Source organism: Rattus norvegicus, chromosome 9 (assembly GCF_036323735.1).
Source record: "Rattus norvegicus strain BN/NHsdMcwi chromosome 9, GRCr8, whole genome shotgun sequence".
NCBI lineage: Eukaryota > Metazoa > Chordata > Mammalia > Rodentia > Muridae > Rattus > Rattus norvegicus.
In genome coordinates, this window is record NC_086027.1 from 107,342,910 (window position 1) to 107,414,998 (window position 72,089).

Here is a 72,089-nt window from a genome sequence, read left to right on the forward strand (position 1 = left end):
TATGCTTTAAAGTAACACCATACGATACACCTTACGAAATTTAATTGTTTTTTCTCCATCTTTATTAACTTGGGTATTTCTTATTTACATTTTGATTGTTATTCCCTTTCCTGGTTTCTGGGCCAACATCCCCCTAGCCCCTCCCCCGCTTCTCTACGGGTGTTCCCCTCCCCATCCTCCCCCCCATTACCACTCTAGTCTGAATTCCATTCAGAATAAAGAGAGGGAGGGAGGGGGGGAGAGAGAGAGAGTGAAAGAGAGAGAGAGAGAACAGAAAACAAGAAAGTGAAACAGATTTTGTACACATAAAGTTGCAACAAACAGCACCAGTCAGATTAAGTGTTTGTTGTAACACCACTCTCTTTTTGGGAACTAAACCAACTTGACTAATAGTGTATGTGGAAACCCATAGTACTCTAGAACCAAGGTCTACTCTCAAGTGTGGCCATGGTAATTCGGTTTGTCATAGAAAGCACATGTTTATATTTCAGCCTAGAAGAAGACGGTAACTTTCCCGTAGTGTGCATTTCTTCTTGCAGCATTGGCGATGAAGACTTGCCGAGTATCAACAAACTCTACCACCTTAAATTGTTGGTAAGTAATTGCTACTTAGGATTACCTATTCTGCAGAATTTTTACCATAATTGTTACAAGCCAAACAAACAAACAAACAAACAACACAGGAACATATTGTAAAATATGGACCTGGTCTCACAGTAAGCTTTTTTTTTTTGATATTTTATTTATTTATATTTCAAATGTCATCCCCTTTCCTGGTTTTCCTTTTTGCAAACCAGCACACCTCCTATTCTAATCCCCCTCCTCCTGCTTCTCTGAGGGTGCTCACCCACTCACTCACCCACCCACCCACTCGCACTTCACTGCCCTGGCATTCCCCTACACTGGAGCATCTAGCCTTAACCTCTCCTCCCATTGATACCAGATAAGGCCATCCTCTGCTACACATGTAGCTGGAGCCATGTATCCCTCAATGTGTACTCTTTGATTGGTAGTTTAGTACCTGGGAGCCCTGGGGATGGGCAGTGCAGTTTGGTTGGTTGATATTGCTGTTCTCGCTCTGGGGTTGCAAACCTCTTCAGCTCCTTCAGTCCTTTTCCTAACTCCTCCATTGGGGTCCCCATGCTCAGTCCAATGGCTGGCTGTGAGCACCCACATCTGTATTTGTCAGGCTCTATCAAAGTCTCTCAGAGGACAGCTACATCAAGCTCCTGTCAGCAAGCACTTGTGGCATCCACAATAGTGTATGGATTTGGTGCCTTTATATTTGATGGATTGCCAGGTGGGGCAGTCTATGGATGGCCTTTCTTTCAGTCTCTACTCCACACTTTGTCTCCATATTTCCTTTACACAGGAGCAATTCTGAGTTAAAAATTTGGAGATGAGTGTGCGGCCCATCCCTCAACCGGGAGCCTTGCCTAACATCTGGATATGGTTTCTACAGGTTCTCCCTCCCCTTTGTTGGCTATTTCAGGTAATCTCATCCCCTTTGGGTCCTGGGAACCTATTGCTTTCCTGGCATCTGAGACTTTCTAGTGGCTACTTTCAGTTCCCCATGCCCCATTGCTACACACCTCTGTCCAATTTCCTGGCCCTCAGTATATCATTCCAGTCTCCTCCCATACCTGATCCTTCCCCAGTTTTCCCCTTCTCCTCTTCTCCTCCTCTCATGTCTCTCACACCCTCTACCTCCTGTGGCTGCTTTGTTCCCCCTTCTAAGGACTCAAACACCCACACTTTGGTCTTCCTTCTTCTTGAGCTTCATATGATCTATAAATTGTATCTTGAGTATTCTGAGCTTTTGTGCCAATATCCACTTCTCAGTGGGTACATACCATGTGCTTTCTAGTTCCATCCATTTCCCTGAGAATTTCATTAAGTGTTTCTAGTAGCTGAGTAGTGCTCTGTTGTGTAAATGTACCAAATTTTCTGTATCCATTCCTCTGTTGAGGAACATCTGGGTTCTTTCCAGCATCTGGCTATTATAAATAAGGCTACAGTAAACACAATGGATCATGTGTTCTTGTTATATGTTTGAACATCTTTTGTGTATATGCCTCGGAGTGGTATAGCTGGGTCCTCAGGTAGTACTATGTCCAATTTTCTGAGAAACCACAAGACTGATTTTCAGAGTGGTTGTACCACCTTGAATCCCACCAACAATGGATGAGTGTTCCTATTTCTCCACATCATCACCAACATCTGCTGTTATCTCAGTTTTTGATCTTAGCCAGTCTTACTCGTGTGAGGTGGAATCTCAGGGTCATTTTTATTTGCATTTCCCTGATGTCACATAAAACCAGATATACTGAATCTAATAGAAGAGAAAATGGGGAAGAGCCTTGAACACACCAGCACGTGGGAAAATATTCTGAACAGAACACCAATGGCTTTTGCTCTAAGATCAACAGTTAACAAATGGAGTTTCATAAAATCGTAAAGCTTCTGTAAGGCAAAGGACACTGTCAATAGGACAAAACGGCAACCAACAGATTGGAAAAAGATCTTTACCAATCCTACATGCTGATAGAGGGCTAATATCCAATATATACAAAGAACTCAAGAAGGTTTACTCCAGAGAATCAAATAACCCTATTAAAAATGGGGTACAGAGCTAAACAATGAATTCCCAGGTGGGGAATATAGAATGGCCGAGAAGCAACTAAAGAAATGTTCATCATCCTTAGTCACATTATGCTTAATAGAAAAGTATGTTGTCTTTTAAAACTGGAGGAGGAGGAAAAGGAGGAGAAGGAGGAAGAAGAGAAAATAAATTTGGGGTGGGGGTCGACGTTGGCAAAACTTAATACAGTATTACTGAGGTATGAATTAATTTTCTTTTATTTAAGTAGCTAGTGAATTACCTATGGTGTTTAGAGTTAATATAAACTCAACCATGTCACCAGATACTAAGTTTAAATGATGATGTGCAGAACTAGCCATGAATAATGGGGACACAGAAAAGTACTTGGAAATGAGAACTAGCTCTAGCATTTTCGTGAGCATGCACAGTCTTGTGATGTGCATATGCCCTTGGTGCTATACAAATGCATGCTGTGATGTATATTGCATTGTACCTAGAAGCCAAGAATTTCAGATGTGACAAAGAGGAGCTGTAAAATGTGGCTAAGGCTTATGGCATCATAGTCTACTGAGGAGCCATATAAAATGGAAACATGGAACGTGAAATAGACAATTGGAAGGCAACCTAAGTGCTCATGGTCCCTCTGAGAAGTGAACTGTTCATAACAATTTGTGCATATCATCTCTCATCATGAAGCCAATTTTCATTGTTATCGTGAAATCTGTTTCTCTTCCTCTGCTGAGTCTTCCAAATCACCAGAAGTTGACCATAATGGGGATTTAAAATATTAAAAAACATGAGCTTTTACAATTCTTCTTTCTAACCACTTGATAGTAAAAAACACAGTATGACATAGCACATTGCACTCTGTTCACAGACGGCTTGCATATCATTACATTAAGTTCCTTGGCTTTCGGGGTTACCCATGACTACGAGACAATTACAGTATGTCAAAGTTTCCTTGGGGAGAAATGTATGAAATAGACCTGAGATCCCCTGTGCACAAAACTGCTATCAGAGGGCTTCCGTATAAATAAGCAATGAACTGAACCTGATTGTCAAATACAATTCTTTTATTTTCCGAACACATATCACAAAAGCAATGAAGTTTAAACTGTGGCTGCACATCCTTGCAAAGTCTGATCAAATGTAGCAGCAGGGAAAAATACAAAGACAGATATTATTCAGTATTCCCACTCAAGCTCATTCCTGGAAGAACCTGGAGAGTAATGGGGGCCATGCTAATCTAAAGCATTGAGCTAACAAACTCTAAATGAATGAAAAGATTGAACTTAATGTTAAGCAACACTACCACTGACCCCGGAAAGTTTTTTGCCTTTGAATATTTATTCGTTTATTTCCAATATTGAAATATGTCTATCCATCCTTCTACCTATCTACATATCAACTACCTATGTTTAGGTATCTATCTTTATCTAAATTTCTAGAACTATGTATCTAAAGAATGTTTCTCTCTCTCTCTGTGTGTCTCTGTGTGTGTGTGTTTGTGTGTGTAGATATGATTGATAAAGATGACAGATCTTATCAGATATATAAAAAGCTAAAGAAAATCCAATGATGTATGGTGCCATGAAATTCCTTCATGAACTGATGGCACATAATGAGATATTCTAAGACAATTCATGAGCCCTTAGTGACTGCCAATGAGATGGAATCCTAGCACTTAACTGAAGTTTGTTTTTTTGTGTGTGAGATCCACCATTCCTGTTCTAGAATTCAAATACTCCATTTAATCAGCATTTATTTACCTGATTTGTTTCTACTTAAACAACGTCTGATAGCTGGCATACATATTTTTTCAAGTTATTGTGAAAAATTAAAAGTAAAAGGTGCTGAAAAAGTTTGAAGAACCATTTGATACAAGAAAGCACTCCACTATGTTCATCGCAGCCTTATTTATAATAGGCAGAAAATGGAAAGAACCCAGATGCCCTTCAACAGAGGAATGGATACAGAAAATGTGGTACATCTACACAATGGAATATTACTCAGCTATCAAAAACAACGAGTTTATGAAATTCGTAGGCAAATGGTTGGAACTGGAAAATATCATCCTGAGTGAGCTAACCCAATCACAGAAAGACATACATGGTATGCACTCATTGATAAGTGGCTATTAGCCCAAATGCTTGAATTACCCTAGATCCCTAGAACAAACGAAACTCAAGATGGATGATCAAAATGTGAATGCTTCACTCCTTCTTTAAATGAGGAAAAAGAATACCCTTGGTAGGGAAGGGAGAGGCAAAGATTAAAACAGAGACTGAAGGAACACCCATTCAGAGCCTGCCCCACATGTGGCCCATACATATACAGCCACCCAATTAGACAAGATGGATGAAGCAAAGAAGTGCAGACCGACAGGAGCCGGATGTAGATCTCTCCTGAGAGACACAGCCAGAATACAGCAAATACAGAGGCGAATGCCAGCAGCAAACCACTGAACTGAGAATAGGTCCCCTATTGAAGGAATCAGAGAAAGAACTGGAAGAGCTTGAAGGGGCTCGAGACCCCAAAAGTACAACAATGCCAAGCAACCAGAGCTTCCAGGGACTAAGCCACTACCTAAAGACTATACATGGACTGACCCTGGACTCTGACCCCATAGGTAGCAATGAATATCCTAGTAAGAGCACCAGTGGAAGGGGAAGCCCTGGGTCCTGCTAAGACTGAACCCCCAGTGAACTAGTCTATGGGGGGAGGGCGGCAATGGGGGGAGGGTTGGGAGGGGAACACCCATAAGGAAGGGGAGGGGGGAGGGGGATGTTTGCCCGGAAACCGGAAAAGGGAATAACACTCGAAATGTATATAAGAAATACTCAAGTTAATAAAAAAAAAAAAAAAAAAAAGAAAGCACAGCAACTTACAAGCTGATTTTAGAACAAAGTAATGCTACAAGAACAATGAAAATTTTTTAAAAAAGTTAAATTCATTGTAAGGTCCTTGTTTTAAATAACCTTTAAACTACTATGTAGAACTTTTAAAGCGGGTTGGGGATTTAGCTCAGTGGTAGAGTGCTTGCCTACCAAGCACAAGGCCCTGGGTTCAGTCCTCATCTCCAGGAAAAAAAAAAAACTTTTAAAGCTTAATTTTGGCTGTCTTCTTATTGATTTTTATACCCTCTTTGGAGACTCTAAATAAAAATTGCCTTAATTTCACTAGATTTGATGCAAACTCACATTTCATGACAACAGACTTGTTTCTTGCTTTCTTTTTTTAAGCTAATACAGCTTACACATGGCAGGAGCTATGGCTGCTATGATTCTTTCTAATGAATACAGATGTGATCACTGTTTAGAAGGTCATGTCTTAAATGTCACGGAGGGAGTACCAATGGAGTATTTGGAAATTTAAGATGATCCTGAATGCTGAAACAGAAAACAAACCAACACAAAATATAGTTTTGCTCCTTTGAAGGCTCAAAGTATAATAAACTTTAGGAGGAATTGTGAAACTAAATTTTACAGCGAGGAATGTAGAGGTCTACACAGACTTATCCTTTCTGTTAAGACTAGAAATGATGGCTCTACTTAAATCTCTGTTGACACGAGAAAAAATCTTGTGAAATAGAGTTTCATATTCTATTGACATGTCAAGATATCTTATTCACCCCAGAAACAGTTTTACCCAAATATATGACTTCTTCTGCACCACTACAGGCCTTAATTTAAGCATAGCACTTGTACTTTCAAGGAGCCTTATGCGTCTATCAGCTCCATCAGGGTTACAAGGCAAGAAGAGAATTGAAGCTATCAATTTTAAGGCCAGAGAGTTGAAAAGTCTCATTTTTAGAAAGTAACTTAAACTGTCTTACATGGGTTATATTTATTGGTTTGGTGCCACCGAATAATGAAATTTATGAAACAATTATTTTAACTCCGAATTTATGACTAAATTGCTAAGATTAACTTGCTATTCATCTACAGGAATATCAAAGGGAGAGTTCAATATTAAAAAAGACAGAGGTCATTTAACAATACAGCTGAAGGTCCCTGGTTCTGGGTCCTGTCTTTCATCTAATAGGGGTGAAGCCAGTTCATACTTTAAACAGTGATAGTTGAAAACTAAGTATATGAATGTAGTTGAGAAAAAACAGAGAAAAGGAAAGCTGGTGAAGATAATGTTTTAAAATTAAGCTAGCTATTTTATTGAAATATCATAGAAATTAAATGAAACTGAAAATTCTAAGTCACCCATACTTGGCCATCATTATTTCCCATGACATGATACCAATGTATTTTCAAGACAAATGCAATGTGGACTCTCTTTGGTGCTATTTATCTCTGTCCAAGTCTGTAAGTCTTAAAAACAAGTAACTATATTGTTGAGAATCACAGCAGCCAGTGAATTGTTTACAAATAAAAGCTTAATTGACTTTATGTAGTGAGAGGTATCCATAAAGCAAATTGAACATGTGGCAAGTAGGCCATCATAAATGAAAAGCTGATAATAAGCTTCTGTAATGAGGAAAGTTATATGGGGCTAATATCTTTAGATTTGAGATGCAAAGTAATCTATTTTCAAATCAGTCATCCCATTCATTGCCAGTCCAGAGAACAAATCTATGTTTCTTAGAGTCATACATTTTCCTTTAAATTACCAGAGTGCCCTAAGAGGAATATGTTCACCTTAAGGACTAGTAGTGGTGTCATTTTGCAATGATAGGCAAGTTTATTTATTCTAAAAGCAAATCTCTAAAAACAAAACAAATTCCTTCACATTGTAGAAACAGAGCACTATTCTTTAGCATTGTGGGCAAGTTTATTTATCACTAGCCTTTCTTATAAAGGCTAATGGGAAAAATACCAACATTAATAAGAAAGAAAACATGAAACACAAACTTCCATTTTAATTTGTTGCCTAGACCGAATACAGCTTTATGGATCCATGATTTTGGTTACTCAGCAGCACAGGTAGCAAACAGATGCCTAGCGATCATCTTTAGAGCCTTCGCCCACCATCAACGTGAGACCATCCTCTATTAGCTATCAGCTTGAGTATTGTAAGGGGTATGTCAGGTAGCTTGAAGTGGTTTGAGCTTTCCAAATTGTTAATTATCACTGGCATAAATGTAAACCCCTTGTTAATCAATAACTTTTAGCTATCTATGCATCAAATATAACTACTATATCTGGCTTTTTGTCAGATTTCTTTAAGAAAAAATGATTATATATTTATAATTTAAAACAATTTTGAATATATATTTTGATCATATTTTTCCCTCCCCATGTCCATCTAGATCCTCTTCCTACCCATTTTACTTTAAGTTCTTTCTTGATAAAACAAAATCCAGTACAATAATATGTCTCACAAATCAAGAACACAAAATAAAATCTACCTATAAAATAAAAAAAAACTTACCCCAAACTATAACCAAATAAAAGTATACAGAAAAAGTTGAGAAGACCATAATACGCTATATAGTAATTGGCCCACAACTTCTGAAGATGAGGCCTAGCCTAAAGTTTATCAAAATCAGCAATGGCTCTGAAAAGATTTTTGCCTCTCAACGTTGTGTCTGTGCTTTTCTTTTCTTTCTTTCTTCTTTATTTACTTTTACTTTTAAAAAAATACCTTATTATTTTCTAATTTAAATAAAATTTCACTGCTCTCTTTTTACTATGAATCCTTTGCACATACATTATGGCCTTCAAGTTAGTTTAATTATAGGATTCTTGAGAGAGCAAATGACTGAGACTCTGTTTCTTTTTTTTATTTGTTTTTTTTTTTTTTATTTTTTTTTATATTGAGCATTTCTTATCTACATTTCGAGTGTTATTCCCTTTCCCGGTTTACGGGCCAACATCCCCCTAATCCCTCCCCCTCCCCTTCTTTATGGCTGTTCCCCTCCCCATCCTCCCCCCATTGCCACCCTCCCCCCAACAGTCTAGTTCACTGGGGGTTCAGTCTTAGCAGGACCCAGGGCTTCCCCTTACACTGATGATCTTACTAGGATATTCAATGCTACCTATGAGGTCAGAGTCCAGGGTCAGTCCATGTATAGTCTTTAGGTAGTGGCTTAGTCCCTGGAAGCTCTGGTTGCTTGGCATTGTTGTACATATGGGGTCTCGAGCCCCTTCAAGCTCTTCCAGTTCTTTCTCTGATTCCTTCAATGGGGGTCCTATTCTCAGTTCAGTGGTTTGCTGCTGGCATTCGTCTCTGTATTTGCTGTATTCTGGCTGTGTCTCTCAGGAGCGATCTACATCCGGCTCCTGTCGGCCTGCACTTCTTTGCTTCATCCATCTTGTCTAATTGGGTGGCTGTATTGTATGGGCCACATGTGGGGCAGGCTCTGAATGGGTGTTCCTTCAGTCTCTATTTTAATCTTTGCCTCTCTATTCCCTGCCAAAGGTATTCTTGTTCCCCTTTTAAAGAAGGAGTGAAGCATTCACATTTTGATCATCCGTCTTGAGTTTCATTTGTTCTAGGCATCCATCTAGGGTAATTCAAGCATTTGGGCTAATAGCCACTTATCAATGAGTGCATACCATGTGTGTTTCTCTGTGATTGGGTTACCTCACTCAGGATGATATTTTCCAGATCCAACCATTTGCCTACGAATTTAATAAAGTCATTGTTTTTGATAGCTGAGTAATATTCCATTGTGTAGTTGTACCACATTTTCTGTATCCATTCCTCTGTTGAAGGGCATCTGGGTTCTTTCCAGCTTCTGCCTATTATAAATAAGGCTGCTATGAACATAGTGGAGCACGTGTCTTTTTTATATGTTGGGGCATCTTTTGGGTATATGCCCAAGAGAGGTATAACTGGATCCTCAGGCAGTTCAATGTCCAATTTCTTATGTCTACCCTTGGTCTCCTTTCTTTCCGTTTTGTTTCAATTCCAATTCGTTTTAATTTATTTTTAGTTTCATAATATTATATTTTATTATTTTCCCTTTGAAACTTGTTTGCTTTCTACTGAAAGAAAGAAAAAGGATCCAGAGGAGACAGGGCAGCTAGAAGGTGCAGAGGGAAGGGAGACAACAATCAGGGCATAGTATGTGATGAAAAAATCCACTTTCAATAAAGAGTTAAAAATAAGTAAATAAATAAAATAACCACCAAACAACTTTCATTCTCGTATTTATTTTCAGGGGGGCTAGAAGGAAATTACAGCCCATTATGTCATGGGCATTGTGTTATGGTCAGTTTATACCTTCTTTATGTTGGTAAAATCTATTATATTTGTGTTTAATTTCTTGAAAAAAAAGAGAGTAGTGTTTTGAAGTGAGGATTTTGGTTTCCTTAAAAACACATTTCTGTTATGTGAATATGTTTTTGTTTTTCTCTTAAGTGTGAAATATGGGGCTGCTTGTGTTTGTCCACAGCCATTAACTATGATTGTCTCATGGTCTAGGCAAGGCTTGATTTTTGACAACTGCAGATTAATTCCGGGGACTCTGGAGGAAAAAAATGCCAAAGCCCAAAGAGGAATGAGGATTGGTGGTGGTGGGAGGTATGAAGAAGAAGGAGGAGGATGAAGAGGAAGAGGAGGAGGAAGAGGAGGGGGAGGAGGAAGAGGAGGAGGAGGAGAAGGAAGAGGAGGGGGTGAGGAAGAGGAGGGGAGGAGGAGGGGTAGGAGGGAGAGGAGGAGGTGGGGGAGGAAGAGGAGGAGAGGAGGCGGTGGGGAAGGAGGAGAAGGAGGAGGTGGGGAAGGAGGAGGTGGGGAAGGAGGAGGAGGAGGAAGTGGGAGAGGAGGAGGAGGAAGTGAAGGAGGAGCAGGCATCTGCTGCTCCTCCCAGCTGCTCCTGTTGCAGTTATTGCAGTTTGTCAATTACTTGTAAACAGAGGGAGTGAAAAGATGAGTAGGAGTTGGAGATAGCCTGTGAAGATTGGCCCATGAAACATGATGGCCCCCATCAGTAGGAAGAGGTCTGTGTTGTTGGCCCAAATAGGTCTATGTCCCATTTTCCCTCTAACATTCATTCCCTCCTACCTACTGTTGAGGGGTTGGAATGGGTCAGTGTAAAATAAATGTTGGAAGGGAAGTAGAAATATAAGAACCCAAGAAAATTGACAACAGAAAATAGTATCAACACCTTTTGTTTGTTGATCATGTTTTTGAAAAGAAATACTTTTTTAAAATATTGGGTTTAAAGTTGGATTGATTTTTTTCTAGATGCTGATTTTATCACAACATCATTTCCTTGTATTCAACATGCCTGTAAAATTTGAATACATATGTGAAATAATTACAGTGTTTGAATATCAATACAATATACAGTATGACTATCTGGATGATATACCAGACTTAAAATATGAAAAAAAAGAAGAAAGAATGTGTGGAAGGAGAAAAGGCAAAAGTGATCTTAAAAGCAAGTACAAAAACAAAAAGAAATAGATGAGAAGGAGGGAAGGGGGGAGAAATAAAGAGAAGGCAGTAGAGAAATGTGAGGGAGGAGAAAGAGATGGATAAGGCCCAAAGGTCAGAACAAAATGGGGAGAGCAAGAGATGAAGGTGCCTAGTTTAAAATAAAGCTTCCTGGGGGCAAAGCTCTGTCTCCTGAGTAAACAGAGCAAAAATGTAGATCATGAATGCATTTTTTCCTAGTAAATATTGGTCTGCACCATCACATAGAGCTTGGATAAATTTCATTTTCCCTCAATGGTGCAGCTAAACAATATGGGACAATAGAAGATCCATAAAATCACTGGTGATGAGGCTAGAAAAACGGGTCAGAGGTTAGAGCACCACTTTCTCATCCACAGGACCAAGTTTTAATTCCTAACACCTAGATAGTGGCTCAGAGCTATATGTAATATCTCCATTTCTGGGCACCCAGCACACATATATGTAGGCAAAATACCTGTAAACATAAAAGAAAAACAATAAATAATAACTAAAGAGAATAAACAATGGTAGACAGTCACATTTTCTAGCACCTATCCAGTTTTTACATAAACATCAGACTTGATGAAGGTAGTGCAGGGTAGGTTCACAAAACTTTTATTTCAAAAGTAACTGTTGGATATAAGCGATGTTCAAGTGCTCCTTTCACACTGTATTTTGACTCTGATTATTTTCCCTCTTTTCGAGTCTCTGGTTTAACATCCATCTATAACTTAAGAGTTACAATCCACAGACAATATATTTTCAAAATTCTAAACTCATGTTTAAAAGCCTTTGCAAATAATGTTCTTATACTGAGCAAGCGTCCGATTTCACATTTCAAATCACACAGCTTCTGAAAGTCCAACACAAAGTCTCATGCTTTCCTGGAAAAATCTGAGGAGGAGGGCAACTCTATAGGAAGACCAGCAGTCTCAACTAGCCTGGACCCCCAGGATCTCTCAGACACTGAGCCATTAGCCAGGCAGCATATACCAGCTGGTATGAGGTCCCCAACATATATACAGCAGAGGACGGATGCATTTGGAGTTGGTTAGAAAAGATGCATCTAAGCCATGCAAGACTTGGGGCACCAAAAATGGGAGGTCTGGTAGAGTAGGAGTGTGGTGGGAACATCCTCTTAGAGACAGGGAATGGGGGGGAGGAGGTGTAGGGTGTGGAACAGTTGGAGGGAGGACCGGGATGGGTATAAAATCTGGACTGTAAAATAAGATTAAAATAATAAATAAAAAAAGAAAACAAAAAAAATCTCATGCTTTCTATTTCAGCCAAAATAATATATGATGCAGATTATTGACTACCAGAAGAATAACTCACAGGCAACCCAGAAATCATTGCCTCCATCTACTGCAGTTTATAATATGACGAGGCCATTTTTCTCTTGAGTAGATCCTGATCATGACAGAACAAGGTCTATTTTTGGAAGCTATTTTGGATCTCCTCTCTATAATGATTGGCTCTCGAACTTCCTTATGATATGAGCAAATATTTCCTTTAAAAAAATGTGTCATAGTATGACTACCTTCTGACTACATGGTAACTGCTTTCTTTAACAAGACTAACGGTCAAGTGAAAGGGTGCCTGTATAAAAGGCAGATGCTGTGCAGAGTTTCTTATATAAGGCAGTTGTCTTATGTTTAATGGTTTATCACTTGAATCCAGAAAATATATTGTAGCAGTCATGTTTAAGGTGTTCTTTTTTTTGTAACTATGAAGAAATAAAGGAACAATGCCTTAGAAGATTTAATAGTTCCTTCCACCAGCATCAGTTGTCTTTGTTCTTTGTCTAACAGATGTGAGTCCCTCATTAGGCGTTAGCATGTCTACTACTGTTGTAAGTTGTCTAGGCTTGTGTAGGCAGCCATGTTATTGAGATAGAATGGACAAAGTTTCCCTGTCAGTTTTAGATGATACAATCTTGAAGAAAATGTATTGGCCCTGCTTATGTTACAATCTTTTGATCACCTCTGCCACCATTTTTTCTCAGCCTTAGTTACAAGAGATGTTTTTGAAGATGTATCCCTTGGGTTAGGCTCCCCATGATCCATTGATCTCTGCTTTAAGATAAGTTGGTCTTTCATGTAATTGTGGGAATTTAAATAGCAATGGTCCCTTATAAACTCATATTTAAATGTTTAGTCTCCAGGTAGTGGGGATTTTTAATAGGATTAGAAGGATTAGGATATATTGCCTTTTTAGAAGTGAGTCAGTGGGAATGGGTTTTGAGGATTTAAGAGCCCATGACAGGCACAGTCTGTCTGACAGTCTGTCTATCTCTGTCTCTGTCTCTGTCTCTGTCTCTTTTTCTGTTTCTCTCTCTCTCTCTCTCTCTCTCTCTCTCTCTCTCTCTCTCTCTCCCTCTCCCTCTCCCTCTCCCTCTCCTTCTACTTCCTCCCCTAACCCCTCTCTGCTTACATATCAGCTCTCAACTTCTTCACCCACATCAAATCTGCCATCACACTCTCTGCCATGAAGATAAGGTACTTAGCATTGGAAACTGTAATTAAATGCCTTTCTTTATTAGAGTTGTAGTGGTCATGGTGTTTTTCACAACATGTTATTTATTTACAGCAATAGAATAGTGACTAAGGCAAAACTTTGTACCAAGTGCAGGGTATCCCTGTGACAGTCATGAGTGTGATGCTTGTTAGAGGAATATGGAAGACCAGAACTTTGGACTAGGAAAACATTTGAACAACTTAAACAGGACTTAACAGACCATTCTATCAGGAGGATGAAAGACCCTGATGAGTTTATTTGAACCCGGTTTAAGAAGTTTCAGAAGGGAATAATATCAGTAAGTGGCCCAGAATTCATTCTTGTGATATTTTATCAAAAAATATGGAATACACCCATGCCCTAAAATCTGCCTGAGACTAAACTGAAGAGTTTTAGATTAATGGCTTTCAAGATAACTTAATAATATTGACTCTGTCATGTGATTATTATTAATCACCTTTATGCAGATCTCTATTGAAAAGGAGCAAGCTGAGCAGGAAAATACAAAATGTCGCAAGTTTTAGGAGAAAAGAGCACCAGGGTTCTAATAAGTCTTATGTCCACTTGACACACAAACTAGAGTTATCTGAAATGAAGAGAACTCAACTGAGGAAATGCCTCCATTAGATCCATTGTAAGGCATTTTCTTATTTAGTGATTGATGTAGGAGGGCCCAGTCTATTGTGGATGATTCCATTCCAGTGTTGATGTCTTGTATTCTAAAACAAAACCAGGCTGAGCAAGTCAGCACAGGCAAAGCCAATAATCACCAGACCTCCATTATACCTGTCGGCTCATGCCTCTGGCTTCCTGCCTTGCTTGAACTCTTGGCCTGATTTCCTCTCTCTCTCTCTCTCTCTCTCTCTCTCTCTCTCTCTCTCTCTCTCTCTCTGCCTATGGATCATGAAGTAGCTGTCAACTATGTCCTTAGCAACCAGTCTATTGCCATGCTCACAGCCATAATATTAGACTACATTTCTGAAAGCATAAGCAAGCCAAAAATTAAATAATTTCCCTTTTAAGAGTTACTATTGTCATAGAATTTTTTCACAGCAACAGATCAATGACAAATACAGTAAATGTCTGTTTCTGAGAAAGAGAAGTTTATAGAATGAGGAGAGTTATAATTGCTATGAGTATAAGGATAAATTTTAGAAGATAGTGAAGAATAATGCTGGACTAGTAAAATGAAGGTTGTAGACTCCTCTCTAAGACTTATACCCTCATTAGCCTCACCAATTTGGCTTAGCATGTATGTACTTAACTATATGGTAACAATAATAATCAAAAAGTTCATCAATTTGAGAGGGAGTAAGAGAGCTATATGAGAGACATTTGTGGGAGGACTAGGAAAGGGAGCAGGATATAATTATATTTTAACTTCAAAACTTATATTTCAAAGTAGAGACCATGTGCTAATAAAAGTAGGCATACAGCATTGTGATTTGATTTCCTGAGTAATTGATTCAAGAGTGTAACACAGCACCAAACCATCAAGAAGTCATTGACATGGAGCCTTTGACTTCAATTATCATTTAGTCTTTGTAAAAGACTCTGAGTTCAGTTTAACAAAGATGGGATTGATATTAAGAAAAAAGAAAGGTGTTTTTTGTTTTTCCAGTAAAAAAAACAGGAAGAAATAAAGAGACTGAGACAAGTAGACCGAGACTGAGACTGTGTGTGTGTGTGTGTGTGTGTGTGTGTGTGTGTGTGTGTATGACTATATTTATCAATATCACCAAAATGATCTCTATTGAGAATAGCACAGGTTAAACAGGACATTGAGGATTATGGGTATGTAGTTCACCTATGACCATAAAGGAGGTCATTTCAGAATTAGCCTTTATATAATACATGATATGATTTTTCTCCAACATAATAGAGCCCAGGATTATTCCCAGACACCAGAAGATAGGTAGAAGCATCAGTTTCATTAATGGAAGTCAAAATCAAATAAGTAGTCCAAGCAGATTGCTCTCTAGTGAGTTACGGAGTTGATTAGCAACACAGGTTACATCCCCAATCAAAGTACTTGGGCAGACCAAAAGGATGACGATTGACATCTAGACTCGAAAAGGTAAAGGACAAATGGGTTAAGTAAATACTGGAATCATGTCTTAAGTTCCCAGGCTTGTAATACTTCCACTTCCAACTCCATTATTGAACAGCACCAGAGGAAAAAGGATAATGAAGCACCATACAATCTATGCGGTAGAGTTTCCCCAGTTGTACTACATTACAGGGCAGAAAAACTTTCACACATTTGACAACAATTATAAAGAGACTGAGTCTAAATAGCTACTAATTAACTTTGACCCTCAGTTGGCCATGAAGATTCATAGATACTTGGGCATGGCAAGAGATAAATGTAGCACTAGCTAAAATCTAACTCAGATTACTCCTACCTACTTAGGAGTTTACATATGAACTACTAACTCGCAAGCATTTTACTTGATACATAGAATGTCGTGTTCTTAGATTGTAAGGTAAGATCCAAACAGTTGGGAAGACCATTTGGAGTCAGTTAAAATACTGTCCCATTACTGAACATTATCATTATCAGGGAACATCTTCAGTTCTCAGGGAAGGCAACGTTATTTCATGTCTATTTAATTCAGAATGTTCATGTTCTCATTGTAAGGAAAAGAATATACATCTAAAATTTTCCCTCAGTGATATGTTAATTCTTTAACCTGCTGTAACTGCTCATGCAAAACTTCCAGTGGATTCCACAGATGATTTCAAAGATTTATCATGCCTGTGACACCATGCTGTGACAAAATGCCGATATTAGTAGCAATCTCAACGAGACAGACCTATGGCATACCATGGGAGAGAACGCATAAAAGGGCCCATAACCTATTACTTCAGTGATGTTTTCAGGGCTTGCTGCTCAGGATGAGCCCAGAAACTCTCCTACGGTAAAGAAAATGGATTCATGTTGCATTTTTATTAGAAATACTGAAGCCTATGACATAGCAAAGCCTAGGTGGGAATTGAAGGCAATACTCCTACACCTTGCAACACTACACGGACCCTTATGCTAAATGGCATGGTTGGTGATAACAGAATGACGATCGGAGAAGGAGAGCATGCCTCTCACTCACGCATTTAATACTATAGTTCACACCGTTAACAGTTAGCACACCAGGAGCCTATAATTAAAGCTACTTACCGTCTGTGTTTCCTCCTAAAGAAGTGAGACTTGGGGCATGAGTGGAATGTGTAATCCTGATGGAGATGTTCACAAGCAGAACCCCGTGACCTGGGATAGACACATATGTGTTCTGCTCACTCTCTGCGGTGCCAGTGGGAGTCTGACATAGCTGATGTCCTCCTCTCGTGATACTCATGTTCACCCATGCCTGAGAACGACCTGTTGAGCATGACGTACTAGGAAAGGCAATTAGCACAGGACTCCTTTCACAGAAGGCGATGGTGTGAGGGCGATGACTATACAACTAACCACAGATGTCTTAAAGCTACACCACGTTTCTCAGGTGTTGGAAATTTTTCTTTGTTTTTTCACTGTGGTGTTGTACACATCACGCTCTGATGTGTCTCTGGCCTACTGAAGTCCCCACTTTTTCTTTATTATTGTTGTGTTTTAGGAAGTAATATATTTGCAACCTGCTTCTCAGAGGACGTACAATGACATTTTATTGGATTAAATATACAAGTAAATAGAGTTCAATGTAATCTTTCATAGTGTGCATACAGAATATGCTTTTCAAATCTAAGCTCATTTTATCTTCCTTATCTATTTCCATTTCCAGCATCCATAATCACTATTGTTTACGAATTTCAGCACCTTTTAGCTTCTACGTATGAAAGACAACTTGTAGTATTTGTTTTTCTGTTCTTGGTTTTTCTGGTCCATTAACAAATGTGTCTTAAGTTGCATTCATTTCCCTAAGAAAGAAAGATAATACTATTTAATTGATTGCTATTACTGAATAGTATTTTTATTTTGTGAATGTTCTTATGTATTTGTCTATTAATAAAAGCCTATTTCAGTTATTGTGAATTTGCTTCAATGAAGATATCCACAAGGAATATTTATTTAATTTCTTTGGATAAATACTAAAGAAAGAAACCATGTAATAAATCTCTTATTAATTATTTCATGCCCTTCTTTAGAGTTCTCAACAATTTTATTCTTATTTAACTATTATTTGAAGCAAATGGAAGCTCCTTTTTGTCCATTTGATTTATTTTTTTGTTCACTGCTGATAACAGCTATTCTAAATGTCAAGGGTCATGTTAGTACTTCTCTGATGGTTTGTAATGTAGAGCAGCATTTTATATATTGGTGGCCACTTGTATTTGATGATGAATCATTTATTTCAAAATTGGTTACTTGATATTTGTTTTAGTCTTTGTGAATTTCTTGTACAATATGAGTCTTTTATCAGATGAATAGGGGGCAAATATGCTCTACTTTCTGTAGATCTTGTCATGTTATTGATGGCTTCCTTTGCTCTGAAGTTTCTCCTTAGTTTCTGAAATCCCACTAGTCTTTGCTTTGGTTGCTTGTTCTTTTGGGGTTATATCCAAAATAATAATTTTCTGTTTTTATGTCTTGAAGTAATTCTGTTTTCCCCTTATAATTTCACAAAACTATGAACTTTAAAGTAGCAATATTGCTCCATGGTCTATGGGTAGATTTAACTTTTTGCGCACCTCACATCATGATGGAAAGGCTTTATCGCTGAAGCTACCACTTGCTTATGTCGTCACACATGGAGAGACGAAGCTGGTGCACAGAGGTGTTACCACTACTGATTAGTTCTCATGGCGCTGAAAGGTAACCTACATGCTAGAAGAAATATAACCACCTAGCTGTAAACTCTGATATCTACAACAAAAATTCTGGATAATTATCCAGTGTCTTTTTATTATTATAATTCTTTCCCCTCTGACTTAAGAGTTATTTGTATACTATATAAACTGATTAAATAATACCACCCATGGAAATTAATGTTGCAATTTTGCTTAGCCCAAATCAAAAGGACAGAATCAGAATAACAATGGGAACGTCTGGCATATAATAGGCTGTCGCATAAGTCAGGCAGCCTACTTTTCTGAAAAAAAAATATTATTTTCTTAAATTATATACATTTAAAACATATAAAATGGAATGTCTGCTCTTCAATGTAATTTGCAAACAGTGCATATGAATGTTGTTATTTGGACCAAAAATCTGGTGAATTTAGTCAAAATTAGCTACATCCATGGAGTCAAAAATCTGCATTTATTTAAAGCTTTCCAAGTACAGGTAAGGTTCTCATACCATGTTTGGTTAATCCTGAAGCATATCTATGAATTTGGCACCCTAAGAATCTGTTGCTTAATGCCATCATAGCTATGTGTACAACTGTACACATAATTTTATACAACTGTAAAATTACCTATAATGGTATCTCACAGAAACTATTTCCCTCATTAAGCACTGTACACCTGATGTATATATTACATGTATATTTATTAATTATGTATAAGAATTGTGTACATGAATAAATATATGGTCAGTCACATATATATACTCAGCATTTTAAAAATGTTATAAAAATTTTTGAAATATAAAATATTAGAATTTGAACAAAACTTCAAAGTAAAATTTTAAATTGTGACATATTGAGTATTTGTATATTTACCTTTAATATTTTGCTTCATTTCAGTATAAAACTAGTAAAAATTAGCATTTAAAAACTTGGAAAATACAAATTGAAATACTGATTTTCTTTTCAAAAATTATGTCTATATTAAGCATTAATTATATGTTTTTCTAATCATGTTTTTCATAGTTTAAAATATTTAAAATATTCTTTGTCCTGAGATAATATATGTCATGGTATTAACTGAAATTAAAATTTTTCTTTGGTTAGTTCATCCTTTACAGACAAACAACCATAAATTTGAATCCAATGTTTGCCATAAGTAGTGATATTCTTGACAGTCTATTCAGCTTTGATGATCAGTGTCTTTCAGAAATCATAACAGAAAGTATATTAAAATTATCATAGGAATTTAGTGACTCCACACCATTGTTGTGGTTAATGCACTTATGTACCCAAGAGAAAAAAATAATTAAGCTTTGTGATCCAGAAATTATTAGAACATGTCTCTGAAGGAATCGGTCACAAACTTCATTGGTTATTAGTGTAATCTACCAGTTATGGTGAGTGTCCTTGAGTTATGTCCAGACGTAATCATAAGTGGCAAGAAGGAGGACTCAGGTCACCTACTTTGGAAGCAACAGGAACTGAGTTCAGACAAAAATGCCACAGTCCACTGGCTACCTAGAGCAGAACAAAGGAAGCCCCACTGGGCATGCTCCAAAGAAAGTTCACAGGCTGCTTGCCCTGGTCATAGGTCTGCTTCCTGTCTATCTCTTATCCTTACCCACCATCAAAATATGATAAACTTAATAGAAATAATTTATATTGCACAATTTCCTGTAATTTCATAACCCTTTTGAATGTCCTAATTTATATGAATATGATTGATTTCTTTAATAAATCTGATATATAAAACTTGTGCATCTCAGACTTCTAGGGGAAAATGATGATCCTTTAATAGTACGGCATGTGTAAGCTCAGTTTATAGGAACCAAATGTTAAGGTTTGGTCAGAAATGTGGAGAAAAATACTGAGGATTGCAATGTTTTCAGCCTATGTTTTTGTATTCCCATACAGACATCTTGCAAGAGATTGAAAAGTACAGTAACAGAATTACCTTAATAATTCTCACCAAATCTCTAGTTTCTGAGGAAAAATCTTGGTAGGAATACTCCAGCTCTCTGTGATAGCATCAGCAGAATGTCACAAAGGAAACACACAACCCAGCAGAGTGAACAAAAGATAAAATAAGAAGGGTCTGAATGAGAAGGCCTGGAGTTGGAAAGAATGATCTGGAGTGTGGAAATAGGCAGATGGTACAGGATGTTTCCTTCTGGTTTGGAGCTTGAACCATGGTCTTAGTATAAATATAAAGATACATTGTAATTGTGCAGAAAAAAAATTAGTCTGTAGGTTCTGGTTTAGAAGACATGCAAGACCAAGTTTTGTTGAAGAAAATAACAAAAAGTTAGGACTGTAACTAATTTTGTATCTACCACAATATTGTTTAAGGCATTTGTTAGTAAATTGCCCATGAATACATGGTGCTTTAACTGTTTGTGTATGCTCATTTAAAGCAGCCTATTGGCTTCTCTGTTATTTAACGAACTGTATAAAACCAGGTGTTCATTTTCATATGTTGGAATGAAAGTTATAATGTTTTAAAATTTATGCTTTTTAAATAAGTAAGCTTAATAAAAAATATGGTTAAATATGTCTTTCTTGGCAAAGAATCCCCCCTCTTTCGATTTTAAATATGTAACAGACGAACATCAGAAAACTAAAATTACAGTGAACATTCAATAAGGTGTCTTATTTATTTGTTCCTGGACTCTCCACTATTATTGAGTCTAGGTAGAACAAAGGGTTAAATTGGAAGATATTAAAGAAGTGATCCAGAGAATTGAGAAATGCCACAAAAGAGAGATTTCTAAAATGTGAACAGGTATGTGCTTCTTTATATAATTTGAGGAGGAAATAAAGAATTCATAATAGCACAGAAATACAGAGATGGATGTTACCAACCAAAGGACATTCTTAAGAATTCATTTTGTGCCTAATGGGAGTGAATCTTTTTGTATTTTGTGGAAAAGCATCCACATGTGAATCACACAACGGAGCTGAGGATATAAAGAGAATTCCTGCAACATAGCTGCATCTGCAGGGAATGATTGAATGATTAGAATGGCCCTAGTGTGGAGAGGTCAGAATGTTACATTTTTAAGAACTAATTCCCTTATCTCTGGCTACATTAGTCCTCTAAACAGCCATTGCTGCACAAGACTGTGTCTGAGTGAAGATCTTATGACTAGACTTTTGAAATCTATTTACAAGGAGGCTGCTACCTTTCACCAACCCAAGAGCTAAGAAAGAAATCTGAGGCATGTGAGGCCTAGGAGGAGAGCCATCTTGCAGGAACTGCCTCTGATGGTCCCAAGTCTTTCTTTGTCCTCTTCTCCTGCAAACTTCAGCTGCTGCCAAACTAGAACAGGGAATTTGAGTTCATCTAACTTTGTTCTCATGCTCACTCCAACTTATCTCTAGAATAAGGTATGTTTCATTCACTTCTAGGGGAGAGTTGTGGTTCTTCATAGACAAAGAGATGAATAACTCAGAAAATTTTCTCACATTGCGTGCACAAGACATGTGCATGCATGGCCACTTCACTTACACATGTGAAATTACACCTACTCACACGAATGTGCACACAAACAACACACAAAGCACCACAGGCATGACTTTTTACTTTCTCCTGTTTCTGTAACTCATGAAACATAAAGAATGTAACTGAACATGTATCTAAAATATCTGCTTAATTTTTCATGGAGACTGTGCTTCTAGGAAGGAAACTTCAAACTTTTATAAAAGATAAAAACTCTTTATCTAGGAGGAAGAAGGGGAAAATAGGCTATGTTACTAGGATAGTAATTAGCTAAAGGATTTCATCATTTTGAGATGTAGTTTGATATTGTTGGGCTTTGCACAGCCATAATAGCTACCTGTCTAATCTACAAAATGGTCCTTATCAGTTCTAACAGTAAAGTTGGCACCTGATTGCCTTCAGAAAATCATTATTTCTTTTTTCAAAACTGGTTGATAATGTAGTTTTCTTCTTTGAATTGGGAAAATACATTTTAATGTGTGGATTTGCTGAATACTATAAGTGTTAAATGAAGATAAAATTCTTAACATTTTGCCTGACAGCAGACATTTTAGAAGCAGACAAGTAAAAAAATTCATATTCTTTATTATACTACCCATGAATACTAAAAGCAACATTCTGCAATTATAGACGATAACAAAATACTGAAGCACATATTTAAGCTTCCTCATACGATGGCATAGATGTTACAATAAGCAATCCATGGAGAAGATCAGTTGCCCAATCATTCAATTAAAAGCAGCTCTATCTAATATTGGCAGGAAGATGGACACCGAGCAGGTCCATACCTAAGATTCCGAGAGAATGGCCCAGAGTTCAGGTCAGTCAAATGTCTTACAAAGAAAAAGTCTCAAAATTACCTTGTCCAATTGGAGCCAAGCATGCATCCAGACACCCTTCCTTCCTGTGTATTCCTGCCTATGTGTGCTCAAGCACACCCAGTACTGTTGGGTCAACCAAACTTGCTTAAAGAAGTGGAAATGCGGCTTGTTCCGTAAACAGTAGCCTCCAGCATCTCAGGATGTATCTGTCCTTAGGCAAGGGGGTCTTACAGGTTAACTTTAGGTCTTAGAATGTATTCCGCTAAGCATTAATACTACCGTCAAAAAAGTAGAAACTTAGAATTATTATTTTGAGTATCTCCTTCAAGCTGACTAGGTCCACAGTGAATGGCGGGTGGCATGTATTCATCTATTCAGACGCCACAATTCTCTCTGAAATCCTGTAATCTGTTCCATCCCCTTTGCTGCCACATGCCACCCATTCCCTTTCAAATTTGCCATTTCTCACTTCCTGATCCCTGTGGTTCCCAATTCCTCCTGCGGATTGTTGAGTCTGCTGTTAAGTGTTCCTTATACCTCTGGCTTGAGGAAGTTTCTCGATATTTCCTGTCCTCATGCCTTACCCTCTTCTTCCTCTTCCTCTTCCTCTTCCTCTTCCTCTTCCTCCTCCTCCTCCTCCTCTTCCTCCTCCTCCTCCTCCTCCTCCTCCTCCTCCTCCTCCTCCTCCTCCTCCTCCTCCTCCTCCTCCTCTTCTTCTTCTTCTTCTTCTTCTTCTTCTTCTTCTTCTTCTTCTTCTTCTTCTTCTTCTTCTTCTTCATTGTTGTTTTCTTCCTTTTTCCTTTAGCCAGACATCATTTTCTAATCAGTTAAATGGGTTTACATCTTCAAACATAACGTTACCCTGAAAAACAGGATTTAATTCTTCAAACGATTGTTTTTAATTTGGTTTCTTGTTTTGAACCAAATTATAATCTTATATTGAAAAGACAAGACAAACCCCATTTGTCTCCTTATAAGTACCCTATTTGTCTTTATTTTGAGCACCAGGCCTGATTTCCAAAAAGGACTTAAGGCACCAGCTTCAGTAATTGACCATAAGTCCCAGAAATTAAGTCGCAGGACATCAGTTTTAGGAACAGACCATAAAACCCAGAACAATATCAGAAAACTCTCTCCCAAAGAATAGCGTGGGAACCACCACAAAATTGAAGAAATCTCTTACCTGAGAGTGGGCCATCTGTGCTGTGCAGACATCACATCACATGAATGTTCACCACTGATCACCTGTGACCCCCTGTACTGGCCGGTTTTGTGTGTCAACTTGATACAAGCTGGAGTTATCACAGAAAAAGGAGCCTCAGTTGTAGAAATGCCTTCATGAAAACCAGCTGTAAGGCGTTTTCTCAATTAGTGATCAAGGGGAGAGGACGCAGCCCATTGTGGATAGTGCTGTCCCTGGGCTCTTGGGTTCTATATGAAAGCAAGCTAAGCAAGACAGGAGAAGCAAGCCAGTAAGTAACATCCCTCCATGGCCTATACATCAGCTCCTGACCTGCTTGAGTTCCAGTCCTGACTTCCTTTGGTGATGAACAGCCATGTGGAAGTATAAGCAGAATAAACTCTTTCCTCCCCAACTTGTTTCTTGGTCATGATGTTTGTGCAGGAATAAGAACCCTGACTAAGACACCCTCTAACACCCACCAATGAGATTTTAGATTACCTAATCCTTCTAGAGAAATTTCCCCAGTTCCCATAAGAAGGCCTGCATGCTTTTGTCTAGGGTCACCATTGTGGAGGATGGTTGACACCCGCCCCCCCATGCTGGATATTTCAGCAAAATACATGCTCTTTGGTTTTGCATACGGTCTGAGTCTGGAGTTTTCCTTCGGCAACTTTCAGACCCTTACAGTGTCCATGTGGTATAATTAAACATTATAGGAAACATGAGAAGATGCCAGACTGTGTCTCTTTCTGCTGAGGACGGTGGATGAAGTAGACCACTAGCAGCTAAGGTGGAACTTGTTCTTTCTAGGTTAAAAAAGAATACATTTCGTAGAGCTAATGATAGTCATTAGAGGATGGCGGCCATTCTTTGTTCCTCTAGTCTAAGAACTCTGCATAGCAACAGCATCATCATCTACACAGGTCAGAGGGCTCAGAGTTAATTCACTTTTACAGTCACATCCCTAAGAAGCAAACACAACTCTTCTAAGTAGCAGCAGTATTTTTTTTTTCCTGACTGACAGACATCCTCTGTACAGAGTTTCAAACACTTGGGCAAAAAGCACAATCTATGCCTCATTACCATTTAAATAGGCTGATCAATGAGAATTAGCATGAAATTTGAATTACAACACCTACCTTCTGTTTCCTAGAAACTTTGGTCTTCTAGCATCTTAAGTATTTGCTGTATTTTCCACTGAGAAATCTTTCCTTTTCAAATCAAGAAGCAGTATTTTCTCAACTTCTGTACAATATAAAAAGAACCATTGGTCTCTACTACTTTGAACACTTCATCCACATCCGGCTTATTATCTTAGCATGCTAAATTTGAAGAGCCATCAAGACACTACATTTAAACTATAATTTTAAGATATTAATTACATAAATAATTGACATCATTAGTAACATAGGAGTCAAAGATAATGATTGCTACTCATAACTGCAAGATATATGGAGTTATATTTCCATATCACATGGATGAATAAAAAATCACATAGCTATTGATGAAGCCACTGTGGAAATAAAGGAAGATGGTAGGCATATCCAAAGGGCAGATTTGTTCTTTACTTTCCTTACATCAGATCAACTGAAGGGCCTGTGGCTATGGGGATGGCATGGAGTGTTGGATCTCTGTGGAGGGATCCCTAAAGTCTTACCATGCGACAGTTCTCATGTGGGAAGTGTATTCAGGATAGAGGGTTGAATGAGGGGCATACAGAGGAGGTGGAAGAAAAATAAGGAATGGGGGAGGAGGAGTGGGACCATTTTTCAGCACATGAACAGGAGGACACACCATCACAGAGGAGATAGTGGGACTATATCACCTCTCAGCAGTTAGTGACGATGTGCCCTGCTATCACCAGGCCCATTGGGCTGGACACAGAAGTGCCCGATAGTTAACAAGGAGTACCTCTGAAGGCCCATTCCCCTCCAGTGTAGAAGTGGTAGAGTGAGGATATTAAGAGGCAGGGTTTGTAGGTATCCTTATCAAAAGTTTGAAGTGTTATCAGTCCAGTCGACTGTCCTGTCCAGAGCATTTCAGTCCACCGCAGGCTTTCCAGTAATTTATCTTTCAACAAATACCAAGGACATTTCACCTAAAGCTATTTGCCCTTTTGCCTATTTCATGAATCCAAAAATTATTTGATTGATCCAAGAGAGTTGTCCGTGTTTCATAAATCTATACACATGTAGCTCTACTATAAGTACTTCACATTCATAGGTATGTTGATTTGACCTAACTTATAAAAGGCATCTTTTCCATTAATCAAAATATTATTTTTATTTTATATCCTCAAATGAAAATTTCCTGTTTCTAGAGTTTAGATAGTAAAATTTTTTCTTGGGCCCAATCAACTCGTTGTGTATACTCTTCGACTATGTAAATCAACAGCAGTTGAGAGCTCATGGATTATAATTTAATGTTCAGACTCTATGAAATTCTCTCTTGCTTGCAAATGAGTGATTCTTTGGGACCTGCAAAAACTTGTCAACCACATATAAATAGTGCTGGTGTGGCTAGAAAGAAGGGCAACTCTCTATAACTCTTTAGGATAGAAGGTTCACAATGGATCCCACTGTGTGTAGAACAGAGCTGTACTGTTAACTACCTTATACATTTTTTTGAAAATGCAACTCCTATAGAATAGACATCATCTGGAAGGCACAGGGCTTGTATTTTATGTTAGTGTATTTTCTATGCACTGTCCTACTCCATCACTACATACTTTATATTCTAAATAGATTGAAAATAATGATATAATAGTCATTCGAGTGAACTATTTCAGTAACCCACATTACCCAGATTAAATGTGCTGTATACATAAAAATTGAGGCCAAGTTGCATAGAGACCCTCAGACAATTCCCCAGCCTGCTTTTCTTACAAATGCTACTCATGCCCTCTACTTTTACAGAAGTAAATTAATAATTACACAAAAACTGCATGGTGTAAAGACAAATTACTAAAAGTCTTAATGATGCTTGAAAATGGGCTAATGTCTTTTACAGCTACATTTAATGATGGTAGAACATTGGAATCTGCAGCTCTTTTAATTGGAAATGTGTAGGTGAAGGAATGAGTCCTTGAGTAGATATATATGGGAAATTTTGAAATATTTCATTTTGAAATGACTATAGACACAAAGGGAATTTATGTAGGGATATAATATAAATGTACTTGGCCCATTCATTTAGTTTATGTTTTTCTTCTCATTAAGAAAATACCACATCGTTTAGCTTCTGCAGTAATCTTGAGTCTTAAGAATCTGGGATGATTCTGTTTATGGGATCATCATGGAGAAAAGAAAAATAGCTACTCAAAACCGGCAAAGGGTTGGACTCATAGATGTACCAGGGCCTCTATTAGCAGTCTATTCCAGAAAAATCCAACCAAACAAAATAAACCAACAAACCCCATGAAATTGCCAAGAGGTCCTTAGTTGTAATTCCCTGCTCTCACTTAAAAAAGCATCGCTGTATTGGTCCAGCCCATGTACTTCACATTATAGAGTACTTTCTTCTAACTTTATTCACTCATTATTTTATAAAAACACTCATTTGCCCAATTAAGCTAGTCATTTTCTACGTGTTTATGTTGAAGTCATAGAAATTCTTCAATCTCTCTAGAAAATTCATCTGATCTTAAATCCAGCCATCACCATTATGGTCCCATCTAATTACAGAGCTCGACAAACTCTGTCACTCCTTCCTGTCCTCTCTTTATGCTCTTTCTGAGGGTGAAATAATTATTTCTCCTGGAAAACATGATTTTTATGAGCATTGTCTTCACTTTTCAACCATGATCTATCTGAATGTTTAATTATCAATTGCTAACCTTTACTTTCCTCAAGTTGACAATTAGTAATTTTTAAACAGGTCATCACAATTTTAGTTTCTGTCCCAGATGTTTAACTTGGTTGCCCAGCATTTAAAGAGAGAATAAACAGACACCACACACACACACACACACACAGAGAGAGAGAGAGAGAGAGAGAGAGAGAGAGAGAGACAGAGAGACAGAGAGACAGAGAGACAGAGAGACAGAGAGACAGAAAGACAGAGAGACAGAGAGACAGAGAGAGACAGAGACAGAATGGAAAGAGACACAGATACAGAGAGACAGAGAGACAGAAAATACCTCTGACTTTGACCAATATAAATGTTTCATATTCATTATGTTGCATAGAAAATAAACTTCATACCATCAGGTTCTAAGGTTTAAATTGCTAGAATAATTGTTACCCTAAAAAAACCCTAATATATATGAGGTCAAAATGGTAAGAATATATTTGTTAGAAATCACATTTAAATTAAAGTCATTTATTACGGATGTATCCTGTGCTCCGAAAGTGCGGAATAGAACACCTAGTCAGCTGGAGTTCTAACCCAGTTCCTTTCCTTACCAGCAATCACTCCGGAAGCAGCAGCAGGTCGGGGACTGATTGCGTGAACCCAAAATAAACATTTTGCCTTCTCCTTTTACCTCTGTCTTGAAACACATTTGTTATTTAAATAGTCCCCATTTTCTTTTTCTACTTCTAGAGTGTGTGGAACATATAACAGTAAAATATTAATAATATCATATCAATTATTAATATAAAAACTTTAAGGAATGATTACTAGTAGTAAATTGAGAAAAACCCATAGAGAATGAACATATAACCAAAGAACTATGTTTTTCTCTTGTAATATAAAGCATTATTAATTTTAATATAGCAACTATTTTCTGATAGTATGAGTCACCTTAATATTTTAGTTTATACTTCAAAATAAATAAACACCATAAAAAACTATGGACTGTATTTCCCTGGGGTGGGGGTGCAGTGAGGATACATGTTAAAGTTTTACAAGGCCAGCAGACTGATTGGAACTCCATGATTTGAAGAACAGGAATTTTGCCGATCTGGAATCAAATTGTGTTATCCCTCTTAGGTCCCCTTAGTAGCTATAACAGCTAGTACTAAGTGCCAAATGGACAGAATTTTTAATTATCTGGAGGAAAGGCCTCTGTGTATGATGGCTATTGAAGATTATCTTGATTATATTAATTGAAGTAGGAAGACATCTTATTTGGGATGGGACAGTTTCCTAGACTGGGGATCACAGCCTGGTGGTTTAAGGTAGATAGAGTGACCAGAGCACCAAAATGCAAGCACTCATTGCTTTCTGTCTTCTGAGAGCTTTGCTTCTGTGGTTTCCCCCTCTGAGAGACTGAACTGGAGTGGAAATAGAACCCATTCACCTTAAATCACTCTGTTTATGGTATTTCATCAAGGCAAGAGGGAGGATAATTCTAAGTTAGTAGTCTCCACTCTGATTTCTCTGTTTAACTTACTGCAAATAGAATGCCTCTGGAGGACATTCATTAACAGAACACTTCCTCCAACCCCCAAAGGAAGAATTCTATCAGATAACATCCAGGATAGTTTTCAATGCATTGCTATATGCCGCCTACCTGATGCTTCCCCCACTACGTGCTGAAATGCCATGACATCATGATTTCTGTTGTTTTGTGACCATAAAGTCTGTAACGAGTACATACTGGAACCTGTTACTCAACGCAACCTGAGTCCATGTTTTGAGGCGACAGCCATGTTTGTCTCACACTGGATAAGCATGCTCTCCGTCTGCTGTACGGCCTGCTTTTTGAGGTGACACAGTAAGGATGATGACTTTGCATATACACATATGTATGTCTTTCTTTCCACACTTAAAGCTGGAGAAGTAAAAAGTGTTCGAGGTAAGTAGACTGCATTGTTTCTCTTAGCGCATCTTCTAAGAAGGTAGCGCTACTTCAGCACAGCTCATCTTCTCAGGCAAGTATAATGAAGAAACATTATCTTCTTTCCTCACGATTTCATCAATTTCCTGTGTGTCTCTGTTTATTCAAAAGATAAACAGCTCCATGGATTGTATTCAGCCTTACTGTTTTCTTACATGCTGGTCAGTTCCATTTTCCCCATATTTCAGGTGTGAAATATTTTTCAATAAATTTGTTCTAAACATATTATTATAATAGCTTCAAATGTTTCTTTTAATTTTCCTCACAGTTTTTGTTTCATGAAAATTAAAATTTCATTAAAAATTAAGTTTTTATTGTCCAAGCGAGCACTGACTGTTGACATCGCAGGGTTAGGATGTGTACGGTGTTCAAAACTGTTTACCAAAATGAGATCGGAAACTTTATCAAACTTCATCTTGTAGACATATAATGAGTGTTTATAGTTTCAGTAAGTACATTACTAGACTCAAAGAGTTTTATAGCAAGGGTTCATCTACAAGCACTTCAATATTAATACTATACTTTCAGCTACACATATTAATTTATTTCCGAATGATGTGCTCAGTAAAAGGTTATGGTCTTCTGCATGGACAGAACTCAGGGCTAATGACCTATATTCTTTTTGAAACAGAAAAAGAAGAACAAACTTAAGGTTAACAGCTCTGCTCCGGTCCACTTGAGAACTGGCGTCACAGAATGGTATTGTGTACAACCCTGGAGATACAACCATCCTGGTGACTCAAACCACAGCTGATCAGAAAAGAACTCTAGGAAGGTAAACTAAATTCATGGCCAAACAAGAATTAAAAGACCACAACTGATGGACTGCTGATGTCTCGGCATGAACAGAACAAGACTGAAAGAGTTTCTTGTGTGTACACGTTTTCCTTCCCAGAGTGTTACCAGGTTCTTACAGTGAAGGTTTGAGTGTCTTGTTTTTAGCAGCATCAGAAGAGGCTATCACTAAGTCTACACCCAGGAGTAGCTATAGCTTACCAGTACAGAGCATTTTTGTTTGTTTCTTGGAAAAAAATCAGAGCCTCTATTGTTCTCCACAGAATGTTCAGTAAAAGGCAATTGTTTTTAGAAGAAACTGAATGGGATTTTTCAAGTCTCAACCAATTGGAATAAGGTAAATGCCCAATATGTATTTAGGCTTGTCATCGATACAAAGTCTTCTTGTACCAATTAAAGAAAGAAAAAAGCAAGGAAGAAAAAAGAAAAGAAAGATTTAAGGAAGAAAGGAATAAAGGAGAGAGAGGGAGAGAGAGAGAGAAGAAGAAGAAGAAGGAAGGAGGGAAGGAAGGAAGGGAGGGAGGAAGGAAGGGAGGAAGGAAGGATAGGAAATCCTCAAAACCCTCAAAAGTTAAGGCAAACAAAATGCTTATTATGGGTAAACTGAGTCACTCATGGCAATAGATTCTCCAATACACAATGGGCACACTAAAAACTTCTTACCCCTCATCTTACAAGAACATTCACAGGTGCTGTGCTTCTTTACAGATTGTAGTTTAGTAAAATGTGAATCTTGGAATTCTCTTAATACAACATTCACCATACTCAAACGAGGACATAAATATGAGTTTTATACTCAAACTTCTATACATATATTAAACTGTGAAATAGGCTAATTCTCAGCCAGATTAAGCTAAAACTTCATACTAAAGGCTATATTACTCAGGTTCTATTACCTAGCACAATGGCCTGTTTTCAACAAAAACGACAATTCCAAAACATAAAAAACACAGGTTAAAGGTACACAGCTAAAGTGAGAACCAGATGCAGAAGTGGCAGAGGTTGTGAAATTATCAGATTAAACGTTGAATAGAGCTATAATTGACCTGCTACAGATGCCGTTGGAAAACAGGAGATAGTATAGAGTAACAGACAGGCAACTCCCCAGGAAGCAGGAGCATCTTAGCAAACTCTCTGTTGCTATAGTCGATTGCTCCTGACTAGGCAAACTGTAAGGAAAACAAGTTCAAGCTGTAATTCTGGGGACTGAGAACTGAACACAAGCCATTGTGTTCATGTCTGGTGAGGTCCTTCACATTACATCGTAACAGGCGAAAGTCAAACACAATGAGCCAGTGGTAGGAAGTACGTGTGAACGACACTTTTACATAACTGAAACTTACTGCCCCAGCAATCACTCTGATACATTCATTGTGTTCTATTCTCATCATCTGCTCAAAAGGGTTAAGTTGGGGATCATCTCCCAACTCTATCATAGGGAAGTTCAAGCTCCGAACACACACCCACCTTCAGAAATATAATTATGCATACATACATACACACACATACACACACATATATATGAATATGTATATATATACATATAGATACACACATACATATATATATGTATATATACATACACATATATGTATATGTATACATACATATACATACACACACACATATATATGCATATATGCATATATACATACACACATACATGAATATGTATATATACATATAGACACACATACATATATACATATATGTGCATATATGCATACACATATATATGTATATGTATATATACATATACATCACACATATATACGCATATATACATATATACATACACACACACACACACACACACACACACACAGACACTTTGGGCACCACTTGTTGCGGTAAAAGTAAAAAAGCAGAGGAACTGGTTCCTGTGCCACTCCTCATAGCACACATCACATTCCACAGGCCTTTCTAGCTTGACACCGCACCATGCCATGCTAGCCCCAGGCATCTATAGCCTAACATGCCCTCCGGAACTGAGACAAGTTGTCTCTCTGCCCACCAGAGACTTTGTTCACACCCCTTGTAGCCTGATAAAATCAAAGCTCTAGAAACTTGTAGTTTAAAAATTATATCTATATGATAAATTCTCAGTCTACAACACATTTGCAGAATCAATTCATTGCCAATTAATAAAGATAGAAACCACCTACCTGGAAAGATAAAATTGACCTAGTCCACCTATAGTGTCTGGACCATCCTGCTCCGTTGTCTCCATCTTGATTTCTTCTGCTTCTCCTACTCTCTCCTTCCCAGACTTTTTCTCCACCTACCCTTCCTTCTCATCCAAGGATAGGCTTCACCTTATCCTGGACCTGCCTTGCTGCATAATGACATCATCCTACACACACACACACACACACACACACACACACACACACACACACACACATAGTAGGAAACAACAACAGAAAAACATCGCAAAATAAGATCTTTCAACAGAAAGGATAAATACTGCTAATGAAGGAATTGTCTCATTAAAACAATGAAAATAAGAGAAGAAACAATTAGCTATAGAGAAATGCATTCCTATCGTATGAGCTACTCAAAGCAAATGTAAGTTCGAGGTCTGCTTGGTCTGTAGAAACAGTTCAAGGCTGGTCTTGGCAACTTAGACAGATCCTATGTTCAAGTAATAGTTTCCAAAAAATAAGAATAAAAATGATATAATTTAAAGGTAAGTTGCTTGCCTAGCACACACAGACACTTGGGTTTAATCAAAACTACTAGGGAAATATACACATGCATGCACACATGCATGCAAACACACACATACTTACATATATACAGAGAGAAAACAGTAAAAGAATCAGTTTAAATATGTTAATAGAATACGTATAAATCAATAATTAAATAAAACTAGTTTTAAACCGAACAGATATCTAGAGGAGTGCACCATAGATCCCCAAATGTCCACCAAACCATAGGTTTTGTCAATTTTATTTGGTTGCCCGCAACAGATGGAGAATAAATAAGTCTAGATGTATTAGACACCACGACTTGGTGGTACGATATGTGAAAACAGACTGGAACTGAACTGGAAACCTCCCTGTGTTCTACCATTCAAACCAACCGTGGGTGATAGGCAGGGCGATGTGGCAAAAATGAAACATTGGAGTCGCCCATCTGTGAAACCTATAAACAGAAATTCAAAAGCTTCGTGTTATCTGCAAGCACTCCTGATTCCCTTGCCCCAGTCTACATGATACTACATTGCCTTTTGAAACGTGGCTTTCTGAATTTGAAACTATATGCAGTACACAGTGCTTTGCCTGGAATTACTTTCTCTTACTTTTTGCTCACATTGTACACCTGTTATACCCTGTGTTATTACCTAATTAATTTTGATTTCCAAATGACAGTAACAGTCTAAAAATGATACCTATTGTTTTTCTCATAGTCATAATTAACTAATGTTAATATATATATATATATATATATATGAACAGCCATATCTTCTTATCAAATGAGAATTCCAGTCCCAGGATTGACTTCTATTTAATTGTTTATCAAAGGGGTCCCACAACAATCCACAAACAAGTCAACTATTTTCTGGACGATAGACTACGCTCCATAAACTGTCACCAAGATGATATTGTTGCAGAAAACATCTACAGAACTCACTGGGTATGGAGAAATCATGCTGGTACCTTCAGAGAGTCTTTGCTTCTGTGCGTTCTAGCATCTTGAGCAAAGTAAGATATCCAAATACTGCTTTTCTAACAAAATATGTAGCAGTAAAATAACTTGCAATGTTATTCTGTGTGAGGGACTAATGAAACCTATACTAGATTTGATTTAAGGCCCATTTCTTTGAGATGAAACCCATACTGGACACTGCTTGGTTGACCAATAACCTGAGATTCAATAGCCCAGGGACCTAGAATAAACGGAATATTGCTGTTCTAAATGAAACGTGTAGCAATAAAATGAATTGTAATGACATTCTGCTATCCTCATAAATCAGTACCTTGTTCAGCCTTTATCAGAAAAGTTTCCTCCTGCAGCAGACGGGAACAAAGACCTGTAGGCAGACACTATTCAGAGTGTGAGAGACATTGGAAGAATCAGCTGCATACGTGAGGTCACATCAGTCCTCTCAGGGCTCAGGAGACCTCATGGAAGAGAAGGCAGAAAGTGTATCAGAGCCAGAGGGCCTCAAAGACACCAAGAAAATAAGGTCCTCTAAATAAGAGAATCCATGCCCGTGTCTATTCACAGACACAGAGGCGGTGTACGCAGGGTCTGCCCAGGGCTCCACCAGATGGAGTCCCAGAGCTAAAATAAGTGGACACAGGCCCCCGTCCTTTGCACTGAAGCAGTCTTCACTGAAAACCGCTTGCAAATGAAAATTTAGTTTCTTCCAAGGGAGTCCCACGAACAAAACAAACTACTTTTAAGGTTGGACTGTATTCCCAGCAGTAGATGGCCAACAGATAATAAACGTGTGGCATATTTGTAATTTTCTTGACTCACAAGGTTACATCAGGGATTTTCCTTGTTTGTTTATTTGTTTTCTGTTTTGTTTCATTTGTTTTATTCTTCTTGTTGTAATTTCATGTTATTTTAATTTTAATTTAATTTTATTTACATATCTTTTCTTCTCTTGTTTTTACACTCCAAGTCCTTCGCATATATATTATGGCTTAGTTTTGTGTGCAAAAAGTGGATTGATGTTTCTTTAGCCCCCGTCACTCAGACTCTGTCCGTTCTGTTTGCATGTTTTGTCCTATTCCACTGTGTTACTTTTTGCTTTACCTTATTATATTTTATTTTATATCCCTTAGGAACACGCTTGTGATCTAATAAAAGACAGGAGGAGAATGGGTCCCTGTGGAAGCAGAAGAGGGGAAAAACTGGGATGAATAGCAGGAGAGGAAACCATAACCAGGATATATTACGCAAGAAAAAAATCTATCTTCAATAAAAAGAAAAGAATGAAAAAGGATAAAAAGGTCTTATATAAGCAACAATAAAGTTTTATGCAGACTAATTTCAGTGTCATGAAATTGGAATGGCTTTGCTTGCTCAGTCTTTCAGTCTCTCAGACTAGGATGCTTTGCCAGACATTGATTTTTCCATCTCTTCTGTTATTCCTTTTACAAAATATCATATACTTGGAATAATTCAGTAAGTGGTAGTCTCATAATGTTACTAATATGCACTTAGGTTTTCCTTACCATTTTCGTAGCTCGGTATCTCACTAAACATCATCTCAGCAATGTTCCTCTATGCACAAGCATTCCTGCTAATATTTCATTTGCCATTCAAAGCCTTTCTTCTGACTTCCACTTTGGGGTTCTAATGTATTTAGTCTATTATTAGTAATATTGTGTTAATGACTTATATACTATAATATAATAATAAATATATTATATGTATATTTTACATATAAATATGACAAAATGCATGATACATAAATGTATACTATATTTTAAATATATGTTTAAATTTTATATATTAATTGATAAAATTAAATTCTATTACCTTATTTAAAATGCTGGGCCAATGTCATGGCTCGGCAGGGTAAGGCCTGACACCCTGATATGTGTCCCTGGGAGTCACAGGATGAAGAGAGACAGATTCTCCCAGAATGTCATCAAAATGCTGGGGCATGCATGCCTAACACACATTTGTACATATTAAATAAGTTAATTCTTGAAATAAAATAAAATGATTAATAATGCTTATTCAAGAACTGTGAACATAATAATTTGGCTATTATGCTGTTCTATTACAAAAATATAATAGCTATTAATTCTTCCATAATAATTGTTTCTATGAAATGTTTGTCAGTGAAAATTACTTACTATCTTATACTCATTTGAATAGAAGTGTGTAAAGCACAGTTCTTTTAAAGAATATTAAAATAATGCCTTTTCCAATACCTGTTCTTCCAAATACCTTTGTAGAAGTCAGCATTAAATATGATTGAATTTATCATGGTAGACACAAGGAGAATGGTTGGGTCAGGCTTTTCCTAGGGCTGCCAGGATAAAACATATGAAGTTATTATAACCAAGGTCTACAAAAAGTCATAAAGAAGCAGAGTTGAGAAAAATGAAAGGCGCCTGGGCAAGTTCTTGTTCTATTTGTTCACTGGAAAGAGGTTGGAGGATGATCACTGACCTCTGAGCAACAGGGAAGCGAGCTCATCCTTCACTTCTGAATGAGCTCCTTGCTGTAATTGATGGCATCTCCTCAAATGGCTGCAATCATTAGGGCTCCAGTGACCGAATTAAAAGAAAATGAAGGATGCAGATGGCTGTAATAAAGCAGGAGAATGCATCCCTTCCTGCTGACAGATACAACTGATCATTTTACAAGGAAGTGCTTTACTAAAAGTGTTTCGGCAATGTAGTTCTCAGGGAAAATGAAGAGTAATGTAAAAATTGGACAAGATGAAACTAGCTGTTTCATTTCAGATATTGACTGCACCAGTCACTTTTAATAAATCATCTGCTTATTGTACCTAAGACAGCAGTGTGTTAATATCAGGAAAGCGCTGCAAAGTGTTCCCTTCCCTAAGGTTGTCTATCTATGACTTAATATCATTTCATTCAATTTCTCTTTCCTGTATGCTTTCTAATTGGTAATGTCTGAACTGCAAGGCATAATAATTTGGAAATATCTTCATTTAAAACAATCAAGACCCATCAGGCTTTTTCAAAGAATCAAATAGTATGTGTTGTATGACTTCACGAGACAAATACACTCTCTAATCGATGTCTGATTTTGCATTGTTAAGAGGAAACAGTACAGATGACAAATGGTCAAAGGCTGGTAAAGGATTTGATTTACAAAGCAAGGGGTAGCTTGATTTAGTCCTCATCATGTCATTTACATATCTCCAATCTTGAAATATATACTCGCAGCACTTGAGGATGTTGTAAACACACAGAAATCTTAGCATGTTACATTAAATAAAATGATAGTATTAAGTGTTTAATTTATCAGAAATTTATCCAATCTAAATAAAAATAGAACAATGTTCTTAAAAAATATTAAGCCAATGGCAACATATATTTCATATATACAGAGGCAGAAGCATCAAATTAAATTTATCACTATATGTTAATATATATATTGGAATTTTATTATACATTTTGAATATATCTTTAAGTTTGTCTTCTACAATTCTATAAAATATAATTCAGGTACTCAATTCACAAAAATCTTTAAGTGAATTTTAGGTCTTGTTAATTCTGAATTCAAAATAGGATATACTTAATATATTACATTATATATTAACTTAAATATATAAATATATTGAAATATATTATTATATAATTGAAAGCCATTGAAATAAAATATTTTATTTACCTAACAGATCACGTGAAAGGCTGAATTATTAATTAACATAAAATTATCACTTTAGCATGTAATTTGTATGTCCTGGCTGCCTTTCCAATAAAAGAAAAACCACAACAAAAGATAGCACACTGTTTAGGAAGGCTCATCAAGACAGAGGCTTGGAGACCAACATAGGAATTCTTGCCTGCCAGCAGCGATTCTCCTACCCCCTGAAAGTAAACTGTGCATCATGTTGGTGACAAAATAAAATGGTTATCCGAAATGCAAAATGTTCCTCATTTTCAAGCAATCATTTATGGCTCTGAAAATTCAGTCAAGACACTTCCTGGTAACTGGTGATCACCAAGAAGAGAAATTTCGGAATGATTTGTCAGGAGGTAAAGAAATAACTTAAAGTGGTTTGATTTCCAATACAGTCTCTGCATTTTTTTTCTCCTAAATTCATATCTCCGCAAAATGCATGTTATCAGGACCTTTAATAGAGGCCAATTTGATGGCAGGTATCCTGAATCCAGTGTGTGGCAGGTAGAGGATAGAAAATAGTCAGGAATCAAGACCCATCTCAGTTACGCTGTGGTTCTGGGGCCAACAGCATCATGGACCTTGTCCGAGGAAAAGGAAAAAAGAATAGAAATATTTGTTTGTCTGTTCCTAGCACAAATAATGGCCGCATCTCATAATAAACAAAGAATCTTCTCTGCGTTTTAATGCTGACTATATGTTTCTGTGCATTGACGTGTCACCGCCTTTCTGCCCACTCCCTCCCACTTTTATTGCCTAAAATTGACAGAAGTATTCCTATGCTTGTGTAAGGCTGAAGGCACAAAGGAACCACATCATAGGAAAGTCCCTTACCTCCCAAGCCCCCTCCCCAAGGGTGAGCATTTTGTGGGATTCTACCCTAATCTCTTGAGAACATTCTTCTTTCAACAGTGGAAATTCTAAAACGCGCCAAGTCCCCACCTCACCAGCGCTTTGCCCCTCACCACACTGACAGCTGCAACGGGATCTGAAAGCGTTTTCAGGCTTGACACCTTTCCTAAGCCAAAAGGTTAAAACTTTTTCTCAAGAAGTTGGCTGGGAATCCATATAAAATGTTATTTGGAAGTATGTGTGAAATACTAGTTTGTCAAAAAGAGTAATCATAAATACCGCGTTGGAAAAACGAAGAATAAAAGTCTGGTTCTCGTCTACTTTTAATGGTACAAGCTTCCATTAACCTTCAGTGTTTACTTTACATGAAAGGTATTTAACCACCCACTTGGGTTTAAGGTTAACAGACCATAATTTAGTCCTTTCAAGTTATTACCGAAGCTGAACTTTAAAAATAGTCTCTCTATAGAACAGGCAACAATTTGTGAATAAATCATTTCATGAAAATATTTAAAGGCTCAAAGTGATGTAAGGCACAGAACAAGTAGAACCAGAAAGGGTGCTCTTCTCACGCAGGCCTCTCTCTGGTCTCAAATGTTCAATAGGCAAATCTCAGACATCTGACGTCTGCTTCCCAGAATCCTGAGAAGTGCTCAAGAACAATTAGAGCTTAAAAGAAATAAAAGTCAATAAACTCACTTTTGATCACAAAACTTCTAAAGATCCCTGTGGAATACAAATAAATAAGAAGCTCTTATCGTTTAGATACTATGACCCATTTTATATTGATAGAAATTAACAGAAATACATTGAGTAATGACAGAACCACCAAATGTCATTAGCAATGGGTTTTGTACACCTATAGAAAGTTCTTTTTAATCTGTGACTCATTAAATGCTATCCTGTATATGTGTGATTATAGAAAAGATTATAGAAAAGACAAAAGAATGATTATGCAAACTGATTAAGGAAAGCAAGAAAATACATTTGTTTATAATTGTGTTGTTGGGTACATGTGAAGAGATAGAGCAGTGAAACAGAATTAGAGCGAGACAGAGCCAAAGAAAGGGAGAGGAAGGGAGAGGAGAAATAAAGAAATAAGACAGTGAAAAAGAATACTTGTTTATAATTTGGTCGAAGATGTGTTTCATTTCTTTCTATCTACATATAGCCATACTCCGCACATTTTGTTTGTTTTAAGACATCCAGACTGGTCTCAAATTTACTGTGCAGTTGAGGTTGTCCCTGAAATCCTGGTCTTTCTGATTCTGACTCCCAACTTCTGAAATTAATGATGGTATTTGGCTATCTCAAGCATAAAGAAATCTTTTTAATTATCATAAATTTTTAAGGAAAAGAGCTTGTTGACATAGAAGCTCAATGGATGAAGCAACAGCACACATGTGTGTTCCCGGCATTTAAGGCCACGGAGATAAAAGGATAAGAAGGAGTCAGCCATTGCTACCTAAAAAGTTGATAGCCAAATTAGAATCTGTGAAACCCTGTCAAGAAAAACAAAATCAAGTAAAATTGAAATTTAAGAGTTCACAAGGTTGGATTTTCATGAAAGGAAGCATTGTGGAGAATATTTATTGACTTTAATATGTGTCTGTATACAATCTTGTGTGTCGTCTCACTGTGCTCCAATCTTAAAATAGCTCTACCTGTTCTTATTAAAACATAGTTTGCTCGCCCACACTTCTGAGTGAACTTGCTAACACTGTGCTATTTTTACAGCTTAACTCCTTTATCCTCAGTATGTGTATCTTCCCCAGTTGATGCAACATTGAGAGTATTCTTCCATACTTAGATTTTTCTAAAGAAACCAAGAACTACAAGTAAAAATTTACCTGCGGATATGAGAGTAAACATTTAGAGTGCAGCCAGGGCTTATGGCACTTTGGTGAGGGGACAGTTGTATGTTTTCCTCCAATACTCATGACTTCATTAGCACTGAGTAATTGTCTAGAATTCTAGTACCAGCCATAGTTTCCCTCATGTTGAACTGGTCTTAAGAAAAATTAGAAACTGCTGGTTATCACCAAGGTTCAGGCAAACTAGCAATGTGAATAAGCTTCCTTAGGAAAAATACACATATTGGTTATTCGATAAAAATGGTCAGCTCAGAAAACATGCGTTCGAATAGCATTGTGTTGACCAAGCAAGTGATATTTAGGAATAAATGTATGTACATACACGTGAATGCAAGTAACAATGATTAATGAAAGAAAAAAATCATGAATTTGAAAGAGATGAAAGAGGGGGTATGAGAAAGTGATGGGAAGATAGGAGGAAGGGGAACGTGATCTAAACATGTTAGAGTCTCACAAATAAAAGAAAATTTTTCATCATAGGCCACAAACTTATTTTTGTAAAGTTGTATACTCAAAAAATTATAATCCACACTGAATTTATCTTAAAATCCCATTAAACCCATTCATACCTATGGCCATTGCGGTGGAAAACCCTAAGGCTCTAAAATGGTGTAGTCTCCTCTTACATCTGTCCTGTTTAATTCCATGTGCTTTAATTTGTAAGGGTCCATGTTTCGCTGAAGAATGATACCCCAGATATTATATATATATATATATATATATATGTACACACACATATATATATATATATACACACACATATATATACATACACACATATATATAGATATGTGTGTATGTATATATATATATGTATATATTAGTATAGCATATAACCACAAAGAATGTTTTATTTTGCAGAAGTCCAGCATGTTGGGGTGTCCCATTACCAAGACAGAGAGACCCCAATGTGAGCTCACAGGCCTGATTCAAAGCATATTAGGGGAAGTCGGGGGTAGGGAACCTCTACTTTAGTCTGTTGAATCCATCTCTAGGGACACTTCAGAACCATTATAGGGGTGCAGGCTGGAAACTGTTCCTGGGCAAGTCTGAAAACTATTGTTGAGGAAGTCCAGAAACTGCTGCTGACCCATTTTCTTCCCTTAACCCAGGTAACTAGGCAGTTTCTGATGGCAGGGCAGTTTCTCGCTAGCTGCTGGAAGCCTGGGTTTTTTTATTTTTATTTTTATTTTTTATTTTTGTCTAAAATTCACGTGCCTGGGCTTGCCTGAATTTTCCCACTTCTTAGGCATGGTCTCCAGTTTGAATCTTGCCATGGAATCAGCTTGGCCTTCTCAAATTCAGAAAGGACCATTGGATTTGCAGAGATTTGATAACTATAGCTTTAAGAATCAGGTTGTCTGGGTGGCTGGCCCCCAGCTCTAAATCTACCTGTTTCAGGTTTGGGAGTGCTGGAATTACAGGCTTTATTTCACCAGAAATTCAATATAGATGAAGCCAGAAGATGAAAGTGACTGTCAGTCAAATGTGAAGAATTGAGAATTGGCACCCAGTCACTAGCCAGTGGAAGTGACATTAGCCACATAACTTCAAGGAGGTGGCTACTTTCAGTGATCTGAGGTCAGTTTTGAAGATCATCCCAGGTGGCAACGGCCAGTAGTCCTACTAATTACTTGAGTTCAGACTTCAAGGACAATAAATTGGGTAACCATTTTGCTCTACATCGTGACACAGATAACTCTGAAATGCTGCGTTTGCCCTCTCTGAGCATGCATTTGTAGGATTTTGTTATAGGGTTCTGGTGGAACTGCTTAATGTATAACCTTTTTTACTAGCAAGCTCTGTACTTCCTTCCTTTACTTTCTTGATACTTGGTGATCTCCCAACCCTCCATAGCTCTGTAGTCTATTTTCAGTGGACTATCCCTTCCCAATATATTCATTGTCCTCTGGGTTTAATGTCCCTGTCTCATTCTTAGTTAAAGACTACAATTATGACAAATTTGATTTATTAATTAAATAATCAGAGTAGTAGAAAAAAGCCGGCCAGTCACTTAACCAATGTAAAACAAACAAAAGACACTTCTTTAATAATTATTATATGAACAGATGGTTGTATGGAATTCGGTGGTTTTCTATATAAATTCTCAACTACCTAGTGTCTGGACTTCTAGTCTTGTTGAATTCTGACTTATTTGAATTCCTGATCATTTATGTTGAGGGATAATGTTTCTATTTTTACTGATTTAAAGCTCTGTAAAAGTGACTAATTCATCAATGAAAACACACATATATGCTTTTCCAACAAAAATATATTTTCTTTTGAACAAATTATTATATTGAGTTATATATTTACTGCTTGAGATGAATGAAAAAGGAGTAATAAAATGTCACATTGATGTATAGACTTCACCTTCTATGTAAGTTTTTAGTTGCCCAATAATAGTGAAAGAAAAAATACAAGTAAATTAAATTTTCATAGAGACATTAAATAGTATAAAAATATTTTCTTGTGAAAATTTTGTTTGTCAAGAAAAAAGTAAGCAAAGACAAAACATTAAAACCTACAAATGCCTGAATTTCATATTAATTGAGTATTATCTTTCATAGTCTCAAAACTATGTATTTGTTTCTATTTAGAAAATGGCTTTCCCAATGGTGTTTTGAAATAGAAAGTGAGTGCAGTTAGCTCAGCTTCACAGAAGCTAATTAATGTTTTATCTACATCTAAATTAGACATATTATTTCTACTTTAAACTTCTAATCATGCCTGTATTATCTTTTTATACTTTGTTGGTAATACAGACTGAAGCCACAGCTTTGTGTTTAGTCTCCTAGAATTCTACCCCATCCTATGTCCCTAATTCATACTCAGAGCATGTATTTTATAATTCATCAATCATAGCATGGAGTGAGTCAATTTCTGTTTTAGTTCTTGCATTCTACATAGCCAATGATTTAGACTTTCTTCCTAGACTTATCACTGCCCATTCCATTGTAAAACAAATTTCTCTCAAATTCTATAAAATTGCACAAAATATTATAGCAACTGAATTATTTCAAATAAATTCAACAAATTGCAAATTTTTAACAAGGAACCAAAAGTAACTTTTCACACAGAGAATGAACAGGCTTTGACCTCAGTCTTATTCCTTTTCTTCTATAACAAATCATAGTTTTCTTCTGTGCTTAAATATGTTTCTTGATGTCAAGGTTTTTTTTCAACAGCATTAAAAACTATAGAGATTATCTGAATTAATGCATTGGCTGTGTAGATATGGATTCAAAGATTTTTTTTTTACTGAGTTTACTAAGTTTCCAAATATTTCACTTTCCATTCTTACACATCCTATTAGAAAGCACTCTGGTTAAAAACACATAAGACTCATGTAGAGGAGTCTAGTTTTGTTCTCACTGGACATATTTGGTAGCTGGTAAGTTGGCTGCACAGCTCCAGAGAATCAAATCCATTCTGTATTACTAGGAACCCAGGAATATATGTATGTATTTAAATCTATGCTCCCCACAGGCTGACTAAGAAGTAGCTCAGAAGTACTTGCTGATTTTCATAAGGATGTTTGTTATGTTTGCAGCATGGAGCATACAAGGGCCTATAACGCCAACTCCAGAGGATCCTCCACCCTCTTCATGCCTCTGTGGGTACTTGAACACATGTGATATATACATAAAGAGACATGTACACTTACATACACATATACAAGGATCAAAATGAACATAGACCTTTAAAAAAGAATTTTCAATTCAACTCATATTACATAAATACTAAAAATGTATTTGTTCATTTACAATGTTTTTAGTTACTTTTGAGAATGTCATGTAGTGTGTTTTTGTTCCACTCTTTCCAGTCCCCCTACTCATCCCAGATATTCTCTTACCCCCCAAACCACTCAAATTCATGTTATTTTCCCTGCCTAAAAAGTGGAGTCCAATTGTCTTGACTGACTACTCTTTAGCATGGAGCCTATCCAGGATTATGGTTGAAAAACACTGTATCACTCCAATGAAGAACAGGACTTTTTCCTCTTCAATTGTAAATATATTATTGACTAATGATCTAACTTCATTCCCACTATTTTCCCATTAACAATTTTTTGTACCATTTCTGTTTGGACAAGTTTTCATGTTCTATGTCGCAGTATGCAGTACATTCAGCAATAGTGTTTTACCATCAACTTGTGGAAGGGAAGCAAAAGCATTGACAATAATCCGAAATGATTAACAGGTTTACAGAACCCATTATATACAACTTAGAGAGATGTAATCTATTTCTGGGAATATTATTTGGTAGCATATGGACTCTAGTTGGGGTATTATCTCTGCCATTTAATGGTAACCCCATTTAAAATACACACACACACACACAAATTTTCTCTCTCTCCATATATATATATATGTGTGTGTGTGTGTGTGTGTGTGTGTGTGTGTGTGTGTGTGTATGTATGCATATATATAGTATACATTGTGTGTGTTACAATTTCCACCATGACTTTGGTAATGACAGAATGACGTTATTCCTGCCCCTGTGAAAGGGCCCCCATGCATGAGCCTCCATGAATGTCAGTGACTGCTGTGGCTTAAGGCTTGTTTATATTATAATGTGCATATTTTTACATTCCTCCTTCAAGGAATGTCTTCTTTATTAATGTAATGATTCCATTATAATCTAAGACAGCAGGAGTACAGGAGGAGAAGGTGTGGCTAATGTCTTAGCCAAATGGTAAATGGTGGGCCTTTAAGGACAGCCCTTAAGGTTGTGAAAAAGAACTCTAAAAATGTGAGTTCAAAATATACAGTTTCTCAATTTTTCAAAATATAAGAATGCCATATGAATTACGAGGGCTTTACAAATCTAAAAGAACAAATGTATCTGTGCTGTGAGCCAACTTGTCAGAGAGATAAGGAAGGAAATGAGATTTAGGGAGTGGTGATCACAGGGGATCCTACTCAGCTAGGTTTTTGTTGCTGTTGTTGTTGTTGTTGTTTATGCTTACAAAAGCAGACACATTCCAGAGCTCAGGGTTGACCTGGGACAGAGCAAGGTTAATACTAGGTCTGGTCGAAATGGTAATTTCAGGATAGGATCCCACCCTACTAGCAAATTCTATGTGTATAACAGAGGCAAGCATATCTCTGAATATTTTTACAATGTTAAATAAATTGTGTTTCTGAAAATTAAAGTGTCTGGGTCATGAGATGCTGATTCATAGGACAATCAAAAGAGAACCTGGAATAAATGATTCAATTGACAAATAAAATTAAGGATGAGACTTATACTCTGTAAGAGATGACCTATCCAGAGAATTTTTTTAGAATATCAAAAGAGAACTGCTTGGTGAACTGTCCCGAGCAGAAAATAGAGAGAGCTGTCTAGAGAATTCCAGAGAGAACACAGAACAGAGAAGAGGCAATTTGGAAAGCTATGTCACAAAGAACATAGGCTACCACTTGAATCCACAATGTGACTTCGAGTCATCTATTTTCACTGCTTCCAGAGACCCCTTCTCTCACAAACCCTCTCCCAGTTGACACTGGTCCTTGACATTGTGTTTTACATTATTTTGTATATTTTATCTATTTTTATATCTTGGATTTTTCCTGTTTATCTTGAATTTGATGTATGTTTTAAAAGTAAATGAAAGCAACATTAATCAACTTCACTGTCTTTTTACTGTGACCAAATTGTGATTATTTATAAGGATACTTCTCTCTTGAGTGGATAAATATGAGGCATCTCCTTGAGGAGTATGTCCACTTGCCCCAAATCCTGTCTCCTATTTATGCATGCTAAAAAGGTTCATGCCCTCTCTCTTTCTCTCTCTCTCTCTTTTTTTTTACATTATACAGAGAGCAAACTCATAAATTCCACAGGATTGCAAACCAGTCATTTTTATGGATATCATTAACAGTATATTTTTCTCTTAGGTATCCATTATAGTCATTCCATCAAATTAATGTTGAATAGTTATGTGTAAGTTGTAAGTTTATAAACTTCCCTTCTTGGAGATTTCACCATTCTAGACAAGCTCACATTCATGAAATCTTAATGTACAATGAAAACATTCTCTGAGAATCTTCTATCTGAGGATATATTAGCATAAGAAAATATATTCATCTGTTTTGTCTCTGGCTAATTATTTGCTGAATATATTCTTGTGATAACTTCAAATTCCCTCTTTTATATGCAAACTAATCTAAAGGCTGAATAGCTCAATTGAACACCCTGTACAATCATGCAGAAATGCAATTTTTGACTCTCCACAGAATTTTTATGTGAACATTTAAGAGATATCCTTTGTTGTGGTTGAGCTTCTAACTTATTTGTCTGTTAAAATATACATTTAGCCATGATTTGTTAAAAGATGATATAACATCAACATTTTAGAATTAAGTATGGATTGGTAAATAGCTTATGAAGGGCCCCAGATTGTCAAGACAGACACCATCTTGTAATGTGTCCTCCATTTTATACACTATGCCCTGTCCTCAGGTTAAACTCTAATTACCGGAAAAACCACAAACTGTTCCAAGAAGGAACCATCCTAGACTTGGGCCACCAGTAGAAAAATACCTAAGATTCCAGGGAGATGTAGATAGATTGCTTTAGCCAACTAAAATCATGGATAGCCATCATGTAACTGACAAGTTGATGAGTCCCTAACCCCACTACTGCAATAAAAAGGCTGAACTTAAGTTCTCAGGGACTTCTGCACAATCTCGCTTCCTTGGAGGGGCTTGAGGATCTAAGCTCAACCTTGAAAAAAAGACTCTGCCTTTGCATAAAAGTTTGGCTACTGATAGTCTCTCAGGGCCCTCAGACATTGGTATAACAGTTTATTGAATAAGAGGATGTGCTGCACAAGCTCGAAGACATGACTTCAGATCCTCAGCATCACCATAGCTAGGCATGGACATTCAAGTGCAACCTCGATATTTGAGGAGTAGAGCAAAGTAAGGTGAATCACTAGTGGTTGCCAGCAAGTCAATGAAGCCAAAACCAACAAGTTGCAGATGCCATATCACAAGTTTCAGAGACCATATCACAAGGGAATAATATTGAAAGTGATAATGGAGGTCCCCTGACACCATATTCTAGTCTCTGCCGGTGAAGATACATGTCCACACACCAGGAGACAGTAGAAGTAAACATATGTGCATACTTTACAAAAGCTGTAAATAAGGTGACAGAACAATAGAATAATAAAATTGTAATTTCTGAAGTATCCTAAATACAGCCTTAAATTTTATATTATACCTTTTTGATTTTCTTTATGTCTGTGATGCTGGTTTTGTAAACCTCCATAAAACTTAATATGGACAAAGTGATGCTTCTTTGCCTAAGACTAATGCATTATCTAAGTATATTTTGGTAATGTTTTGTTCATCCATTTACTTTCATATCTGAAGTGTCTATCATATGTCATACAAAAGATACAACTTGTTCTGAAAGAAAAATAACCAGGAGAGGAGTGATGTCAGGGCCATAGCTTTGTATTTGAGTGTAAGCATGCTTTTAGGTTGTTAAAGTCTTAGAGTTTTTGATCACATGAATAAATCAAGATAGAAAATTCTGTGCAATAATATAATTCCATATTTTTTACCTATAACAAAGCAAATAAGAAGGGGGTACAAAAAGTTTCAGAGAGAGAAATATATAAGAAAATTATTGAAAACTTAAGAGAGGTAAAGTATTTTAAAATATTGCTAAATTGTAAAGAAGCACAAATTATTCACATTTTCTCAATTTTCATGAAATAAGAGAAAAGGAGGAATTATGACTATTCTCCTGCTTCCAACTGCATTTCTGCCAATTCAGGTTCAATGTGAATGGTGACATTTAAGGTAGCATTGTTTGTACATAACCTTCTCATGAGAAATCATAATGTAGACCTTAAGATTACCATTTGTATGAGAGCTTATTTTAATGCAAAGTATTGACAAATTACATTATAAAATACAGTTTTCCTTTGAATTTCCTTATCAGGTGAGAATTTGGATTTCTTTTAAAGACATTTTGTTCTTAGGGAGTTTTGTTTCTTCTTTTGAAAACTTTGAGGGTTTTATCTCATGGATATCATTGCAACTGACCTAGCAATTTTGCAAAATAGTATGCAAAATTCTCAAAACACTAAAAGTAGATCTACTGTATGACCCGTGTATACCACTCTTTGTGCCAACAAACTCAATGCCCTACTCTGCAGATACTTATTTCCTCAGCCATCTTCATTACTGTTTGTTTCACAGTAGCTTGGACGGAAACAACCAAAGATCCAATAACTGCGGAATGGAGAGTGAAAGTGTGGCTCATGACCCAGTTGAACTCAAGTCAGTCATGAGGAAAAAAAATTGAAGGTAAATAAATGAATTTATAAAGTACTATACTCAGTGAATTAATCCAGACCTAGAAAGACAAATACCAAATGTTTTCTATTATTTCTGGATCTTAGCTCCAAAGCCTTAAACCTGACTGTGCCACCTGAAATATCCCCAAAGGACAAGAAACTAGGAACCGTGGTAGAAGGAGGGCTAGAGAGATGGACAGTAGCACACGGGGGCTATTAAAGGAGAAATGAGAAAAATGGAACCAGTGAGATGGAAAGAGTGATACAGACAGAGGGAGGAAAGGGAGACAACTTAATGATTTAGAGAAAAGCCATAAAGAAACATTATTTTATGTACACACACACATATATACATGTGTTTGTGTTTGCAGATGCACAGAGAGAGAGAGAGAGAGAGAGAGAGAGAGAGAGAAGCAAAAATTCAACATGCAAGACACCCTGAGTGTTGTTAGTTGGTGAAAGCAGAGTGCTCTAACAAGGTACTATAACAATGCATGCTATTTGTTTTTCTCTTAATTGTTTTCCATAATTTAAAGCTTAGACCTTCTTGCTGAAGTCACCACAATCTTGAAATAGAGAACTTGAATGACTCAAGCTAGGACAGAGTCATAGGAAATCTCTTCCCTGGAAATTAACTCTCATAGTCTTAGAAGTTAATACACAAGGAAGAAAACAAACACACAGAAATAGATAACACATATATATCCATTCATCAGAACATTAAACAAAATAAAACAATCTAGGAATAAACCTGACCAAGGTGTTGAAGGACATCTAAAATAAAACATAAATCAGTGAAGAAAGAGGTTTAAAGACATTAGCAAACAGAAAAACTACCAATGATCATGGATTGGTAGAATTAATATTGTGAAAATGACCCTTTAACAAATGGACATTACAGAGTCAATGCATTCTCATTCAAATGCTCATTTAACATTTTACATAAATAGAAGAGCTCCTAAATTTTATATGGAAACACAAAAGACCCTACACTGCCAAATCCCCATTAAGCCAAAAGAACAGTGCTCTTGTATTGAGTCTCAAAATATATTTCAGTATTGTAGTAATAAAATCAAAATGATACTGGCACAAAACATATATGTAGACAAATGGAACAAAAATGAAGATCAAGAACAAATATTTGTAATGAGTCTTTTTAATATTCAATTAAGAGGGCAAAACTACACTGGTAAAAAAGCAGTGCTGGGAAAACTAAGTACTCATACATAGAAGAATGAAATTAGATACAGATCTATGATCTTTTCCAAAATATAACCCCCAATGGTTAAAAGACCTAAATATGAAACCTGAAACACTGAACTACTAGAAGAAAACTTATAGAATACCTTACTCATTTGAGATGTAGGAAGTATTTCACAATAGAACCCATTTGTTCAGGAATGTAAGGCAATTATTGACAAGTGGCCTGTCAGACTTTGAAAAGGTTTCTGCACCACCAATAAAATGATCTGTTGAAAAGGAAGACCACAGAATGGGAGAGAAAATTTCTGAGATAACAGAATTAATCTCCAAATATATCAAGAAAACAAAGACCCAACAATGAATGATGCATTCACTTAAACAGTTTCAGGATTTGAACAAAGAGTCTCAAAAGAAGAAAAAGAAAATCTTGTTATTAAATATTTCAGTATAATGTTCTACATTCTTAGAAATTAAGGAAATTCAAATAAAAACAACTTTGAGATTTAGTCTTAACCTAAACAGAATGTCAAAGGTCAACGATTCAATAGAGGTTGGAATATGGTGTATGTGGTTTGTTTGTGGTTGGTGGGATGTGTGTAATGGGTGTGTCCTGGGGAGAGCCTGTAATGTTGGGGGTCACATAAGTAGTGGTACCGAGACTAGGCTGGGTCACTGGATGTGTGCCTCTGACTAGTTCTGTGGTTTAAGAAGAACATATAAAGAGGGTGATCTTGTAGAGTCACCTGGCCACATCATGATAAATGACAAGCACAATCTGATGGACTTTGGCCCACAAAGAACCTAGTGTTTTGTTTCATTGTTTTAAAGATTTATTTCATTTTAAAGCATTTGTGTGTTTATGTTTCTATATTGGGGTATGTGCATGTGAATGAAGATCCCTGTAGATGTCAGTACTGTCAGATGTCCTGGAGCTGAAGTTATTGACAGGTATGAGACACCTGATATGGGTGCTAGAATCAAATTTAAATGCAGATCTTTTGTAAGAATAGTGCATTTTAAACAGTAAGCCACCTCTTCAATGCCATATATATGTTGAGAAATGTATTTTTAATTCTATCGTTCCTTATTTTATTAGATTATTTTAATATATTAGGCATCAAATGTTATATATATATATGTATATATTTTATATATGTTTGGAAATCCATATATAGTAATATTCATATATATGTATATATCCATATATATTCAAATGCAATACACACATATATAGTGAATATATATTATATGTATATAATAAACTCATACACATATACACACAGTAACACAGAAACATACACACACACACACACACACACACACACACACATGCACACACACTCCTATATATATTAAAGACAAGGCATCACATTGTCCAGGCAAACAGGCCTAAACAGACCTCAAATCTGCTATCTAGTTGAGGCTGGCTCTGAACTTCTGGTCCTCCCACCTCTATTTAAATACTAGGATTATAGCTGTGAGTTTCAGTATTCAGTTTTTATGTTACTCTAGAGATTAAACCCATGGCTTTAAGCACCACAACAGCCGAGCCAAAATTTCAACACTTAAATAGATTATTTTATTGCTCTCTACTTGGATTTCCTAATATACTATAATTTCCTTAGTATATCAGATGCATACTTCACAAATATTCTTCTTCTTATATGAGTTGGTTCTTTTAATGTTGACTTTGTTGGTTTTTGCTTTGATAGGTCCTGATTGTCTTCTTGAGACCCCATATGTTTTGATGCGGCTCCTGTCATTGTTCTGTTTGACTGAGTTCTTGTTCGTAGGACCCTTCTGATTTCCATTGTCCCAATTAATTTATTCAGTGTTCTCATGTTATGTTTTAGGAGGTTTGTGGTTGATGTCTTATGTTCATCTTTAATTCCAAACTTTGATTATTTTGTAATTGTTAAAAATTAGGGCTTTACCTTGATTCTTCTACAAGCAAAACTCAATTCCCTCCCATTATTTATTGAAGTGGATGTTCCTTTATTTTTTCAAATAAAAAGATGATTTTATATGGAAAAAATCTCTTAAATCCTAATAAAAAGTATTAAATGTAATACAGGAATTTAGCAGACATGCTGAATGAATGTGAGCATTAGCAGTAACATTATATTTAAGTAACAAACTGCAGGATATACAATTAAGAAAGCAATTACAATGTTGTACTATTAAAATTGCAATAAATGTATATAGACTTAATCGATGTTTTCAACAAACGCCTTAACATACCATGGTAATATAAGATGAACACAAAATTGATGAAAAATATTTTATCCACAGAATTAAAGATCAAATAATGTTAAGTGATTTACAGAATACCTACAACTCTTATAAATTACATCAAAAATGTCTTCATGTACCTAGGGAAAAATCTGGAAATCTATGTATAATCACACACACACACACACACACACACACACACACACACACACACACACACACCAGGCTGTACATAGTAATGTATAAGACAGGTTCATTACACAACCCAACTAAGAAACCTATTTAAAGATGCACAAATCCATATTTCCCCCATCTCACTGTTCCCAACATTTTCTCTAGGTATCATGCTGGGACCTATTTTCCTACACATTGGAGTTCGAAGAGAAAGTCGGGACAGAACTGTAGCAACTCACCTCCAGGTAATGTTTCTCTGAGATCTGATGTGATGGGTTTCCATTCAATGTTTTTTGTTTGCTTTTTTCTTTTTTCTTTTTTTCCACTTTGGATTTCTTTGACTCACTGTTTGGTCTACTCTCTCCTGTCCTGTGCTGTACGTCTCACATTTCAGCCCCTTTGACCTGAATGAGCCCAGAAAGACTGCCCTGTTCTGTTATTGTTTTTCTTTACTAATCAAAATTCCTAATATGCCTCCAGCAAGATAGCTGGGTTCATTGTAGGATTTCAGCTGTTCTTATCCTCAGAGAAAACAGTGTTTCACTGCCTACTTTCCAATGTCTGAAAACATTTCTTTTCTATATATAATCCTGTTTTACTTTTTCTTTACTGTAAGCAAATTCATTACCAGTTGTTCTATCATATTCTGGGTGTTAGTTTCAACATTCTTAATCATCAGAGTACATCAATACACCTCTCAGTATCCTTTGGTGGCATGGCATAGCCAACTTGACTTCCTGATCTTGTATCTACTCAACCTAGTGCCACCCTAAGAGATAGGAATTCTATAGTATACATTTTAATTTGTTTTTAGCATTCTCCTTGAAAAGTTCCTTTTTGATGACTCCTTTTGAAAACCATGACTCCCTTGGGGTTGTGTAACAAGTTTTTAGTTAAGTATGTCTCTCTTTTGGCATACATAGTTACAATCATTAAAACTTTACTTAATACAGAACAACTTTGATTAACAAAATGTCATTTATTATGTTATAAATTCTATATCAATTTTACACATTATGTAGTTTGTATAAAGCTACTTTTAGCAGTTACCTTATTTGTTTCTGCTGACCAATATGGGTGGATCATCACATAAGGTTTTGATTTGCCTTGTGTTTGAGCATCAAATCAATTTATATTTTCATTGATAGAATTCTAAGTCACAGAGTAGATTATATAAATATCTTAAAGAGTTCATTTTTGTTAGCCAAAGCAATGTAGAAATTATTGTAGTTTATGCTTAATTTCTGATAGATTTATTTTGACTTTGTAAGAGTCCATGATTCGCTGAAGAATAATACTCAGGACTCAAGTAGAATGCAAATGCAAAGGATTTTATTCTGCAGAAGTAGCATGCTGGGATCTGGAGATACCCAAGTGAGCTTACAGACCCAATTTAATACTTTAGTACATTAGGGGAATTCCATGGAGGAGAGTTGACCTTTATTTTAATTGGTTGGCTCTGTATCTAGGGACATTCCAGAACCATTGCTGGGGATTGGAGGTGGGGAGCCAGAAACTCTATCTCAGGAGGCCTGGAAACTGTTGCTGATCTGTTGCCCTTGCCTCAGGCCAGGTGGTGGGGCAGCTTCTGATGGTGGGGCAGTTTCTTAATAGCTGCTAGAGATCTGGAGTTCTTCCAGTAACTGACTTGCCTGGACTTACCCAGTTCTTGGAAACAGAGATCTAGGCCTAGGTCTCCTGAACTGCCAATTTGAATTCTGTCATGGAGTCAGCCTGTCTCAACTTGAGACCTTCTTATTCTGGAGTCATAATTCATGAACCCAGATATTTGCAGTCATGACTTGAAAACAGGAACTTATTTTTAACTTTTTCAGTTCTGTGGTTGAAACTGTGGGTAGGTTTAGGGCTGCTGGTCCTGCTCCAACTTGGTTTCGGACTTTGCCTGCCACTTGGGTTGCTAGGCAGGAGACTGACTAGCCAGTGAAGGGTGCAGGGGAGCTTCTGGTAGCTCTGGGAGAGCAGATCTCTCCCCAAGTAGGTGTGTTACAGCTGTTATGACAGAAGCTCTCAGATGATGGAATAATTTCTGTACACCTTTAATTCTGAACAGAACAGTTAAATAGTTTTTTGGATGGGTCAGACCTCATCTACATATCCAGGGTCTTGTTTCTATGACTGATCTGTCTTGAGCCTATGTGACTTGTGGTCACATCTTCACCTGTGGAGGAGGGGCTTGAGGTATTGCTCTACGTGACTTGGCTGGGCATGTACCTGCTGGTCCCTTTTAGGGTCTCCTGGGGATTCAACCTGTCTCAACCAAGAATCAGGGTATCTTTCCCTGGTTGCCACCCCACAGATGGGTACAAATCTTTTCTATTTTTAAATTGGTAGTTTTTATCAAGTTCTCATATTTTCTAAATTTCTTGAATTCTAAGTTTTCGGTTCATACAAAACAACATAAACTATATTACTTTACCCTGGACAACCATGACAGTGTCATATTCATTCTCTATATATGACCACATCTGATATAACTTTTAAGGAAGCATTTTATTTGTGTTTGTGTATTGGGGGCAGGGTTGAGAGTATATGTATATGTGTAGGAAACCCCTGCTAATTAAGGTCTAAGTTACAATATCCAGATAATTTCTCTGAGCCCAGTGCAAAAATGAGTGAGTTCCTTTACCCTTCTCTGGACTTGTTTGAGTACCCCCGCCATACCCTCTCTACCTTGGGAAGTTAAAGTCATCCTTAGCAGACCTACACGTTTAACGTTTTCTTTTCCTGATAAGAACCCTCCCAACAAATACTTGGATTCTTGAAATACCTGTCCATACAAATGAGGCATTGCGATAGTTTATATATTCTTGTCCCAGGGAATGGCACTATTAGGAGATGTGACCCTGTTTGAGTAGGTGTGTCACTGTGGTTGTGGGTTATAAGTTTCTCATTCTAGCTTCCTGCAAGTCAATATTCTGCTAGCAACCTTCAGATGAAAATTTAGAACTCTTAGGTCCTCCTGGATGTGCCATGTTCCCACCTTGATGATACTGAACTGAACCTCTGAACCTGTAAATCAGCCCCAATTAAATGTTCCTGCAAGAGCTGTCTTGGTCATGGTGTCTGTTTACAGCAATAAAACACTAACTAAGACAGGCATTCATAGTACTTTCAAAGTTCATATGTAGCCCTTTCCTACCCTAAGAAAAATGTGTGCATAAAAGTCCATTCCTAGTAAAGGTATGTGCATAAGCTATGATCATCAAGAAGAACTGTGTCACTAAAGATGAAGGCCTCGATCTGAAAGAGCTGTAATAACACTAATATCCCCAGAGAAGCATACCGCTCCCCCAGGGTCAACCAGGATGCTCTCAGATTCATCCTTCCAGCCCCATATGCAGCGGTATCTCGACACCAAGAGAGGAAACAGAGGACCTGGAACCATAGCTGGTCACCAACAGGCACATCACGTATATGTGGTTTGTGTGCTGGTATTTGTATAAGTTTGTGTGTGTGAGCATGTGCGTGTGTGTGTGTGTATGTATGTGTGTGTGTGTGTGTGTGTTAAGAGGGTTGATATGTGGGTGTGTGTCTTTGTGTATATATGGGTGCATGTGGGTGTGTTTGTGGGGGGATTCATGGGTGTGTGTGTATGTGTTTAAGGAGTATATGGATATAAGTTTGTGTGGGGAGTATGTGTGTATGTAAGTATGTCTGTAGGGATATATGGATGTGTGTATTTGTGGGGAATGTAGGTGTGCGTGTGTGTGTGTGTGTGTGTGTGTGTATGTGTGTGTGTGTATGGGAGACTACAGTTGTATTTGTGTGTGTGTGTATGGGAGACTACAGTTGTATTTGTGTGTGTGTGTATGTGTGTGTATGTATGTATGTATGTGTTCATATGCCTGTGTAAGCTGGATATAGAGTTCCGATGCACTGACATGTGACTGCTAGGAAATAAACGTGAGTCTTCAGTAAGATCAATATACTCTGAGAGACACTAAACTATCTTCAATTCCTCTATTTGATATCTTTTTTTTTCTGTCCTCAACCACACAAACACCAATCTTAGTCATACAGGGATGGTTTACTGAGCCTACTTCCCAGAACTGGTTGACCAGGGCCATGGTCCAGATTCAGGAACTGAACCATGACACCGAGTTAAGATTTTAAGCTAAGTTATTTCAACAATAGGGATTGTGGTACACTTAACTTGCTCCCATTGGTTGGGGTATTCCCTTGTCTAATATTCATGGTTTTTTTAACTTTTTTTTTTTTGGTTCTTTTTTTTTTTTCAGAGCTGGGGACCGAACCCAGGGTCTTGCGCTTCCTAGGTAAGTGCTCTACCACTGAGCTAAATCCCCAGCCCCAATATTCATGTTTTAACTTGTCTCCCAGGATAAGACTTGCTTAACATTAGGTCTTAACTTGCCAACCAGGATGTCAGTTACCAAAGTACATGTTTCTTCCTGCCAAGTAGGATGTCATTTCCTAGAGAGGTCTTGGGAACTTAAACTTTATTGGACCACCACACAAAGTAGAAGTCGTAATAAAATTGTATTATAATGACAGATAAGCCAGGTAACAGTTACCTAGGCCTTAACATTTTACTTAGGTCCTAACAATATTTGATATATTTGATTCATTATTTATGTGTATGAAACAAGGAAGGAAGCAGGTCATGCAGACTTACTCTGATATCTTGAACAGGAACAGAAATGCTACATGCATTTAACCTTTTCTCTCTTTTCTGTGCATCCAACTTAAACTTGCAGATACTATTGAAATATTCTCAACTGTGACTATACCTTACTTCAAATATCTTCACCTCTTCCTCCATGCTACAAATTATGTTAGATATCCATATGCATTTTGTTCTTTATGTGTTCCCCTACATTTCTAGAATTTTCTATGAGTCTTTGTAAGGATTCTTAACATCGATGAAGGAAGTGGTATTTAAACATTAAATGTATTACAACACTTTGAATGACATTGATATGAGATTTGCTTTCTTTTTTTAAATTGTTTTTATTTATTTACATTCTAAATGTTGTCCCCCTTCTCAGTCCCCTCCCTCCAATAGTTCGTCAGCCTCTCCCCACTTCCCTTTGCTTCTGAGAGTGTGCTTCTCCCTCCTCACTGTGCCTCCCCTTTCAAGTCTCTATAGGATCAGGCACATCCACTCACACTGAGGCCAGGAAAGGCAGTCCTCTGGTACACATGTGCAAGGGGCCATGGAGCAGCCCACATATGATCTTTGATTAGTGACTTAATCTCTAGGAGCTCTGAGGGGTCCAAGTTAGTTAAAGCTGTTCTCCTTATGCGGTTGCAAACCCCTTCAGCTCTTTCAGCGGTTCCCATAACTTTTCCCTAGAGGTCCCTGACCTTAGTCCAATTGTTGGCTGTTAGTATCTGCATCTGTCTCATTCAGCTGCAGGTAGAGCCCCTCAGAGGACAGCCATGCTAGTCTCATATCTACAAGCACAACATGGCATCTGTAATAGTATCAGGTTTGGGTACCTGCCCATAGGATTTTGGATCCCAAACTGGGCAGGTAACTGGATGGCCTTTCCTTCACCTCTGCTCCATTTTTATCCCTGTGTTTCTTTTAGACAAGAACCATTCTGGGTGGAAAAAATATGAAGGCAGGTTGTTGACTCCATCTCTCCACTGGTGGCCCTATCTATCTATCTGGAGGTGGTTTCCTCAATTTCTATTTCCCCACTTTGGCTTTTTGGCAAAGGTCATACCTAATGAGTCCCATGAGACTCTTCCATCCCAGGTCTCTCATACTTTCTAGCCCCCACCCCCACCCCCAATTCATTCTCCTGGGCCTCTGGGCTAATATCCAGAATACATAAAGAACTCAAGAAGGTAGACTCCAAAAATAAAAAATAAAAAATAGGGTACAGAGCTAAAGAGCTAAACAGAATATTTAGTAGAGGATTCTTGAAGATATTCAAAGTCATCAGGGAAACGTAAATTTAAATGGCCCTGAGATTATAACTTATACTAATCAGAATGGCTAAGACCAAAACCTCAAGTGACAGCACATGCTGGGGAGGATGCGGAAGAAAGAGGAACACTCCTCCATTGCTGATGAGATTGCAAACTGGTACAACCACTCCGGAAGTGAATCTGGAGGTTCCTCAGAAAAAATGGATATAGTACTACCTGAAGACCCATCTATACCACTCCTGGGAATACCCCAAAAGATGACTTACCATACTACAAGGACACCTGCTACAATATGTTCAAAGCATCTTTAATCCTAATAGCCAGAAGCTTGAAACAACCCTGATATCCCTCAACTGAACGATGGGTACAGAAAATGTGGTTCATTTACATAATGGAATACAATTCAGCTATTAAAAACGAAGACATCATGAATTTTGCAGGAAAATGGATGGAACTAGAAAATTTCATCCTGAGTGAGGTAATCCAGACCCAGAAGTAGATGCATGGTAAGTACTCACTTTTAAGTGGCTATTAGCCAAAAAGCACAGAATACCCATGATACAACTCACAGAGCATATGAAGTTTAACAAGAAGGAAAGACTAAGTGAGGATGTTTCAGTCCCACTTAGAAGGGGAAACGAAATAAACATGGGAGGAAGAGGGAGGGTAGGGCCAAGGAAATACAGGGGAGGAAGAGAGGTAAATGGGGAAGGATCAGGTATGGGGAGAGAGAGGAGAGAGATTTGTTTTCAGAGTAATAATAGAAGTTTGTGAAGAACCTATGTTAAGTGATTGACCTTGAATTGTTCAGTTCTGTATAGATATTTTGATACAGCTCTGACAAATGACCAAATCCAATATGTAGGACTATGTTATCCATGTGGAACAGGGACAAGACAAATTACCTCTAATCACTCTGGCTCCAATACAGACACAGCCTTAGTACATAATACTAAGTTATTAGTTTGTAGTAGGAAGCAGCCATGTTTGAAAGTTATGTCTAATTGAGGAGCAGACGAAGTGACAAATCACAGGAAGATTTGACAGAGTGGGCCAGAGATAAGATATACCCAATTCTCACAAGAGCCATGCAAAAAAGAAAAACTGTGTAAGATCAGTGTAGGGAGAGAGTCAGTCAGTTGGGAGTCAAGGAAGAGAGTGCAGTGCCCTGTAGGTCAGAGAGGAAGTTTTACCAAGACAGTTTTACAAGGACAAGGTTGCAGGTGAAGACAGTATAAGACAGAGAATGAGAATAAAAAGGGACCAGAAGATTAGAACAGATTGTCACAATTAGTTTGAAGCCAAACAGAGGAATTCAGTCAGCTTGGAGAAGTGTTTGAGATGGGAGAGCTAAGTTGAACCAGTCAGCTAGAGCACATACAGAGAGGGCACAAGAGAGTGAACATACTCAGCTGTAAGCCTCAGAGCTGACAGTTACATCAGGCGAAAAAATTAAGCTTACAGTTCAGAGGCTACTTAGTGGCTACTTAGTGGCTACTTATATTATGTAGTTACTAATAGTTTCTGAACAACTAAACTTCCTACAAATTCAACACATTTAAAACACAAGCATATAATGTTTCAGGTTTCCTAAGCTATGATACATATGTGGGCTTCTTTAATGTCATTATGACAGGTAATAAATATTTTTGTACAATTTAAAACACTGCTGATTGATACAGAACTAGAACATTTCTGGGCTTTTTGAAACAATAAATCTTAAAGTTGCTTCTAAACAAGTGCACAGCTGATACAAAGCTAATAATCCATCACAGAGCAAAATCTTATTTTTTTTTGAGTAGTGGAATTTTTTAAAATTAGTTATTTCGTTTATTTACATTTCAAACGTTATCCCCCTTCCCAGTTTTCTCACCGAAACCCCCCTCCCATCCCCTCTCCCCTGCAAAACCTTATTTTTTATTGTAATTATTGTTAGCAGCATGCTGATAATGGAGTGATGTTTTCCCATGAAGCTTAATTTTAAAACAGTGTAGCGATTTCTGAGAATTTTCACTATTGGTGAGTCTCTCAATGTGAAATCTAAAAGGAACGAGGAAGGCATAAATCTATTTTATTGTTGGAAACTAATTTTTTTAGGAATATGTATCTGCTGCTGTCTAAAAAGATAATTGGGGACAAAATAAAGATACAAAAGTATATGTAAATGCTTTCTCAAGTGATGCAGGTAGGACCTCATCCAGCTTGTACTAACTGAAAACACACAGCCATTTGACACTTCCGAGTGCCTTTGGGCAGCCTTTGCCAATGCCACAGCTGTGGCTTTTAGCTTGCTGATTGATAGATTTAATAAAGCTATTCTTGTGTATTGTTATTTGTCCTTTAAAAACAAAAGTGTTTTCCTGAGCACTTTCAATGAGTTTTTGATAATTTTCTTTTCAAAGCAATTATTTTCTAGGCATTATCAACCAAGCAGAATATAAAAGATTTTTTCCCCAAAGTATCACGCACTATATTTTATAGTCATACTTCGAAATGGAGGGAAACATACTTTATTTTCATTCTCTCAGGACTCGCTACTTTAAATTGAGGGTAAATAAAACCACAGTTAAATACACCTGTCTTTTTCAAAAGGAAGAGATAGCACCCAGGGACACTTTATTTGCCTGCGATTGAAACAACTTTATGGAGCAGCTTGAGCGGCTGAAGAAAGCGCTGTACTTTAAATGTAGTCAGGTCTCTTCCTTGAAAAATCTGTGCATTCCGAAGGACAAAGCACCTAGCTCTTTCTTTGAATGGTATCGATGTTATAATGTAACATCGGCAGCATCTATTAGAAGAAGATGTTAATCTGGGTAACTGCTTCCCACGTTGTCATGCTGCTTAAAAGGGTAGGGACCCATCTATACTGGCACTAACCTACCCACAGAAAAGCTGAGGTGCTTCCGAGATGCCTCAGTGGTTAAGGATGCTGGTGGTTAGTGATAAAAGGCTGAGAAAGAAATTAGAGAGAGTACCCTTCACAACAGCCACAAATAGCACGGAATACCTTGGTGTAACAATAACCCAGGAAGTGAAAGGCCTACATGATTAGAACCTCAAGGGGTGGGAAAATCTCCCTTGCTCATGGATCCCTAGGATTATCAGAGTGAAAACGGCCATCTTGCTAAAAGTAATCTACAGATTCAATGCAATCCCCATCAAACTTCCAACTCAACTCTTCAGAGATTGTGAAAGGACAATTCTCAACTTCATAAAATAAATAAAATACCAGTACTCACTTTAGAAAGACAGCTCAAAGCAGCCTGGACAGAAGAACTGACATTCTGTTCCTGGATCTTCAGGCACTTGCGCATGTGTAAAACACAAACAGATATGCACCATACAAATAATAAATTAAAACAAAATAAACAACTGTTACAACAAAGAGAGAGGAAGTTTGTAGAAAATATTCCCCTTTCTGTTTTTTTTTCAATACGGTGAAAACTTTGTATTCTAAATAATTTTAAAATGAAGACTTTCTAGATTCTGTCCTATAATCTTTAAAATCATATCATATAGACTTCTGAATTCTGCATAGGGAATCGATGTCAGCTGATAATACATACCATTGCATATTACATAATTGTAATTTCAACTGTGGATATCCAGTGATAAAGGGAAGGGAATGTTGCTAATCATTGACAAAGCAAAAGAAACTCTCTCATAACAGAAGTTATATATGTAAAATATGAGCATCGCTCTATATTTAACTAATACTCACATTCCCTGTTATAGCCCTCCATATCATGAACCCAATATTCTTATAACACAGAAACAACTTTATATGTATGAGACATACTTATTAGTAAAAGTTGACAATAGGTCTTTGTATTAAATGATGAGCAGGATATTTTTGATCTATAAAACATATTGTATATTAAATGCTATTTTAAAGTTTAAAAAGAGTAGGAAACAATCAATTTTCCTTCATTTAACAATAACTCTAATGATTTCAGTTTTAAAAAGCTAATAAAAGATAAATTATTGGATTTCATCATATCTTTGCTCTACCAGTGAACTTATAACCTACTGTATATTTGGAGTTCAAGGAATCACTTGCCCAAAGGAAAAATGATCATTCCTTAAGTTTCTTATAAGGAATTGCCTGAGTTCTTTAAAGTTTGCAGAAGAAAAGTAATAAATATTGTGATTATTTTTAGATTAAGTCATTTGCCTATTGAATAATAGAAAAACCATGTATTTTTCAAACAGCAATATCAAATTGTTTTGCATGCATGTTTTTATATCATGACTCACAGTATTTAGTTATTTGTTTGATTAATTGATTAATTGATTAATTGATTAATTTTCTCCCTTTACCTGGGACTCATAATTTAGCCCAGGCTGGCTTGGAACTCATTATGGCTTTGCACTATCATGTATACTCCATGATTTTTAGTTTTAAACCAGTCACAAAAATACATTGACAAGAAAGTTTTAATTTCTGCTTAGTTTAGTCTTACTTTTAAATTCAAAGACAATTTAGTCTCCTTTCTACTTACTACTTTCCACTGGACCCTACTAACTGAAAAACTTGAGAGAGCTCTTTGGCTTTAGCACAGTTTTGATACATTCTTACTTTCTGTTGTCTGCCACCCTTTTCAATGAACTCTGCAGTTTGTTAATCTGAAAAGAAAGGTTTGGAACTCCTAAGTGAGCCCAGCTGAACTGGAAGGGCCTGAGTGCTCTTAATTTAATATTATCAGTGAGGATGATGAAGCAGCGTACCATACCCTTCCTGGTCCCTAGAGAAAACAGATGTGATGGTGTCATAATTTCACCTCCACCGAACTTCAGAGGCAATTAATTAAATGATACCCTAAGTTGCACATCAACCCTGTTAGCGTCATATAATCCTGTTCCTTGGCGAAGTTCATTGAAGTAATGCTCCCTGTGTATCTGTTTACATGAGCTTTCGTCTTGAGTTACAGTACCAAAGTTCAAGTTATAGCTGTGCGTTATAAAAGATATTACCTTATTAATTTGCTTCTGTCTCTAATCCTCATTTGTGATACAAAGGGGTTGCATATGTTAGTAACTATATTACACAGATTAAGACATCAAATTTATAAATTACTTAAGATTATCTTCGCGGACAGAAATTTTGTGTAAATTTGTTTTTAAATTTTACCTTATATGCTACCTGGTTTACAAACTAAGAATAAGGTACAACTCGGTAATGGTTCACCTGCCTTACATGTGCACAGCCAAGATTTTCATACCCAGTTCCATAAGAGGAACAGAGTTTTTCCTTGCTACAAAAAAAATTACACACAGATGAGTTTCTTTTTTTTTTTAAACATCAATTTATTTATTTTTATTTATATGAGTAGCTGTCTTCAGAGCCACCAGAAGAGGGCATCAGATCCCATTACAGATGGTTGTGAGCCAACATGTGGTTGCTGGGAATTGAACTCAGGACCTCTGGAAGAGCAGTCAGTGCTCTTAACCGCTGAGCCGTCTCTCCAGCAATGAGTTTCTTTCTAAGGCACGTTTAATTGCTACTCTGGACTCTCCTGATTTACTGTTTTTCATAATCATATTTTGTTGCAGTTCATTCATATGTAAATATATAATCGGTATGAAATACTTTATTGTCTGTAATTTTCCAAAGGGGCAATTTGTTTTGAACTCTCAGAAACACAAGTTCAGAGGTTAATTCTCACATCTTTAGGTTACAGCTCTCAGAATTCCCTGTCTCTATATCCCGATGTCTGTCTGTCTTTCTTCCTCCCTCCATGCCTCCCACACATCCTTTCTCCCTCCCTGCTTCTCTCACTCCCCGTCTCTCTTTCTGTTTGTCTCTCTCTCTCTGTGTAAGCCCAAATAATAGAATATAAACATTAATAATATACTTGCCCATGATGCTGACTACAAAAATATTGTAATTCTACCAATGAGGTAGAATATATCTTCTTCTACTCTTGAATTTTAGACTCAACTGTATTTTACACACATACACACACAGGAGCATACATACTTTACCGTGGTGATGTTAGCACATGAACTACATTTGCAGTGTACAGTATAAAGGTGTTTAGAAGCCATCACCCTTGAAGGTCATGTTGATGACTACCTATAATCATAGCATACCAGGGGAAGTGTGAGAGCTGTGAATTCAAGCCTATGCTGTACTGGATCACAAGCTCCAACAAAGCTTGTGTAGTGAGACCCAATTTCTAAAGCTTCAAAGAACGATATTTACTGTTCACAATAAACTACACTCAGCCTGCATAAGCCAATTAAAAAAAAAGTGAAACACAGAGAAAGAAGATAAAGAGAAATAAGAACATATAGGCACACAAGTAATGAGGATTTATCAGACACTGATTTTCTAACTTTTGTATTTTTCATGTTTGTACTGGCTGGTTTTGTGTGTCAACTTGACATAAGCTGGAACCTCCCTTGAGGAAATGCTTCCATGAGATCCAGTTGTGAAGCATTTTCTCAATTAGTGATAAAGGGTGGAAGGGCCCATTGTGGATGCTACTATCCCTGGGCTGGTGGTCCTGGGTTATATAAGAAAGTAAGCTGATGTCACAAAAAAGAAAGAAAATAAAGTATGGATTACAGTATGTAATAACTTTAAATGGTCAAGTAACATATCCTGTGCAAAATAAATTCAATATCGAGCATATATAATTATCTTAGTCAGGGTTCTCTGGAGAAAGGGAAGTGAACACATGCACCCCCCACACACATATTCTCCATATATTAACACATATATGTGTATTTATGTGCATACATATATAGAATATAGATATATTGTATCTATATATATTCTGTCATGTAAGTAAATATGCATGTATTTTTTATCTTTTTTATTTTTGAGGGACTCTGGTCTACATAAGCATGCTGAATATGTCTCTTGCTGGTCTTTCTCTTCTTTCCCATTCCCTCTGCATTGCTAAATACCATACAATTACGTTCCTTAAGGCTAGCCACCATGGTCTATTTCCTCATTTGGCCACTTCCTACTTCCTCTTCCTGAGGCTGACTTCCCATTTCCAGATATCAAAGTATGGAAATCCAGTAATTATAATCCCCCTTTTGCTCTTGTAGTTAATGTGGCCAATTAAAATTAAACACCTCATCCTAACATGGGATTTCCCCCTTTACCTTTATAAATTGCCATTTTCCTATGTGACAGATCTGTCTCCTCTCTATCCCTGAGGCAGTATTTTGTCCCCTCTGGACCCTTTCCCCTACTCCCTTTCATTCGTTCCCTTCCCAGTCTTCCTAGTCCTTTATCACCTGTATTTGTCTCTTATTCTCTGCCCTTTGCCCCTGTGGGACAGATAAATCTCCTTTGTGCTGAGAACTTGGTCTCCAGGGTCCTGAGCCAATAGTTTTCCTTTCAGAATGTATATATGGGACTTATTAGAGTGGATTGCTGGTTGTTCGGACTATTCCAACAGTGGAAGTCTTTCTACAGAAAGTCAGCCAGTAAGACTGCATAATCAAAATTTGGTATGAAAGTCATTTAAATCTCTAGAATTGGCAACGCAAACCCATGCTTGCTCATAAATCACTTTTATTTTTCTCTTTTTGCCTAGCAGTGGATTGGATACATAGGGTCAGAAGCTGAAGCCAGAGTTCCTGTGTTTGTGGCGTCCACCTATTGACTTGGGTGACAGGTGAATGCCTGCTCCTTCCACTCCACTAGACTGAATATCTAAAGCAAATGGAAATCTTTGCTATTCACTACACCTCAGTGGAGATAAAAAGATAAGCACTTGGAAGTCTGTTACATCTGTAGTCTATATTGTTAATACGAACATACCATTTTGTTTAATTTTCCAAAGCAGCCTACCTACTGTGCTTAATCAATCATTGTTTACCCGGCTTTGTCTTCAGGTTTCCTGGCAACTGTTCAAATCTGAATAAGGCCTTACACACACAGAGCCAGGCAGTGTATCCCACTGGATCTGATGCACTAATAAGTCGGACAGGAGTGTGCTATCTGGATCACGGAATGAGGTCACACTTCTCCCTAGTGGACAATAAGGAAGAAATGTGTTTAAAAAGTGCCGGCACTAATACCTAGTTTTAAAGGTTCTTTTGTATAATGGATAAAGTCAATAAATAACCACTTGATCATGAATAGATTTATAAACTTGTTCATTAACAAAATTTGGCACGTCCAGGTAAATCTATATTAAATGAACGAAGAATTAGCTCATTGGAAAAAGGATTGAAGCCCTATAAAATGGACAAGATGATTAAAGAGTCTAAATGAAACAAATATGAGGTTAACTTCTATTTCCCTATTTCTTTACTTACCCATTTTCTTTCAACAAATATGGTAGGTGTATAATATTATTTGTATTACTTTAAAATTTATAAAAGAAGCCTATTGATACATAAATAGAAAACACCATACAATCCACTGATTAAAAATCCAGTTTCACTCTGTCTCTATATCTTATCTAAACTGACATTGAATTTCTTTCTCGGAACCCATAGCAAGTAATTTATGAGTGAGATTATAGTTCTCATAGCATGGCATCTGTACATTCTTTGTAAAATTATGACTTTAAAGTCACCGTTCTATATGTTATCACTCCTAAAGTAATTAATGGTGAGCCTTTAGTGATACTAAATACATGTTTTCATTCCATTAATATTACAGTGTCCTTTTTCTGACTCACAAGGAACACACATTGAATTTTAATAGTGTGCTTTCATGTACAAGCTTCCTGCACTTATTTTCATCGCCAGACCCAAGGTTTAGAAGAGGTATGAAGTGATTTACCCTTAAGCTGTGTTCTTATTTCTTCCAGTGCTCTTCCGAATAAATGTAAAACCTAGAACACTAAGAATTCTAGAAGAAAACTCAGGTAGTGCTCCTAAAGATGTCTATCAGAAAGAACCTTCTGAATAAAATGATATTCCATCAGGAAATAAGACCAACAACTGACAAATGAGACTCATGAAACTAAAATCCTTCTGTTCAGCAAAGGAAATAATCCATAGGATGAGGAGGAAGAACAGAGAGTGGGAGAAAATTTATACTAGATTTACAATCGATAGAGAATCAGTATTCAGAATATATGAAGATCTCAAAAAATGAAGAGTCAATAAAACATGTGACCCAATTTAAAACTGGGCTATGGGTATAAATAGTCTTACTTTAGTGGATTTTTTTCCAAACCTGATTTTTAACAATGGTTCATTCATTTTTATTATTTATTTACTTATTATTCCATTTGTTTATATCTTGAATGATATCCCACTTCCTGGTTACCCCCTCCACTAGCCTTCCATCCCAGGATATCCCACTTCTTGGTTACCCCTTCATCAGCTGCCCCATTCTACACCCTCCCCCTCCATTTGCCTGTATGGGAGTGCTCCCCCACCCACACACACTCTCCCATCCCACCACTCCAGCATCCCCATGCACTGGGGCATCACAATTCCCCAGGACCAAGGGCTTCTACTCCCATTGCTGTCAGGCAAAGCCATCTTCTGCTACCTATGTATCTGTAGCCAAGGATCCCTCCAGGTACACTCCTTTGTTGGTGGTCTAGACTCTGGGAGAACTAGGTGGTCAGGCCAGCCTATGTTGTTCTTCCAATGGGGTTGCAACCCCTCTCTGTTCCTCTAGTCCTTCTGCCAGGTCCCCGCACCAGGTTCCTGAGCTCAGTCTGGTGGTTGATTTCAAGCATCCACATGTGCTTTGGTCAGTTGCTGGCCAGAACTCTCCAGAAACTTCCACACTAGGTTCCTGTCAGCAAGTACCTCTTGACCACTGCAACATGGTGGCATCTGCAGACATGATGGATCCCCAAGTGGAGAAGCCCTTGGCTGGCCCCTCCTTCAGTCTCTGTTCCATTTCTTGTCCTTGTTCTTCCTTTGAACAGAAACATTTTGGGGTTAAAACTTTCAAATGGGTGGGTGGTCCCATCCCTTGACCAGGGGCTGTGCCTATCTACTGGAGGTAGTCTCTACAGGTTCTGTCTCCACTTTCTCTGTGCATTTCAGCAAAACTCATCCGTGTTGGGTCCTGGGAGCCTCAGATTTCTCTCCAGTGGCTATCCCCAGTTTCTTATTCCCCCTGCTACAGCTACATATTTTTGTTCAATTTCCTGACCCTCTATACCTCCTTCACATCTCCTCCAGTTCCTGATACTGCCACCCTTGTTCCCTCCCCCTCATTTCTCCCTCCAGGGTCCCCCTCTCCCTCCTCCTCCCACAGTTCTCCTGATTCCCTCTCAATGCAGGACTAAAGCATCTACACCCTGGTCTTCCTTCCTCCTATACTCTATATGGTCTATGGTTGTACTGTGGGAAAACAGGAATAGACTGGACCAAGCGGAGGAAAGATATCAGGACTGGAAGATAGCATTGAGGAAATAGAGGAAAAATAAAATGCAACCCTGTTCATGTTTTTATACCCCTGTGATACATGGCAGTGTTAAACATCTATTGCTCTTTCATAGAGGAAGGATCTGAGATACAGCTGAAAGTATAGAAAATATCTTCAATGAAATTCTAGAGAAAAAGTTATCAACTGAGAATATATTTGGGAATAAAAGTACTGGAAATACCTAGAAAATGAAATATGATGGGAAAAGGAACTGTCCATATGATACTGTAGTTAAAAGAAAACCTATCAAAAGCTACAAGAAGAAAAGTTAAGTTACATATAACAACGAGGTAATAGAAAACCTATACATTTCTTTGCAGAAGACTATGAGAACAAGCAAAATCAAAATTAGTGGAAAGAAAAATATACTACTGATCAGGGCTGAAATTAATTAATTCATATTCAAAAGGACAGCACAAAAGTTTAAGGAAACAAAAGGCTGCTTCTCTGTAAAGATAAATAACACTGACAAGCCATTAGCCAAACTAATTATAATAAGTGTGTCTTTAATAAAAGATTCTTTCCAGGGTCGTAGGGATAGGTTTTGAGAAGATTTCCAGTGAAACATTCTTTAGTAATGCCTGCTACATGCAGTAAGATGGGAAATTCTATAATACCTTGAGAATGGATGAAATCTTGTCCTATGGATTTGGAAGGAAGGAATCTCAGAGTTTAGCAGAGTATGAAGGAATTATATAGGGTACACACAAACACACACAAAGCTTTATACTATATTATACCACTATTCCTTATTGTCTTGTCCTGAAATTCTTCTCTGTGGCAAAGTCAAGAATCTGCATTTTACCCATGTGGAGGTCAATAAAAAATTAAGGGAACAGTATGAGCTTTAAATGGTATCATGAAAGAAGTCCTTGGTCCCTGCTACTCTAACAGAAACAATTACAAGGCACAAATGACCCCTCTGTTATAACCATTTAATTACCAACGAAGGTGTTAATTTTATATTATTTTTTAAAGGACCAAACTCTTAGCAAGTATTCTAGGGGAAACTCACAAATATGTGAATGGGCCTCGATCCTTATCTCTCATACCATATAAAAATCAAATCAAAGTCCATTTGGATTTTGTAAATAACAGGTAAAACACTTAGAGATCGGAGCATGGGTTATAATTTTATGAATAGAACATTGCTAGCACACAAAAATATAATAAAAATTGACCAATGAAATTGAATCTAGTTAAAAAGTTTCTGCACACAAGAAGAAGTAGCAGAGTTAATAAGTAGGCCACAGAACAGGAGATTGTCTTTGCCATCAGCTTGGATGCCTAGAGGAATCAATGACCTCCCACTTCAATCTTTAGTCAAAAAAATATACTACAGGCTTGTCCACAGATGGCCTCCAATCTGATGGAAACACTTTCTCCATTGAGGTTCTTTCTTCCCCAGTGACGCTAGATTTTGTAAAATTGATGTGAAACTAACCAGCGGATGGCCAGCTAATCCAATGCTTCCAGGGGCTAGACCACCAACCAAGGAGTGCACAGAGAGGAATCCATGCCTCTAGATACATATGGAGCAGAGAATGACCTTGTCCAACGTGAATGGGAGGGGAGGCCCTTGGCCCTGTGGAGGTGTGATGCCCCCTGGTTGGGGGATGCTGAAGTTGTGGATTGGAGAGGGTGGATGGGTGGTGGAGGACCCTCATAGAGACAAAGGGAAGGGGAAGAAGGCACATGTGAGATGGTGGGTTTGTGGAGGGGTCACCAGGAAGTGCGATATCATTTGCAATGTAAATGAATGGAATGATTAATTAAAAAAAAGAGAGAGAGAGAAAGAAACTAGCCAGCAGAACTGAACTCTTGTGTACGTGACACACAGACATATCACTATTCAATTACAACCTTTGAATTCTTATTTGACCTCAAGAATAGCATGCGAAATTTAATAATTAAAATATGAGTTCTTCGAAATTTTAAAAGTGCCATCCATAGTCTTTGAAATTCTAAACACTTTCAAAGTTCAGTCTCTTTAAAACAGCCAAAGATATCCAAAGTTTCAATTTCTCTAAATTGCCCAAAGTTGTTTTAAAATACTCAAGTCTATCTAAAAATTCTAAAGTGTCTCAACTATGGGCGCCTGCAAATTAGGTGTGTGGAAGTTAAATACGTTCTTACTCATAGAGCAAAGCACCGTAGCACAGTCATAATAAATCCAAGCAAAAGTGAAATTGAATGGTATAAAGAGTTTGGTGCTTGATGTATGGAGATTATTCATGACGCCTTGTGCTCCAAAGGGCCTGTAGCACTTCTCTGACTCTGTGTTCTGCAACACGTGCAATAGCTTGTCTCAAAGGCTGGCACAACTCCATGTCAGCTGCTATCCTTGGCAGTCATGTTCTGGTACTGGCATGACCAAATGCTGGGGTCTCCACTGCAACTGGGCTGCTCTCTAAGCATTCTCCTTTCCAGGGTCTTTTCAGGATCTCTAGTCCTGGCAAATGGTATCAAACCCTGACTTCTCTCCATTACCTCCCTAGGTTTCTACTACAAATGAAGATAAACCATCACCCAGGCCTCCTCCCAATGTACAGCTCCAAGCCTCAACCACTGTCCTCGATCTCTCCATGCCTTCAAAACAAGCCCCACCTGGGAAACCTGCATCTTATTAAGTTGTCTCCCAACACAAGGGGCAGCTGCAGTCTGCTTGGGAGCACAGCTTTTGTGTACTGACCCTGAGGAAACACTTTCCACATTTGTCTTCCTCAACCAACTTTGCAGTTGATCTCCTAACACAGTTTAACTCACACAATGTATGTTTTAATTCAAAATGTTTCATAAGTGGTCTTGATAGAGTTCCTGATTCACTCTGAAATAAAAAACGTCAGGCCTTCATTGTAAGTATCTTTTCTTAGTATTCTTACCTTCCAACCCCCACAATAGTTCATTGAACTTTCCCAAGAAAAAGTGCGAAATTCCTTCCAAAATCCTGCCCCGAAATATCTTCAGGGTGCTCACAGCAATAAATCATAATGTCGTACCAATTTCTGTATAGTTAGAATTTCCACCGTTGTAGTGATGGAACTGGCATGACTAAACACCACCAAACAATCAGCAAATATAACTTGGTGACACAAGTATTTATTTCAGCCTAGAACTCACAGCTAACACTTCATCAATGAGGGTATTCAATTTGAAACTCCACACAGGAACCCATAGGCAGGAACTGTAACAGAAGCCACGGGAGAATTATGCTGACATGGTTGTTTTAGCTTGCTCAGCCTGCTTTCTTATAGCACCTAGGACCACCAGCACAGGGATGGCACCACCCACAGTAAACTGAGCTCTCTCTCATCAGTCATCAGTCAGAGAATGGTCCCATGGGCCATTTTGGTGAGAGTGTTTTCTCAATGAGGTTCTGTCTTTCTGACCAATTCTAGCTTGTGTTGACATTAAACTAGTCAGCAGAGAAGGGTGTTGAAAATTTCCAGAGATAGTTATAA

At 37.3% G+C, this 72,089-nt stretch overlaps 1 long non-coding RNA gene across 1 annotated transcript; it reads right to left on the reverse strand.

Annotated features, from left to right (window-relative positions):
* Positions 1–23,335: 23,335 nt before the first annotated feature.
* Positions 23,336–52,748, reverse strand: LOC134480306 (uncharacterized). Its single transcript, XR_010054671.1, has 4 exons — positions 52,580–52,748; positions 24,901–25,006; positions 23,762–24,024; positions 23,336–23,440 (listed from the first exon to the last, which is right to left on the reverse strand). It is a non-coding gene; the product is annotated as an uncharacterized LOC134480306 (long non-coding RNA).
* Positions 52,749–72,089: the final 19,341 nt, after the last annotated feature.